This window comes from Carettochelys insculpta, chromosome 5 (genome assembly GCF_033958435.1).
Source record: "Carettochelys insculpta isolate YL-2023 chromosome 5, ASM3395843v1, whole genome shotgun sequence".
NCBI lineage: Eukaryota > Metazoa > Chordata > Testudines > Carettochelyidae > Carettochelys > Carettochelys insculpta.
The window spans coordinates 128,533,129-128,601,608 of NC_134141.1; the positions used below are offsets into that span (position 1 = coordinate 128,533,129).

General features: G+C 61.7%; 2 protein-coding genes across 4 annotated transcripts in view; one reads left to right on the plus strand and one right to left on the minus strand.

Moving 5' to 3' along the window:
• The first annotated feature begins 8,025 nt into the window (after positions 1–8,025).
• On the plus strand, positions 8,026–43,258 carry TESK1 (testis associated actin remodelling kinase 1). Of its 2 annotated transcripts, none has more exons than XM_074995903.1 (10): positions 8,026–8,496; positions 26,658–26,779; positions 27,954–28,002; positions 28,468–28,614; positions 28,994–29,076; positions 32,395–32,485; positions 36,043–36,126; positions 39,600–39,689; positions 40,155–40,305; positions 41,392–43,258. In XM_074995903.1, exons 1-10 carry the CDS (start codon positions 8,251–8,253, stop codon positions 42,426–42,428), a joined length of 2,100 nt encoding a protein of 699 aa, XP_074852004.1. In that variant the 5' UTR covers positions 8,026–8,250; the 3' UTR covers positions 42,429–43,258. The 2 variants fall into 2 exon arrangements, with proteins under 2 accessions (XP_074852004.1, XP_074852005.1); XM_074995904.1 differs by lacking the exon at positions 8,026–8,496 and adding an exon at positions 18,219–18,363 and having other exon boundaries at positions 41,392–43,257.
• A 7,118-nt stretch (positions 43,259–50,376) lies between these two features.
• The window catches only part of CD72 (CD72 molecule), a 50,098-nt gene continuing 31,994 nt past the window's right edge, over positions 50,377–68,480 (minus strand). Inside the window, exons 5-7 of one of the 2 annotated variants that reach the window (XM_074995905.1) lie at positions 66,302–66,444; positions 54,783–54,883; positions 50,377–53,780 (exon numbers count right to left, since the gene is read on the minus strand). In XM_074995905.1, coding sequence (XP_074852006.1) covers positions 53,636–53,780; positions 54,783–54,883; positions 66,302–66,444 — 389 coding nt within the window. In that variant the 3' untranslated portion in view covers positions 50,377–53,635. Of the gene's footprint in view, positions 54,125–54,782; positions 54,884–66,301; positions 66,445–68,480 lie in introns of both variants that reach the window. The other variant, XM_074995906.1, reaches the window with a different exon arrangement.

Consider the following 68,480-nt stretch of genomic DNA (forward strand, 5'->3'; position numbering starts at 1 on the left):
CCAATCACAGCGCTGCAGGGCCCCTCACCCAGCCCTGCAGGGCCCCAGTCACAGCGCTGCAGGGACCTTCACCCAGCGCTGCAGGGCCCCTCACCCAGCCCTGCAGGGCCCCAATCACAGCGCTGCAGGGCTCCTCACCTGGCGCTGCAGGGACCCTCACCCAGCGCTGCAGGGACCCTCGCACAACACTGCAGGGACCTTCGCCCGGTGCTTCAGCACCCTTCACCCGGCGCTGCAGGGCCCCTAGCACAGCGCTGCAGGGACCCTCACACAACTCTGCAGGGACCCTCACACAGCGCTGCAGGGACCCTCGTCCAGCACTGCAGGGACCCTCACCCGGCACTGCAGGGACCCTCACCCAGCACTGCCAGACGGAACAGGTTTCTCAGTCACCAGGGTAGTGTGTATCAGTTCTTGCCCAGAGGAAGGAAGGTTTAAGCACAGTCCAGGCTGCTCAGTTCAGAACCCAGCCTTGCTGCAGGGACGCCTGGGTTCCAGTTCTGCCTCCCCTCCCTCTGCTCTCCCAGCCCAGCCTGAGGGGCCAGGTGGACTCCTTGCAGCTGCAGCTCTTAGCCTCCCGCCCCTTCCTCTCCTGGGCAGGGCTGTGACCCAGGGATTGTCTGGTGCCTAAGGGGAGGCAGGGAGGTCGGGTCCCCAGCACTGTGGACAGGAGTTCCCAGTGGCATCTCAGATGCTCCACAGACGTGAGAGTAAGACCCAGAGAGCTCCCTGCTGGCCACGCTTGTGGGTGTCATCTGCCCCAGAGCAGGCAGGACCCCTCTACCCACCAGGAACCATGCAGCATGTGGGGAAACTGAGGCACAAACAGGCCTCATAAAATATTACCAACTGTTCCTGACTTGTAACATCCAGCCCAGGTTGTGTCCTGCACAGGAGTGAGCCCCACACACCCTGACTCCACAGAGATCTGCCAGCTGTTCCCAGGGGGATGGGCCCCCCGCACTCCGACCCCACAGAAAGCTTCCAGCTGTTCCCGGGGAGGTGGGCTCCACATACCCGAGCCCCACAGAGCGCTGCCAGCTGTTCCAGGGGGGTGGGCCCCACACACCCCAGCTCCCCGGAGAGCTGCCAGCTGTTCCCAGGTGGGTGGGCCCCACACACCCCAGCTGCCCAGAGAGCTGCCAGATGTTCCAGGGGGGTGGGCCCCACATGCCCCGGCCCCACTGGGCTGTTCCCAGGGGATGCAGTGAGCACGTGCTGGCAGTGTCCTGTGTGCTGGGCTGGCTGCGGCTAGGGGGACATGCTGTGCAGCTCCCCAGAGGGAGACGTGGGGAGCAGCTCCGTGTGCCCCAGCTCTGCTCCAACCCCCGCCCCAGCCCCCACCTCTTGGACAGGCACCTCCCCCACCCCCGCCCCAGGCCTGCTGCACTGACACCCTGACCTGCACCAACCTCCCTCCGAGCCACAGAGGGGAGCAGCCAGGACCCCAGGCCCACCATCCGGCACAGCCCCCAGCCAGTGCTCACTGGCACCCACTGCTCCCAGGGCCTGGCCAGGGCAGGCGAGACAGAAGCCTGGGGCTACTCCAGGCCGAGGGCCAGAGCTCACCCAAAGGGGCAGAGCCCCCGAGTGTACCCCCATTCGACCCCCGTCTGGAGCGACCGTGGACCCCAGGCACAGCTGTGTGGAACGAGGCGCAGGCAGCCAGGCCTTCTGCGCTCAGCCCCATGTGCAGCAAGATGGAGCCAGGGAGGGAACCAGGGCAAGGCCACAGGCCGAGGTCTGCTCTGACAGTCACAGCCCAGCGTACAGGAGCTGGACACCACCCCCCTCCCCCACAGACCAGCAGAGGCCCAGGGCCCCTGGGTGCTGGGGGAATCAGGTCCCCTGTGTCACACTATCACTGCCCCTCCTGGAGCTGCCAGACTGGCTGCAGGGGGTCTGGAATCGGCTGGGGTCGCAGCCCGGCAGGGCTGGGGACATTCACTCCCAGGGACTGGTCAGAGCTGAGACTGTTCTGCAGCTGGGACCCAGGACAGGCGCAGCTCTAGCAGGTGAGCCGTAGGGGAGGAAGCTGGCGTGTGTCAGACTGGTCCCGCCTGGAAGCCCCTGCACCACGGCCCAGGCGAGACTCCCCTGGCCAGGCCAGCCTGTGCTGGGAAAGAGTGTGGGAACTCCTGAGCCAGACATGGGCCTGCTCACGTGCCAGTCGGAAACCTCATCTGCCACCACGGCTTCCCCAGGCGAGCACAGGGCCGGCTGCCCCGATTCCCCACCCCCCGCCAGGGCCGGGAACTTCCCCGTTCTCACTCTCAGGCTTGTCTCAACCCAGGGCTCTTAAATCATGTGCCATAACTATATCTTCCTGCAAGGGCTGGTGGGAGTGGGGGTGCAGGGCATGGGGGTGCGGAGAGGCTACAGTGCAAGGGTGGGGCACGACTAGGGTGGCAGGGGGCTCCTGCACTAGGGGTGGGTACTGGGGGTGCCCAGGGTTGCTGCATGCTCTGCATAACCAGTTGCCATCCCTTTCCCAACCGAGGGGCCATTGCACCAGGCTGGATGTAAAACAAAGCAAAGGGGGTGTGACGTTACTGGATTTGAAAGTGAACGTGACCCATTCTGGGAGCCCCTGTGACAGGGTTCCTAGCCAGCTGTGCCCTGTGCTCTGGGACGCTGCCGCTGGCAGAATGCCCAGTTACAAGACAGGGGCAGGGGAGCTGTTCGTGACATTCTCCATTGTGAACGTTCTCCCAGACAAGGGGGAACAATGGGCTTCCCTCCACAGGGGCAAGGCTGGAAAGGTGTTGTGAGATCTCTCCTTGCAGTCTGAGATCCCCCGTCTGCAGACGGCACGTGTCAGTCTTCCACTCTGAGTCCAGCTCATCACTCCAGGAGCATCTGTGCTGTGAACTGGGCCCAGACGGATCGCTGGCCAGACTGACACTTTTAAGATAGCAGCTTGTTCCATCTGCTGCAGCCTGCACCAAGAACTGTGTGATTGGTGTGTAATTTGACCACTGCACCAATCTCCTGCTCACCCTATTCTTGCAACCTGTGTGAGGAGGGGGGCTGGTTGTAGCACTGTGATGACACGGTGGGGAGCCCCCAACCCTGCGCCCCCAGCTGCAGCCAGATGTGGCTCTCCCCTGGCCACTAGAGTAGAAGGTTTTATTGCTTCTCAGACATGCAGCGTACCTTAGGGTCCCTGATAGCAAATGGCCAGGGCAGGCAGCCTGATTCCTCTGGGGGGGAGGGGCTCATGGGCCCTGAACCCCCCTTTCGTGCTCCCAGTCTGTCATCATCCCACCCCACTGAGAACCCCCCGACTCCCTGCCACTGGGGCTGTTGGTAGCCCTGTTTTACGCAATTTGCCCTGATTTGGCCCACTCAGGTGCACCCAGAAAACCTGCCGTATGCCACCCCCAATCCTGGCACCCAGTCAATTGCTGTGTGTGGAGATTCCCCCAGCACATTTCTTCCCATCTCAGCTCCTCTGCCGTCGTATGTGCAGGGGACCGAGGCTGCTCCGGGCTGGGGACCCATCCAGACGACACGCTCCGGTACGCAGCTCTGAGCAGCCCGGCCCCGCTGCACGCTGGGATCTGCAGCGTTCCCTGCCCCCTGCCACACCTTCGTGCCTACACACACACCTGGAGCTGTGAGCTGCTGTGCCTGGCCCCAAGGTTCAGGGGCAGCTCCCGGCCTCTCCCTCTGCCAGCGAGCAGCTCCCTGGAGGCCAGGTGGCCAAGGGTGTGTCTGGGAGCTCCAGGCCATTCGTTATCAGCCCAGGTCTCATTATCAGTCCTCTGCTCCTCTCGGTGCTGGGGCCGACGTGAACGTGTGGTGCCATCTGGCCCACTGGCTGCTGACACAAGCACAGTTAATGAGCCTCCTGCACGCTGAGCTGCTCCTATCTCCGGCTCAGGCATGCGGTGCCCGTCCCTGCACCCCGCGGGCAGGGCTGGGCCGAGCTGAGCTGGTACCAGGCCTGGACTGCAGCATTGCACATGGCCTCTCGTCCCACAGGCAATGGGACTGCAGTGGCCTGCGTGCCTGGAGGAGCCCCGCGGTCTGGCCTAGCCTGAGCCCTGGTGGGCAGGCCTGGCCCTGCAGCCCTGGCATGGGCCGTGCTCCGTGTGGCGTCTGGGCAGCCAGGCCAAGGTGGCACTGCCGCAGCCATCCCACCCCCTCGGCAGGGGTGCTGGGACAATGTGCAGGTGGGGTGTGGGGAAACCTGAACTAAACCCTGTACAGAAAGTGACAGCCCCGCCCCTGAGTTCTAGCCCCTGTGTGCCATGGTTCACGGGTCCGAGTCGTGGTGCTCGGGGGTGCCCCGTCTCCCGGAGCCTGGGCATGGCTGCTCCCAGGAGCCTGTCCTCACAGCCATCTGTGCTGGGCAAAGGGCTCCAGCCTTCCCTCCCCAAGCCCCACTGGGTCCCTGACACCCTGCCCTGCGCCTCCGCCCCCCATATGGGAAGGGGACTCACAAGCATTCACAGCCGTGACTTCTTCTCCAACAGCCCCTCAGTGAGCTGCCCACGTGGCCTGGCATTGCTGGGCTAGTGAAAGGCAGGGCCAGGTGCTGGGGTCCTCAGAGCACAGACAGCCCAGGCGTGGCAGGAGCTGCTCCACCGGCAGGTGGATTGGGGGGTTGGGCCAGTGCCAAGCCTGCTGGGGTCGTGTGACAGGACACCCCAAAGGCGGCTGGAGGCCAGGTGGGGTTAGCCCAGTGAGTGCTGTGAACAAGACACGAGAAGTCGTTCTTCTGCTCTGCTCTGCGCTGGTTAGGCCTCAACTGGAGTGTTGTGTCCAGTTCTGGGTGCCACATTTCCAGAAAGATGTGGAGAAATTGGAGAAGGTCCAGAGAAGAGCGACAAGAATGGTGAAAGGGCTCAGGAACACAAGCTCTGAGGGAAGAGAGAAAGAACCAGGCCTGTTTAGTTTAGGAAAGAGAAGACCAAGAAGGGACATGATAGCAGTTTTCAAGTACCTTGTTACAAGGAGGATGGAGAAATTGTTCTGCTAACCTGTGAGGACAGGACAAGGAGCAATGGGCTTAAACTGAAGCAGGGGAGCTTCAGGATGGACATTAGGAAAAATTTCCTGTCAGGATGGTTAAACTCCAGGATAAGTTACTGAGGAAGGTTGTGGAATCTCCATCCTGGGAGCAGGCTGTGTATGCTGTATATCTGATAGGGAAGATATCAATGGTGCTTGGTTGTCAGGAGGGCAGGTAATGGATTTGAGGACCATGTCATGTTAATTGTGTTTTAAAATGAACACATAAAGCACTATTGCAACCACTGTCCTGGGCTTGCACCAAATCGTGTGCCAAGGGGGCCAAGGGAGGTGTGTAATGAAAGCTGGTGACTTGCTGAATCTGTTTATGTTGCTCGTGTTTGTGTTATTTTCGTGCCTGGGGTTACAAGTATTGGCTCTGGGCTTATGGCTGAAATTCTGAAATTTCTAAGAGACCACAGTCGACCGTGTGGCAACCTAGTGTGAAAGGTTTCTAGTCTGGTAAGCAGCTCTTGATTCCAATCCACGTCTGAGGAATTTGGCTGTGAACACGTCACCCAGCAGAGAGGCCGTGTCTGACTGTCTGAAAAGGATTTGAACAGGTGACCCTCCTGGGATCTATTTCCAGAGACTGTCACAAAGCAGCACACACCATCAGTTGTATTCTGCACCCGTCGCTGTACCTGACGTAGTTAATGTACCACTTTAACCAGTTCTCTCTCTCGCCCTGTTCTTCTCTCTTTGTTAATAACCCTGTGGATGTTAGATTCTAAGGCACCGGCCCCATGTGCTGGTTTGAGTGAGATCTAAGTATTGACCTGGGACTGGGGCTGGACCCGTTGGGGGCTGGAAGCGCCTCTGTGGATTTGGTGAAATAGGGTTTCATAGGCCCTCACCTGCGTAGGAGAGTTACCAGTTTGGGCACTAGGAGCAGCTGGAGATTCTGTGGGTTTGCTGTGTGGCTTCTGGCTGGCCGGGGGGCTGACAGAGGTGCTGTTGTGGCTGGTTGGGTTTGCCTTAGCGAGAAAGAAATCCCAGCCTGGGCTGTAAATGGCCTGGACTGAAGCAATTTGCCCAGGGTTGGTTCCCTCAGCTGTGCCCAGAAACCCCATAATATTGCACCCTAATGTTCCTTCACTGCATCTCTAGTCTTCAACCCAGGTCATTACCTCAGGAGCAACTCAGTTGTGAAGGGAGCCCAGAAGGATGGCTGACCCAGCCTGACGAGGACGTGCTCCAGAGACTGTTAAGCTAGCAGCCTGCTCTACCTCTGCGGCAAGCCGGCACCGAGAACTTTGCGACTGGTGTGTGTAATGTGATTGCTGGAACAATCTCACTCTCACCCCCATCTGTCTTTTTCTGAATAACCTTTTCGACGTCAGAAGCTAAAGGCCGGGCCCAGCGCGCTCTTTGGTAAGGTCTGAGGAAGACATTGACCTGGGACGTAGCTGGTCCCTTTGGGAGGGGAAGGACCTGTGTGGATTTGGGGAGGTGGGTCTCTGTAACCTCCCACCTGTGCGCGGAGGGGACAGGCAGTGGCAGGAGGGAGGCTGGAGAGTCAGAGGGAGTTGCTGGGGTGACATCTCGCTGGCCAGCGAAGCGTCAGCCGTGCCGTGGGGGTGGGGTTTGGCGCCGTATAGTGGCAGCCCCCAGTCTGGGCTGTCAGTAGCCCTGTCTCTGAGCAAAGGCCCTGATTTGGCCCTCTCGGCAGCACCCCAGGAACCTCCCATCGCATGCTGCTCAGAGTGCCAGTTTCGAGACCTTTAGCTGGAGTCTGAGCTGGCAGCAGCCGGGAGGTGGCAGAGGAGAGGAGGGCGCTGGGCAAGGGACAGGCCCTAAATCCTGCAGGGGCCATCTGCAGAGCTCTGGCGTCACTCACAGCTCAATGGGCTGTGAAATCAGCCCCACTGGGGTGGCAGGAGCCGGCAATCCCATCCGGGAGGCACGGCTGGGCAGGGGGGGCTGTCTCCTGGGAGGGACAGCCCTGTGGTGCTGGGGCCAGGTGCTCAGGCCAAGTAGCTCTGGCAGGGCCATGGGGTGTCTCCAGCATCTAACCCTGCAGAGCTGCCGGAGTGTGTCCCTGGGGAGGGAGTCTCCCCTCCCGCATGGCAGCAGCACGGGTAACACAGGCTCTGGTGGCCGGGGCCACGGCTGGAGGCTCAGGGCTGCGGTGGCGGTGACACAGCTGGGGTCTCAGGCTGGCTACCTGGGTGAGCAGGGCTCCTGGCAGCTCCTTGCCCTGGAGGGCGCCTGCCCTCACACTGCCAGCCCAGCTAAGGTACTGCTGGCTGTCCCGGCCGTGCCGGAGCTGTCAGCCCGCATGGGGCAGGACGTGCAGGCGCCACCCAGGCACACACTCCGCTTGCCCTCACCCGCGTTCGCACTTCCCGGCACCCAGAGGGGCACTGTCACCGCAGGGGGAAACTGAGGCTCCCGTGGCCCTGCTCAAGGGCACCTGCTGAGTCAGCGGCAGAGCTGGGCCTAGAACGCAGCAATCCTGGCTCTGACCACGGGACCCTCCGCCCCTCCCCGGGCTGCGGATGGAACCCAGGAGTCCCGGCCCCTCCCCCTTGGACTGGAGCCCTTCAGCAGCCCGGACTCCGGCCCCACTTCCCAGCCACAGCACCCGCCGGCTCACACTGGGGTCAGTGCCCTGCCCCCCCCAGCCTGCCGTGCCGGGCGCATGGCCCGTCCCCCAGGAGCACAGCCGGGCGCTGAGCGGCCCTATCGGAGGCACCGAGCTCAGCTGCCGCCCGGCTCAGGGCCACGCAGGCGCCGTGTGCCAGCGCCTGGAGCCTTTGCAAGCTGCAGCGCCGAGCACGTCGGCCGTGGCGCCAGCCCTGGCGGGGGCGCGGGGCTGACGGGCCGCCGAGGGGGGCTGGTGCGCCCGTAGCGCCCGGGAGCTGCAGCTCCACGGCCCCTTCCCGGCCCCCGCGGGCTCCGGGCCACCAGCGCCAGGGGTGCGCCGCGCCGGGCCGGGCTGCGAGCCGGCAGCCAAGGCGTTAAGGGCTCGCCCCGCCCCGCCCCGCCTCCCCGCTCCGCTCCGCTCCCCGGGCCGCGCTCCGAGCCGCAGCGAGGCGGAGACGGGCCCCTGGCGAGCCCCGGCCCCGCTGCGCCCCCCCACCCCTCCGGCCATTGCGCGGGGGCCGCCTCGCCCCGGGCATGACCCCCCGCCCCTGAGCCTGAGGCCGGGCCCCTGCGGGCGCCGCCCGGGCCGGGCGCTGGGTCCCGCTGCGCTGCGGGGGGCCGGCCGGGCCGGGCAGGATGTGAATGGCGCTGGGGGCGCTCAGCGCGCCCGACATGGACTGGGAGCAGCTGGCCTGGCGGCCCGGGCGCTCCCTGCGGCGGGGCTGGCTGGAGGAGGCGGACGGGGAGCCCCCGGGCGCCTGGCCGGGCTGTGGGCGCCTCCGGCCCTCCTCCTACCGGGCCCTGCGCAGCGCCGTCTCCACACTGGCCCGTCTGGACGACTTCTACTGCGAGAAGATCGGGGCCGGCTTCTTCTCCGAGGTCTTCAAGGTGCGGACGGGCCTGGGGCGGGGGCCCGGGGCTGGGCAGCGCGGCGTGGGTGTGCTGGGACTGGCGGTGTGGGATGGACGGGGCAGTTGGGGCTGGGCAGCGCGGCGTGGGTGTGCTGGGCCTGGGGGTGTGGGATGGACGGGGCAGTTGGGGCTGGGCAGCACGGTGTGGGCGAGCTGGGACTGGGGGTGTGGGATGGATGGGGCAGTTGGGGCTGGGCAGCGCGGTGTGGGTGCGCTGGGACTGGGGGTGTGGGATGGATGGGGCACTTGGGGCTGGGCAGCGCGGTGTGGGCGAGCTGGGACTGGCGGTGTGGGATGGATGGGGCACTTGGGGCTGGGCAGCGCGGTGTGGGTGAGCTGGGACTGGGGGTGTGGGATGGATGGGGCACTTGGGGCTGGGCAGCGCGGTGTGGGTGCGCTGGGACTGGCGGTGTGGGATGGACGGGGCAGTTGGGGCTGGGCAGCGCGGTGTGGGCGAGCTGGGACTGGCGGTGTGGGATGGACGGGGCAGTTGGGGCTGGGCAGCGCGGTGTGGGCGAGCTGGGACTGGGGGTGTGGGGTGGACGGGGCAGTTGGGGCTGGGCAGCGCGGTGTGGGATGGGCTGGGCAGTGCAGTGTGGGCGTGCTGGGACTGGCGGTGTGGGATGGACGGGGCAGTTGGGGCTGGGCAGCGCGGTGTGGGCGTGCTGGGACTGGCGGTGTGGGATGGATGGGGCAGTTGGGGCTGGGCAGCGCAGTGTGGGTGCGCTGGGACTGGCGGTGTGGGATGGACAGGGCAGTTGGGGCTGGGCAGCGCAGTGTGGGTGCACTGGGACTGGCGGTGTGGGATGGACGGGGCAGTTGGGGCTGGGCAGCGCGGTGTGGGTGCGCTGGGACTGGCGGTGTGGGATGGACGGGGCAGTTGGGGCTGGGCAGCGCGGTGTGGGCGTGCCTGGACTGGGGGTGTGGGATGGACGGGGCAGTTGGGGCTGGGCAGCGCGGTGTGGGCGTGCCTGGACTAGGGGTGTGGGATGGACGGGGCAGTTGGGGGTGGGCAGTGCAGTGTGGGCGTGCTGGGACTGGGGGTGTGGGATGGACGGGGCAGTGCAGTGTGGGTGTGCTGGGACTGGCGGTGTGGGATGGATGGGGCAGTTGGGGCTGGGCAGCGCGGTGTGGGCGTGCCTGGACTGGGGGTGTGGGATGGACGGGGCAGTTGGGGCTGGGCAGCGCGGTGTGGGCGTGCCTGGACTAGGGGTGTGGGATGGACGGGGCAGTTGGGGGTGGGCAGTGCAGTGTGGGCGTGCTGGGACTGGGGGTGTGGGATGGACGGGGCAGTTGGGCCTGGGCAGCGTGGTGTGGGCGTGCCTGGACTGGGGGTGTGGGATGGACGGGGCAGTTGGGGCTGGGCAGCGCGGTGTGGGATGGGCTGGGCAGTGCAGTGTGGGCGTGCTGGGACTGGCGGTGTGGGATGGATGGGGCAGTTGGGGCTGGGCAGTGCGGTGTGGGCATGCTGGGACTGCAGGTGTGGGATGGATGGGGCACTTGGGGCTGGGCAGCGCGGTGTGGGCGAGCTGGGACTGGGGGTGTGGGATGGACGGGGCAGTTGGGGCTGGGCAGAGCGGTGTGGGCGAGCTGGGACTGGGGGTGTGGGATGGACGGGGCAGTTGGGGCTGGGCAGCACGGTGTGGGCGAGCTGGGACTGGGGGTGTGGGATGGACGGGGCAGTTGGGGCTGGGCAGCGCGGTGTGGGCGAGCTGGGACTGGGGGTGTGGGATGGACGGGGCAATTGGGGCTGGGCAGCACGGTGTGGGTGCGCTGGGACTGGGGGTGTGGGATGGATGGGGCACTTGGGGCTGGGCAGCGCGGTGTGGGCGAGCTGGGACTGGGGGTGTGAGATGGACGGGGCAGTTGGGGCTGGGCAGCGTGGTGTGGGCGAGCTGGGACTGGGGGTGTGGGATGGACGGGGCAGTTGGGCCTGGGCAGCGCGGTGTGGGCGTGCCTGGACTGGGGGTGTGGGATGGACGGGGCAGTTGGGGCTGGGCAGCGCGGTGTGGGATGGGCTGGGCAGTGCAGTGTGGGCGTGCTGGGACTGGCGGTGTGGGATGGACGGGGCAGTTGGGGCTGGGCAGCGCGGTGTGGGATGGGCTGGGCAGTGCAGTGTGGGCGTGCTGGGACTGGCGGTGTGGGATGGATGGGGCAGTTGGGGCTGGGCAGTGCGGTGTGGGCGAGCTGGGACTGGGGGTGTGGGATGGACGGGGCAGTTGGGGCTGGGCAGTGCGGTGTGGGCGAGCTGGGACTGGGGGTGTGGGATGGACGGGGCAGTTGGGGCTGGGCAGCGCGGTGTGGGCGAGCTGGGACTGGGGGTGTGGGATGGACGGGGCAGTTGGGGCTGGGCAGTGCGGTGTGGGCGAGCTGGGACTGGGGGTGTGGGATGGACGGGGCAGTTGGGGCTGGGCAGCGCGGTGTGGGTGCGCTGGGACTGGGGGTGTGGGATGGACGGGGCAGTTGGGGCTGGGCAGTGCAGTGTGGGCGTGCTGGGACTGGCGGTGTGGGATGGACGGGGCAGTTGGGGCTGGGCAGTGCGGTGTGGGCGTGCTGGGCCTGGGGGTGTGGGATGGACGGGGCAGTTGGGGCTGGGCAGTGCAGTGTGGGCGTGCTGGGACTGGCGGTGTGGGATGGACGGGGCAGTTGGGGCTGGGCAGCGCGGTGTGGGCGAGCTGGGACTGGGGGTGTGGGATGGACGGGGCAGTTGGGGCTGGGCAGCGCGGTGTGGGCGAGCTGGGACTGGGGGTGTGGGATGGACGGGGCAGTTGGGGCTGGGCAGCGTGGTGTGGGCGAGCTGGGACTGGGGGTGTGGGATGGACGGGGCAGTTGGGGCTGGGCAGCACGGTGTGGGCGAGCTGGGACTGGGGGTGTGGGGTGGACGGGGCAGTTGGGGCTGGGCAGCGCGGTGTGGGCGAGCTGGGACTGGGGGTGTGGGATGGACGGGGCAGTTGGGGCTGGGCAGCGCGGTGTGGGCGAGCTGGGACTGGGGGTGTGGGATGGATGGGGCAGTTGGGGCTGGGCAGCGCGGTGTGGGCGAGCTGGGACTGGGGGTGTGGGATGGGCTGGGCAGTGCAGTGTGGGCGTGCTGGGACTGGCGGTGTGGGATGGACGGGGCAGTTGGGGCTGGGCAGCGCGGTGTGGGCGAGCTGGGCCTGGGGGTGTGGGATGGACGGGGCAGTTGGGGCTGGGCAGCACGGTGTGGGCGTGCTGGGACTGGCGGTGTGGGATGGACGGGGCAGTTGGGGCTGGGCAGCACGGTGTGGGCGAGCTGGGACTGGCGGTGTGGGATGGACGGGGCAGTTGGGGCTGGGCAGCGCGGTGTGGGTGCGCTGGGACTGGGGGTGTGGGATGGATGGGGCAGTTGGGGCTGGGCAGCGCGGTGTGGGATGGGATGGGCAGTGCAGTGTGGGCGTGCTGGGACTGGCGGTGTGGGATGGACGGGGCAGTTGGGGCTGGGCAGCGCGGTGTGGGCGTGCTGGGACTGGGGGTGTGGGATGGACGGGGCAGTTGGGGCTGGGCAGCACGGTGTGGGCGAGCTGGGACTGGGGGTGTGGGATGGACGGGGCAGTTGGGGCTGGGCAGTGCGGTGTGGGTGCGCTGGGACTGGGGGTGTGGGATGGACGGGGCAGTTGGGGCTGGGCAGTGCGGTGTGGGTGTGCTGGGACTGGGGGTGTGGGATGGACGGGGCAGTTGGGGCTGGGCAGCACGGTGTGGGTGCGCTGGGACTGGGGGTGTGGGATGGACGGGGCAGTTGGGGCTGGGCAGCGCGGTGTGGGCGAGCTGGGACTGGCGGTGTGGGATGGACGGGGCAGTTGGGGCTGGGCAGCGCGGTGTGGGATGGGCTGGGCAGCGCGGTGTGGGCGAGCTGGGACTGGGGGTGTGGGATGGACGGGGCAGTTGGGGCTGGGCAGCGCGGTGTGGGCGAGCTGGGACTGGGGGTGTGGGATGGACGGGGCAGTTGGGGCTGGGCAGTGCGGTGTGGGTGTGCTGGGACTGGGGGTGTGGGATGGACGGGGCAGTTGGGGCTGGGCAGCGCGGTGTGGGCGAGCTGGGACTGGCGGTGTGGGATGGACGGGGCAGTTGGGGCTGGGCAGCACGGTGTGGGCGAGCTGGGACTGGGGGTGTGGGATGGACGGGGCAGTTGGGGCTGGGCAGTGCGGTGTGGGTGCGCTGGGACTGGGGGTGTGGGATGGACGGGGCAGTTGGGGCTGGGCAGTGCGGTGTGGGTGTGCTGGGACTGGGGGTGTGGGATGGACGGGGCAGTTGGGGCTGGGCAGCGCGGTGTGGGTGCGCTGGGACTGGGCGTGTGGGATGGACGGGGCAGTTGGGGCTGGGCAGCGCGGTGTGGGCGAGCTGGGACTGGGGGTGTGGGATGGACAGGGCAGTTGGGGCTGCGCACCTGGCCACAGGCAGTGTGGGATGTACCTGGGCACCTGCGGGCAGGTTGTGTGGGACAGAGCCCCTGGTAGGTCGGAGGAGGGCTTGGTGCTGTGGGTGGCGTGCGTGGTGGGTTCCTGAGGTGGGTGTGTCAAAGGGACGGGGCCAGCGTGGGGACCTGGGGAAGGCCCTGCGGGGATGGTGGCTCGGAGGGGTCGGCGTCTGTGTGCTGTGTGGCCTCCCTGGGGGCTAGGGGCTGGTGTCCCGGTCCTGTGGTTGCCCTGTGGCAGGTGCCTGTGCCGGTGCAGTGCCCCTGGCTGGGGCTGGCTCTGCGGCCTGTCAGAGCGGTTCCTCTGGGCTGCCGGCCAGGGCCTAGACGATAGGGGGCAGGGTGCTGGAAGGGGCGCTAGCCATTGGGCTGTGGCTGGAACAATTCCTCCAGGGCCTTGGCATAGCTGCCCCCAGGCTCTTGCTTCTCTCTGGGCTGTGGGGGCGGCTTGGGGCCGGATGTGCAGCTCACAAGACAGGCCGGCTTGGCCAGGGGAGCCCCGAACCTGCTTCTCGGCTCCAGGACATGGCATTCCCCTCCCCCACCCCACCCTGGAGTCCCTGGCTCAGGGACCGGCTCACACGCTGCTCCGCCGGGCAGCTGGAGGGGCCAGTGAGAGCAGCGGTCCGTTCTGGAGCCAGCGTACCCCACCTCTGGGCTCTGGTGGGACAGGCCAGGCACCAGCCCTCTAGCTCCTCTGGCCACCTGCCCTTGATAAGGCTGCGGGGGCTGTTAGGCCCTGTGGGGCCTGGGCATTGGGGGTTGGGCCGTGCTAGCTGGGGTGTCCTGACCCCAGCTCTCGCGCTCCCAGGCCAGGCGCTTCCCATCCCCTCCTTTGCCAAGATGCCATGTGCATGTGAGGGCTCCCAGGGCAGAGGGGCTGCTGTGCGCTGATTTGAGGGCCCTGCGCCAGGCTCCAGCGCACTGGCTGCAGCTGTGGGTGAAGGTACAGGGTTGTGCTGAGGGTGTGGGTGGGGGGTGTCCAGGCTGGAAACTGGGGGTGCTCTTGGGTGTGAGTAAAGCCTGTGGGGCCGAGAGGAGCGTGGTCCCTTGGACTGCTGTGGGGCAGGGCAGGGATGAGCAAAGTCCTTGCACCTCAGTGGGGTGGCTCAGTGGGTGCTGCTGCGGGCCAGGGCTGTCTGGGTGGGGTGCTGGGTGGAACATGAGATCGGTCCCACCTGCTGCTGAGCATGGAGCTGTGAGGACCGGCCCTTCTGCGCGCCGGCTGGGAGAGGGGGTGGCATTGCCGGGCCTGCGGAAGCAGCGCTGATATCGTGCTGACCCTGGCTCTGGTGGTGTGTGTGCAACGTGGCCTGTGGGCTGGCACGCAGGGAGCTGGTTCCAGGGACCACAGGGCCTGTGTCGTGCCTGCCATGGGCTGCAGGGCTGGTCCATGACCATGGGAGCAGGGTCGTGCCTACTGCGGGTGCGTGGGCTGTGGGAGTGGCCCACCATCCCAGGAGCCATGGGGCTGTAGTCGTGCCTGCTGGGGGTGCGTGGACTACCTGGGTGGTCCATCACGCCAGCAGCCATGGGGCTGTAGTCGTGCCTGCTGGGGGTGCGTGGACTACCTGGGTGGTCCATGACACCAGCAGCCATGGGGCTGTAGTCGTGCCTGCTGCGGGTGCGTGGACTACCTGGGTGGTCCATGACACCAGCAGCCATGGGGCTGTAGTCGTGCCTGCTGCGGGTGCGTGGACTACCTGGGTGGTCCATGACACCAGCAGCCATGGGGCTGTAGTCGTGCCTGCTGCGGGTGCGTGGACTACCTGGGTGGTCCATGACACCAGCAGCCATGGGGCTGTAGTCGTGCCTGCTGCGGGTGCGTGGACTACCTGGGTGGTCCATGACACCAGCAGCCATGGGGCTGTAGTCGTGCCTGCTGCGGGTGCGTGGACTACCTGGGTGGTCCATGACACCAGCAGCCATGGGGCTGTAGTCGTGCCTGCTGGGGGTGCGTGGACTACCTGGGTGGTCCATGACACCAGCAGCCATGGGGCTGTAGTCGTGCCTGCTGGGGGTGCGTGGGCTGCAGCCTGTCTCCCCACTGCAGGGTGCTGCTTGTTTTGGTGGTGGCTGGTGTGGGGTGGGGCTGCTGGGGAGGGAGGCTCCTTCTCTACCTCTCCCTTGGCAGAGGCCTGTGGGTGTGCCCCAGCGCCAGGGTTGTTTGGCAGCGTAAGGAGCAGGGCGTTAAACCTGCTCCCAGGGCCTGGGGCTGGTGACACCCTCTGCCCCCCCATGCATCTTTGTCCCTGGGACTTTACTGAGGGAGCAGAGCTGAGTCAAGCTTGTGGGTGCTGCTCAGCGTGACAGCATGTGCTGGGGGTGTGGATCAGCCTGGGGCCTGCAGAGCTCACATGCTGCATGCTGGGGAGAGCCCCTTGATGGCTCCTTGGCCCTGCCGTGGCCTTGGCTGCTGGGCCTGGCTTGCAGGGGCTGGGGCTGAGGCTGGCCTGCTGCCCACTGGAGGTGCTGTCAGAGATGGGAACCCCCGGACCCTGCTCCTCTCCAAGGGCCCAGCAAGGGGTTGGCAGCTGTCACCAGGAGACTGGGCTGGCCACGGCAGGCTACGGCCAGGTGGGTGTTGGCCACGCAGGGAGCGTTGCTCCGATAATATGGGAGGTGTTCTGGGCACAGCTGACAGGACCAAATCAGAGCAAATTGCTCAGACAGGGCTACTGCCAGCCCGCACTGGGGGCCTCCGCTACAGGCGCCGACCCGTCACACCGAGCGCCGTAGCCTCGCTGGCCAGCGCGAAGTCACCCCAGCTTCCCTGTGCCACAGCCCGGGTCTTTGCTCACAGAGGTGGGAGGTTATGGAAATCGACCTCCCCAAGTCCGCAGCGGTTCTTCCCGAAACGAACATTTCAACCCAGAGCTGATGCTTGTAACTCTGCAGAGAAACACGACACTAACATGGGAGCAGCGCAGACACTCTCAGCCAGTCCCCAGCTTTCTGTAGACACCTCGCTTGGGCCCCTTGGCACAAGGTTTGGTGCAAACCCAGGACGGCGCTTGCAACCATGTTTTGCCGGCTCATCCTAAAACCCAATAAGGGCTCTCCTGCCAGCTGGCGGAACACGCCCCCTGCTCCCCCATCTGCTCAGCAGGCCATGGGACGGTCCCACCTCCCAGTGCTGCTGCCCTGGCCACGGGGAGCCCCTGGCACAGCAGAGCTTGTCTGCGCTGGAGAGTTCCCCACACCGTGCCAGCGTGGCAACAGACGTGCGCCGCGTGCCTGGTTCCTGGCAGTGCCAGTGGGGTCGGAGAGCGTGCTGTGTGCTGCTGTGGGAGGCAGGAGGGGCTGACCTGCTGCAGGCGCAGCTGGGGGATCTCATCCGCTCCCCGGTGCTGGGCCCCATCTCTGGCTTGGCCAAAGCTGCCTGCAGGAGGGCTCCTGTGTGGCCGTTACCAGCCTCCCGAGCGCACTTGGGTCTTCTTTCCCATGTGCGTGTTACTTGGGCCTCAGGTTGCCGCTCCCGAAGTCGTTGCTTGTCGTTGGCTGCAGCGCCAGAGTGACGTCGGTGGCTCGTCTCTGTCCCTCGGCGTTGGCCGTCTGTTTGGAACGTGAGGCTGGCCACGGCAGCCGGCTGCTCCCCTCTGATCCGGCCTTGGGTCGCGTGCGCCACGGCAGCCGGCTGCTCCCCTCTGATCCGGCCTTGGGTCGCGTGCGCCACGGCAGCCGGCTGCTCCCCTCTGATCCGGCCTTGGGTCGCGTGCGCCACGGCAGCCGGCTGCTCCCCTCTGATCCGGCCTTGGGTCGCGTGCGCCGTGGTGCTGGTACCTCTCGTTCAGTTGCTCCTCTGCTGGCCCTGGCTCCCTTTCCACACTGCTGTTTGTTTGAATGGGCCCAGGTAGCGAGTGAGCCCCTGTCCTCGCTGCTAGTTGTACCGCCCGTTGGGCTGCCCTCCCTCCCCAGATCGCCCCAGGGCATCGGTGACAGTAATAACCCCGACTGTCTCATCAATAGCTCTCGGAGCACTTCATAAGGGAGGCCAGGATCAGTCCCCTCTTTTATAGCCGGGGAAACTGAGGCGTGGGGCAGGTAAGCGACTTAGAGCCTAGGTCCCCTGAGACCCAGCCCAGTGCACTGTTCCCCTAATCTAGCCACGTGGCCAGGCCACCTCTTCCAGTGTCTAGTGTCAGGTGTAGTGCCAGTCCTGGCAGGACGCCCTTAGGAACGTCCCAGTTCAGCGACTCCCCATCCGGGCCCTCTTTTTCAGAGCCGCCAGTCAGTCAGTACTTGTCCAGCGCAGCCCATGATCCCAGGATAATATCCAGTGCTCGTCTGCAACCAGAATGTCCGGCACCTCGCCCCAGGCCGTTCCTTCTGCAGGTCCCTTGGTTAGCTCAGTGGGGACTCTCTTATAGACTGGGCTCAGGCTGTTGGACAAGGCCTGTTTTCCATAAAACCAAGCTGAGGTGTTCATTGTATTCTGTTCATTCCTTTGCCAGTTGAACCCAGATCAGCTTTTCGGCTGTTTTGTCCAGGGCTGGTGTCAGGCTCACCAGCCTAGTCTTACCCGCACCACCCTTGACCTTTTCAAATATTGACACATTAGCACATTTTCTTCTGGTGTTCCAGATTTCCCCCGGTATTCCCTTATCCGCAGCTAGCCAGCTATGCCCTCAGCCATCTCTTGTAGGACTCTTGGGTGCAACTTATGGAGACCTGCTGATTAAAAATGTTTATCCTATATGTTGTCTAACATTGCTAGTTGCTACAGGGCTGGAAAGTTCTTCTGCATGTGATACCACTTCATTACCCTGCTTCTTTCCAAATGCAGAACAGAATTTTAAAAAAATGCTTCTGCATTTTCTGGGTCATTGAGAACAGCTTTGCCATTTCCCTCTAATGGGCCTATGGCCTCGGTAGGATTTCTTTTATTCCTGACACACCTTCAAAACTTCCCTGTTTTGTCTTGGGCCCAGTCAGCCATGGCGTTTTCTGTGATCTCTTTAGCTTCCCTTATCAGTTTCCTACTCCGCATGGCTTCTCATCTACATCAGTTGCAATTCTGTTTGCCCCCATTGCTGCTCCCCATCCTGTTCTCCTTATGTCCATTTGTTAGACTGGTTGCTGGTGTCGCGTTGACACAGCCTGAATGGCTTTGTAGCTCCTGTCGGTGAGGTGCCCATCGTGTAGACTGGCCCTCAGGCCTAAGCACATCAGGTGTCCGGGGAGCCAGGAGCCGTGCATGCTGGGAGGTCGTTCTCAGCCACAGCCCATTCTCAACTAACAGCTGCGTGCTATGTGGCAGCCAGAGGAAACCCAACCCCCAAAGCCTGGCAGTTCCCTGGGAGGCGCTGAAGGTCAGAGCCTGGAGAGGCTGACCGGGAGCCCAGCAAGCCGCGAGGAGCGTGGAGCTGCAGCACCAACAGGCCCCTGGGCAGCGCTATGCCCGAAGATGGAAACGTGAGCCAGGAAGGTCTCCCTGCAGCATCCAGCCACGCTCTGTTCCCCGCTGCTGGAGCAGGTCTCCCTGCACCCTGAGGGCAGGACTCTGGCTTGCAGGAGCAGCCCAGAGCAAAGCCTGGCCCCCAGCCCCTCTGTGCCACGCTGGTACAGGCTGTGGGCTCTGTCGAGGCCGGGGCGGGGAGAGGGGCGCTTCCTCTGCAGCTGGGTGATGGGCGGTGCCGTCTGCTGGCTCTGATTGCCACGCTCCTTAGTCATTTCTTACGTCTGCGGCTAAGGCAGCTCAGCTCCCAGGGGCCTGGAGAGGGGACCCAGCTGGTGTTGGGGTGGGGGGGCATGGACTGGGGCCAGCGAGTGCCAGGGACCTGGGGAGGGGACCTGTTGGTGGCGGTGGGGGGCATGGATCAGGGCCAGTGAGGGCCTGGGGAGGGGACCCGGGCAGTGGGGTGGGAGGGTGGATTGGGGCCAGCGAGCACCAGGGGCCTGGGGAGGGGACCCGGGCGGTGGGGTGGGTGAGTGGATCGGGGCCAGCGAGCGCCAGGGGCCTGGGGAGGGGACCCAGACGGTGGGAGGGTGGATTGGGGCCAGCGAGCGCCAAGGGCCTGGGGAGGGGACCCAGACGGTGGGAGGGTGGATCGGGGCCAGCGAGCGCCAAGGGCCTGGGGAGGGGACCCAGACGGTGGGAGGGTGGATTGGGGCCAGCGAGCGCCAAGGGCCTGGGGAGGGGACCCAGACGGTGGGAGGGTGGATTGGGGCCAGCGAGTGCCAGGGACCTGGGGAGGGGACCTGTTGGTGGCGGTGGGGGGCATGGATCAGGGCCAGTGAGGGCCTGGGGAGGGGACCCGGGCAGTGGGGTGGGAGGGTGGATTGGGGCCAGCGAGCACCAGGGGCCTGGGGAGGGGACCCGGGCGGTGGGGTGGGTGAGTGGATCGGGGCCAGCGAGCGCCAGGGGCCTGGGGAGGGGACCCAGACGGTGGGAGGGTGGATTGGGGCCAGCGAGCGCCAGGGGCCTGGACCGGGGTCTCAGGGATGTACCAAGTAGAGCCAGCAGCCAGTATGGGGGCACCGGCAGGGTGCCAGGCTGCAGGGGAGCTGCGGGTGCCAGGCGGGTGTCCCAAAGGAGCAGCTCTGTGGGGCGCAGGCGGGAGCCGCCTGTCACCCAGAGCAGGGGAGCCTGTGCCTGCCTGGCTGAGCTCAGCTCTGGGGAATGTGCCAGATTCCTGGGCACGGTGCCAGCGCTGGGGGCAAGCGTCTCCTTGCGCTCCGAGCCCACAGGGGCCCTGCCCGTCCCTCCCATCCCGGGGCTCTGCCCGTCCCCTGCTGCTGCCCGCTGGGGACTGGTCTCGACACATGGGGAGGGGGCTGGAGCCCCAGGACCCAGGGGTGGCTCTGGGGTTGCTTCTCGTTGGGCGCCATGCAGGCGAGGTCCCCCTCTCCCCCCGTCCTGGGACCCAGCTGGCGCGGTGACGCATGGGCAGGTGCAGGGAGCCAGCCCAGTCTGAGGGGTGCGGGCCACACCCCACGCTTGCCGCACAGCCAAGCCAGGCAGCGTGTAAACAGCGTGTGTGGGAGGCTGGCTGCATGCACACGGCCTTAACCCCGTCCCTGCCAGCCCAGGGCACCCGCAGGCAGGGACGCCAGGGCAGGGCAGGGCACAGCAGTGACATGCCAGGCAGGTCACGGGGCACTTGCAAGGCCTGCCTGGATCTGCATGGGGAGCAGGTGTTGGGGGGCCCGGCTGGTGCCTGGGTGGGGAGCGGGTTTTGGGGGGCTGGAACGGCTGATGACTGAGTGGGGAGCAGGTTTTTGAGGGCCCAGCTGGTCTCTGGGTGGGGAGCAGGTTTCAGGGGGCCTGGCTGCTCTCTGGGTGGGGGAGTGGGTTTCGGGGGGGCTGGAATGGCTGGTGGCTGGGTGGGGAGTGCGTTTTTGGGGGCCCAGTTGGTGGCTGAGTGGGGAGTGGGTTTTGGGGGGCTGGAATGGCTGATCTCTGGGTGGGGAGTGGGTTTCTGGGCACCCAACTGGTGCCTGGGTGGGGAGCGGGTTTCGGGGGGCTGGAATGGCTGATCTCTGGGTGGGGAGTGGGTTTCTGGGCACCCAACTGGTGCCTGGGTGGGGAGCGGGTTTTGGGGGGCTGGAATGGCTGGTGCCTGGGTGGGGAGCGGGTTTTGGGGGGCCCAGCTGGTCTCTGGCTGGGGAGCGGGTTTTGGGGGGCCTGGCTGGTCTCTGGCTGGGGAGCAGATTTCAGGGGGCTGGAATGGCTGGTGCCTGGGTGGGGAGCAGGTTTCGGGGGGCTGGCCCAGCACCCGCTGTGTGCAGTGGAGTGTGCCAGGAGCCAGGCCGGGGCAGGAGGCTCCCTGGTTCGCTCCCCAGGGGAGGGGCTGCGGTTTAAGGCTGCTCGCCCCAACCCGCCCAGAGCTCCTGGCTGCCCGCAGGCCGCAGCTGCCCCTGCCCCAGCATGCAGCCCCCGGGGCAGGCCAGGTGGCTCTGTGAGAGCGCCCCGTGGCACAGGGCAGCCGGGAGGCAGAAAGCCTTGTGCAGCCAGGGGAGCGCCATGCAGCCCCTCTGCCCTGCCGGGCCCGCTGGGGGAGGCAGATTGTGCCTCTCGGGTCCTGCTCTGCCCAGCGAGCCACTCCCCGTGGGAGGAGACCTGGGGCAGGGGGCCGGGGCTGGGGCCTGGCACAGCCATCGACCCAGAGCAGCATCGACTAAAAAGGGCAAGAGTGGGGAGCTGACGGCAGCGCTGAGGAATGCCTGAGCCTGCCGGCCGCAGGGCTGCTCCGTCAGCTGCTGGGCCCCACGCGGCCCTGCCCGGGCAGCTGGCCTGAGGGGAGCCCTCTCTGCTCTCCGGAAATGGGGACGGCCCGAGCCCACGGACCCCCGCGGCAGAGTCTGGCCCTGGTGCTGTGAATTTCCTTCCAGCAGTGCCCTTCTGCTGTGTGTCTGTGTCAGCTGTGTGTGCATGGCCGAGGGGCTCTGCGCGTCTACCTCAGCCGCGTGTGCGACAGGGGTCCTACGAGTGTGTGTGTGTGTGTGCGCGCGCGCGTCTACCTCAGCCATGTGCGTGACGGGCCCTGCGAGAGTGTGTGTGTGTGTGTGTGTGCCTCAGCCACGTGTACGTGACGGGCCCTGCGAGTGTGTGTGTGGTTTTGTGTGTCTACCTCAGCCACGTGTGTGACAGGGGCCCTGCGAGTGTGTGTGTGTGTTTGTGTGCGTCTACCTCAGGCACGTGTGTGTGACAGGGGCCTTGCGAGTGTGTGTGTGTGTGTGTGCACGTCTGCCTCAGCCACATGTGCGTGACAGGGGCCCTGTGAGTGTGTGTGTGTGTGGGTGCCTCAGCCACGTGTGTGTGACGGGCCCTGCGAGTGAGTGTGTGTGTGTGTGCGCGCGCGCGTCTACCTCAGCCACGTGTGCGACAGGGGCCCTGCGAGAGTGTGTGTGTGTGTGTGTGTGTGTGTGCGTGCGTCTACCTCAGCCACATGTGTGTGACGGGTCCTACGAATGTGTGTTTGTGTGTGTGCCTCAGCCACGTGTGTGTGACGGGCCCTGCGAGTGTGTGTGTGTGTGTGTGTTTGTGTGCGTCCACCTCAGCTGTGTGTGCATGACAGGGGCCTTGCGAGTGTGTGTGTGTGTGTGTGTTTGTGTGCGTGGCTCAGCCACATGTGCGCGACGGGCCCTGCGAGTGTGTGTGTTTGTGTGCGTGGCTCAGCCACATGTGCATGACAGGAGCCCTGCGAGTGTGTGTTTGTGTGCATGCCTCAGCCACATGTGCGTGATGGGCCCTGCGAGTGTGCCTCAGCCGTGTGTGCATGCCTCAGCCTTGTGTGCGTGACAGAGGGGCTCTGCGAGTGTGTGTGTGTGTTTGTGTGCATGCCTCAGCCGCGTGTGTGTGACAGGAGCCCTGCGAGTGTGTGTTTGTGTGCGTGCCTCAGCCGCATGTGTGTGACAGGGGCCCTGCGAGTGTGTGTGTTTGTGTGCGTGCTTCAGCCACGTGTGTGTGACAGGGGCCCTGCGAGTGTGCCTCAGCCGTGTGTGCATGACAGAGGGGCTCTGCGAGTGTGTGTGTGTGTATGTGTGTGTGTGTGCATGCCTCAGCCATGTGTGTGTGACAGGGGCCCTGCGAGTGTGCCTCAGCCGTGTGTGCGTGCCTCAGGCATGTGTGCATGCTTCAGCCTTGTGTGCATGACAGAGGGGCTCTGCGAGTGTGTGTGTGTATGTGTGTGCGCGCGTGCCTCAGCCACGTGTGTGTGACAGGGGCCCTGTGAGTGTGCCTCAGCTGTGTGTGCATGACAGGGGCTCTGTGAGAGTGTGTGTGTGTGTGTGTGTGTGCGCGCGTGTGCCGCAGCCATGTGTGTGTGACGGGCCCTGCGAGTGTGTGTGTGTACACATCTCGGCCATGTGTGCGTGACAGAGGGGCCTGCGAGTGTGTGTGTATCATCCATGTGCATGTGGTGGAAGACTGAGTGTGTGTGCATGTGTCAGGTGTGTGTGCGTGGCAGTGGGGCTCCATGTGCGTGTGTGATGGGGTTCAGGGGTCCCCAAGCACTGCACCTCATCCACAACCAGAAGTGACTCTCACTCAGCATGTAGAACGGGGCTTTATTATTATTACAATTATTATTGACTGAGGAGGAGTATAAACATACGGCTGGAGAATGCCGGGCAGTAATCAGGAAGGCGAAAGCACAGTTGGAACTGCAGCTGGCAAGGGATGTGCAGAGTAACAAGAAGGGTTTCTACAGGCATGTGAACAATAAACGGGTTATCAGGGAAGGTGTGGGGCCGTTACTGGATGAGGGAGGTAACCTAGTGACAGATGATGGAGGAAAAGCTGAAGTACTTGATGCTTTTTTTGCCTCAGTATTCACGGACAAAGTCAACTCCCGCATGACGGTCCCAGACGACGCAGTATGGGAAGGTGGAGGGCGGCCATCTGTGGGGAAGGAACAAGTTCTGTGCTATCTAGAAAAACTAGATGTGCACAAGTCCATGGGTCTGGATTTAATGCACCCCAGGGTACTGAGGGAATTGGCAGAGGTCATTGCTGAACCTTTGGCCATTATTCTTGAAGACTCTTGAAGATCAGGAGAGATCCCGGGTGACTGGAGGAAGGCAAACGTAGTGCCCATCTTTAAAAAAGGAAAGAAGGACAATCCAGGGAGCTACAGACCCGTCAGCCTTACCTCAATCCCTGGGAAAATAATGGAGGGAATCCTCAAGGAATCCATTTTGGAGCACTTGGAAGAGGGGAAAGTGATCAAAAGTAGCCAGCATGGATTCACCAGGGGCAAGTCCTGCCTGACCAATCTGATCAGCTTCTATTGACTAGGTGACAAGCTCTGTGAACGTGGGGAAGTCAGTGGATGTGATATACGTTGACTTCAGCAAGGCTGTTGATATGGTCTCCAGCAACATTCTTGCCCATAAGTTGAGGAAATATGGATTGGATCCATGGGCCATAAGATGGATAGAAAGCTGCCTTGGTGGTTGGGCCCAACGGGTAGTGGTCAATGGCTCAATATCTGGATGGTGGTCTGTTTCAAGCAGAGTGCCGCAAGGATCAGTTCTGGGGCCAGTGTTGTTCAGCATCTTTATTAATGACCTGGATGAGGGACTGGGTTGCACCCTCAGCAAGTTTGCGGATAACACAAAACTAGGGGGAGAGGTAGATATGTTGGAGGGTAGAGAGAGAATCCAGAGGGACCTGGATAAATTGGAGGACTGGGCCAAAAGAAATCTGATGTGGTTCAACAAGGAGAAGTGCAGAGTCCTGCACCTGGGGCGGAAGAATCCCAAACATTGTTACAGGCTGGGGACTGACTGGCTCAGCAGCAGTGCAGCAGAAAAGGACCTGGGGATTACAGTGGATGAGAGGCTGGAGATGAGCCAACTGTGTGTCCTTGTAGCCAAGAAGGCTGATGGCATATTGGGGTGCATTATGAGGAGCATTCGAGCAGATCTAGATAAGTGGTTGTTCCCCTCTATTTGGCACTGGTGAGGCCACATCTGGAATCTTGTGTCCAGTTTTGGGCCCCCCAGTATAAAAAGGGTGTGGATTTGCTGGAGCAGGTTCAGCGGAGGGCAACAAAAATGATTAAGGGTCTGGAGCACAAGACCTATGAGGAGAGGCTGAGGGATTTGGGCTTGTTCAGTTTACAGAAGAGAAGACTGAGGGGTGATTTGATAGCAGCCTTCAACTTCCTGAAGGGGAGCTCTAAAGAGGATGGCGAGAGGCTGTTCTCAGTGGTGTCAGATGGCAGAACAAGGAGCAATGGTCTGAAGTTACGGAGGAGGAGGTGTAGGCTGGATATTAGGAAAAGCTACTTCACAAGGAGGGTGGTGAAGCACTGGGATGTGTTGCCTAGAGAGGTGGTGAAATCTCCATCCCTAGAGGTTTTTAGGTCCTGACTTGACATGATCCTGGCTGGGGTGACTTAGTTGGGGTTAATCCTGCTTGGGGCAGGGGGCTGGACTTGATGACCTGCCAGCTTAGGTTACAGGCAGCAGGGGTCACCCCCAGCCGGTGTGAGCTGCTCAGCCTGTTGCACGCTCGCTCACACGCTCGCACCCCCCACTCCATCACATCATGCATGTGGGGATGGGGCTCTGTCATGGAGTGGTGGGTGCCCAGGTCCTGCCCCTCATCCACAGGCAGTTGTGACTCTCCTTCAGCAGGGAGACCAGAGGCACAGGGCCCATCCCACCACGAGCCGCCATTCCCACCGGACCACAGAGAACACAGCCTAGCGCAGACTCAGCGCAGACACCAGACGCCGTCAGTACCATCCATCCCAAAGGGGTCCCCGAGCTGAGCCCTGGCCCCTTCCCCCTCCCCAGCCAGCTCTGCCCCTCCTGCCCCAGCCCAGTTCCAGTCACACCAGCCAGGCCCCTCCTCCCACCTGTCCTGTGGTGTGGGGGGGGAAGAAGGTGGCACCTGGTTGCCGAGGTTACAAAGGGCAGGAGGCCATTGAGTACCTGTGGGAGGTCATCAGACGGACACGCCCCTCACCACTGCGCACGGCTGCTGTGCCTGGGGAAACTGAGGCACCCGCCTGGTCTTGCTGCGGGACAGTGGGAAACATGCTACATACCCAGGGAATAAAACCCACACACACACCCCACTGCGTCACGGCTCTGTGTGCGTGATGTGTGCACGTGGCAGTGGGGCTCCGTGTCTGGGCCTTGTGCACATATTGGTGAGCCTCAGTGTGTCAGGTGTGTGGGGGGTGAGGCGAGGCGCTGGGTGCCTGCCTGTGAGCTGTGTGTGTGTGTGTGTGTGTGTGTGTGCGTCTGCCTCTGAGCTGTGTGTGTCTGTGTGTCTGCCTAGTAACAGAGAGGAAGCCGTGCTAGTCTATACACTATCAAAACAAAAAGCAGTCAAGTAGCACTTTAAAGACTAGCAAAATAGTTTATTAGGTGAGCTTTCGTGGGACAGACTCACTTCTTCAGACCACTGGCTATGGTCTGAGGAAGTGAGTCTGTCCCACGAAAGCTCACCTAATAAACTATTTTGCTAGTCTTTAAAGTGCTACTTGACTGCTTTTTGTTTTGTGTGTCTGCCTGTGTGAGCTGTGTGTGTGTGTGGTGTGTGTCTGCCTGTGTGAGCCGTGTGTGTGTGTGCGTCTGTGCGTCTGCCTGCGTGAGCCGTGTGCATGTGTGTCTGTGTGCGTGGCAGTGGTGGTGGGATGGGGTGTGCAGCTGGCAGCGGGGGTCCAGGGGGGCCTGTTCCGGGTGTGGTGGGGGGCCAGGCGGTCAGCTCCCGCAAGCAGGCAGAGCTGCCTCCCCCGCCGCCCCAGCCGTGGGGCGCCCCCAGGGCTCCGGGCTGTGCAGCCCCTGCGAGGGGAAGGGAGGGCCAGTCAGGGCGGTGCTGGCTGGCCACGCTCCCCGCCTGCAGGCCTCCCCCCGTCTGCTGAGGAGAGGGAGCTGGTCGTGGGATGGACGCACGCCAGCCCACGGCATCCTGGCTGCCCGTCTGTGCGCCGCTCGCTAGGCCATGCTGCCCCCCACCACCGGGCCAGCCTGTTAGCTGCTGGCTGTGGCTGTGGGGCAGCGAGGTGCCACAGAGGGGCACGGAGAGCCTGCAGCGCCTGGGGTCTGAGCCTAGCGCTGTCACGCCGTGCCTGGCCCAGCCCCATCACCCTCTGCATGCCGGCCTCGAGCGCCCCCACCGCTGGGGCTGGAGTGGTGTCGGGCCAGGCCCCTGCCTGGTCAGGGTTGTGTTGGTGTGTGGGGTGGGGCTCCTGGCCCCTGCTGCAGCCCAGGGCATGACTCTGGCTTCTCCCCCCGCCCGCCCGCAGGTGCGGCACCGCCAATCCGGCCAGATCATGGTGCTGAAGATGAACAAGCTGATGAGCAACCGTGGGAACATGCTGCGGGAGGTGCAGCTCATGAACCGCCTCTCGCACCCCAACATCCTCAGGTGAGGGGCCTGCGGCGAGTCTCCCCACACCCCGCCAGGCCCACAGACGCAGCCCAGCTGGTGCCCCCCCGGCTCCCTGCGCCCCGCCAGGCCCACAGACGCAGCCCAGCCAGTGCCCCCCGGCTCCCTGCGCCCCGCCACCCCGCCAGGCCCACGGACACAGCCCAGCCAGTGCCCCCCAGCTCCCTGCGCCCCGCCACCTCGCCAGGCCCACGGACGCAACCCAGCCGCTGCTTCTGCATCCCGCCAGGCTCCCTGCGCCCTGCCACCCCGCCAGGCCCATAGACACAGCCCAGCTGCTGCTCCTGCATCTGCTCCCTGCCACCCCGCCAGGCCCACAGACACAGCCCAGCTGGTGCCCCTGGCTCCCTGTGCCCCGCCACCCCTCCAGGCCCACGGATGTAGCCCAGCTACTGCTCCTGCACCCGGCTCCCCCCCACCCTGCCAGGCCTATGGCACAGCCCAGCCGCGGCTCCCTGCACCCTGCCAGGCCTATGGCACAGCCCAGCCGCGGCTCCCTGCACCCTGCCAGGCCTATGGCACAGCCCAGGCGCTGCCCCAATGCCCCGCCAGGCCTAGGGCACAGCCCAGCCGCGGCCCCCAGCTCCCTGCACCTTGCCAGGCCTATGGCACAGCCCAGCCGCGGCCCCCGGCTCCCTGCACCCTGCCAGGCCTATGGCACAGCCCAGCCACTGCCCCTGCTCGCTACACCCTGCCAGGCCTATGGCACAGCCCAGCCACTGCCCCCGATGCCCTGCCAGGCCTATGGCACAGCCCAGCCACTGCCCCTGCTCGCTGACCCTGAATGTTCCTGCTACTCAGGCAGCCCCTGCCACCCCTTCTGGCATGGTACGGCTGCTCACCCAGCTCCCTGGCCCTTCCAACACCCCTGCCATGTGGGCAGCTCCTGCCCACCTCCAGAGAGGGGCAGCCGGCTCCTGCCACCCCTCCTGGCACAGCCCAGCTGCTGCCCCCAGCTCCGTGCCCCTCCCGGGTGCCCAGGATCTACACGTGTGGCCCTGGCCAGGGCGTGGGGTTTGGATCCCAGGTGCTGGCTGGCGGTGGGGTCCTGTGCTGGGCCGAGGGATCCGGTCCCTTCCCTGCCTAGCAGAGTCTCTTCACAGGGATCTGACCCCAGCGCAGCGGCTCTAACCTGCGCTCCCCATGTTCTCAGGTTCATGGGGGTCTGTGTGCACCAGGGGCAGCTGCACGCTCTCACGGAGGTAAGGGGACACACAGGACTGGGGTGCTGCTCCAGGGGCTGGGGCTGGGGCTGGGACCCGTGGGGGGACAGTTACTTGGCAAGTGGGCCTCGCCTAGCTGTGCTGGGTGTGCGTCGTGTGCCCGGAGCACCTGGCTGGTGATGGGGGCAGGCTGGGGGAGGGGCTGCCCCAGGGTGTGGGAGGTGGGACTGATGGAGGACATGGGTAGTGGGGGAGGGCCCCATGGGAGACGTGGGGTGGATGGGGGCCAGGGCTGGTGCTGAGGGGAGGAGGGGCATGAAGAGGGCAGTGGCTCTGCCTGGTGGGGCAGGCCCAGTGGCAGTTGGGGGGCAGAGGTTGTTGTCCAGTGGCCGGGCTGGCCCCACAGGGAGGAGGTGGGGGGGGCAAGCGGCGGGCAGGGTCCCCCCAGGAAGACGGGGGATGCCAAAGCCTGACAGCTGACTGGCCGTCCCCTCTTCCTGGCAGTACATCAATGGTGGGAACTTGGAGCAGCTCCTGGCCAGCCCGGTGCCTCTTCCCTGGGCCATGCGCCTCCGGCTGGCCCTGGACATCGCCCGCGGCCTGCGCTACCTGCACTCCAAGGGCATCTTCCACCGCGACCTCACCTCCAAGGTGGGCAGTGCCCCACACGCCCAGCCTGCGGCAGTGGGCCCCTCGGCTGCCCTGGTCCCCAGCGCACGCGCTTACTTGCCCCGGCCTGGGGCTGGGAGGGAGCAGCCCCCTGAAAGCTGGCGGGGTGGAGATGAGCTGGGCTGGTGCCATCCCGTCGGCTGGGCGCAGCCTCGCTCTGCTGCCCATGCGGCTGCCCTGCCAGGCCTCACGGAGACCCTGCACTGCCCACACCAGAGGGCGGAATGCCCTGCCTGTGCCCCCTGGGAGTCCATAAGGTGGGGTGGGGGCCGGGAGCCAGGAAGGGTGGGGGGCCATGGAGTGGGGGGGCGGGCGGGGGCCAGGCGAGGCTGGCGAGTGACGTCTCCCTTCCGGCTCGCAGAACTGCCTGGTGAGGTGCGAGGATAATGGCTACACAGCCGTGGTGGGCGACTTCGGCCTGGCCGAGAAAATTCCCACTTACAGGTGAGTGGGAGCAGGAGGTTCCCCCCAGAGCGCCCCTTGGGCCTTCACACCATGGGGGTTGGAGGGTGGGGTGTAGCTGGGGGCACTGGGGGCAACTTTGGTGGTTGGAGTGTAGCGGGGGGGTTGTGGGCAGCTCTGGGGGTTGGGGTGTAGCAGGGGGTTGTGGGCTGCTCTGGGGGTTGGGGTGTAGCAGGGGATTGTGGGCAGCTCTGGGGGTTGGAGTGTAGCGGGGGGGTTGTGGGCAGCTCTGGGGGTTGGGGTGTAGCAGGGGGTTGTGGGCAGCTCTGGGGGTTGGAGTGTAGCGGGGGGGGTTGTGGGCAGCTCTGGGGGTTGGAGTGTAGTGGGGGGGTTGTGGGCAGCTCTGGGGGTTGGGGTGTAGCAGGGGATTGTGGGCAGCTCTGGGGGTTGGAGTGTAGTGGGGGGGTTGTGGGCAGCTCTGGGGGTTGGAGTGTAGCGGGGGGGTTGTGGGCAGCTCTGGGGGTTGGAGTGTAGCGGGGGGGTTGTGGGCAGCTCTGGGGGTTGGAGTGTAGCGGGGGGGTTGTGGGCAGCTCTGGGGGTTGGAGTGTAGCGGGGGGGTTGTGGGCAGCTCTGGGGGTTGGGGTGTAGCAGGGGATTGTGGGCAGCTCTGGGGGTTGGAGTGTAGCGGGGGGGTTGTGGGCAGCTCTGGGGGTTGGAGTGTAGCGGGGGGGTTGTGGGCAGCTCTGGGGGTTGGGGTGTAGCAGGGGATTGTGGGCAGCTCTGGGGGTTGGAGTGTAGCGGGGGGGTTGTGGGCAGCTCTGGGGGTTGGGGTGTAGCAGGGGTTGTGGGCAGCTCTGGGGGTTGGAGTGTAGCGGGGGGGTTGTGGGCAGCTCTGGGGGTTGGGGTGTAGCAGGGGGTTGTGGGCAGCTCTGGGGGTTGGAGTGTAGCGGGGGGGTTGTGGGCAGCTCTGGGGGTTGGGGTGTAGCAGGGGGTTGTGGGCAGCTCTGGGGGTTGGAGTGTAGCGGGGGGGTTGTGGGCAGCTCTGGGGGTTGGGGTGTAGCAGGGGGTTGTGGGCAGCTCTGGGGGTTGGAGTGTAGCGGGGGGGTTGTGGGCTGCTCTGGGGGTTGGGGTGTAGCAGGGGATTGTGGGCAGCTCTGGGGGTTGGAGTGTAGCGGGGCGGTTGTGGGCAGCTCTGGGGGTTGGGGTGTAGCAGGGGATTGTGGGCAGCTCTGGGGGTTGGAGTGTAGTGGGGGGGTTGTGGGCTGCTCTGGGGGCTGGGGTGTAGCAGGGGGTTGTGGGCAGCTCTGGGGGTTGGAGTGTAGCGGGGGGGTTGTGGGCAGCTCTGGGGGTTGGAGTGTAGCGGGGGGGTTGTGGGCAGCTCTGGGGGTTGGGGTGTAGCAGGGGGTTGTGGGCAGCTCTGGGGGTTGGGGTGTAGCAGGGGATTGTGGGCAGCTCTGGGGGTTGGGGTGTAGCAGGGGGTTGTGGGCTGCTCTGGGGGTTGGAGTGTAGCGGGGGGGTTGTGGGCAGCTCTGGGGGTTGGGGTGTAGCGGGGGGGTTGTGGGCAGCTCTGGGGGTTGGAGTGTAGCGGGGGGGTTGTGGGCAGCTCTGGGGGTTGGAGTGTAGCGGGGGGGTTGTGGGCAGCTCTGGGGGTTGGGGTGTAGCAGGGGATTGTGGGCAGCTCTGGGGGTTGGAGTGTAGCGGGGGGGTTGTGGGCAGCTCTGGGGGTTGGAGTGTAGCGGGGGGGTTGTGGGCAGCTCTGGGGGTTGGGGTGTAGCAGGGGATTGTGGGCAGCTCTGGGGGTTGGAGTGTAGCAGGGGGTTGTGGGCTGCTCTGGGGGTTGGAGTGTAGCGGGGGGGTTGTGGGCAGCTCTGGGGGTTGGGGTGTAGCGGGGGGGTTGTGGGCAGCTCTGGGGGTTGGAGTGTAGCGGGGGGGTTGTGGGCAGCTCTGGGGGTTGGGGTGTAGCGGGGGGATTGTGGGCAGCTCTGGGGGTTGGAGTGTAGCGGGGGGATTGTGGGCAGCTCTGGGGGTTGGAGTGTAGCGGGGGGGTTGTGGGCAGCTCTGGGGGTTGGGGTGTAGCGGGGGGATTGTGGGCAGCTCTGGGGGTTGGAGTGTAGCGGGGGGGTTGTGGGCAGCTCTGGGGGTTGGGGTGTAGCAGGGGGTTGTGGGCAGCTCTGGGGGTTGGAGTGTAGCGGGGGGGTTGTGGGCTGCTCTGGGGGTTGGGGTGTAGCAGGGGGTTGTGGGCAGCTCTGGGGGTTGGAGTGTAGCGGGGGGGTTGTGGGCTGCTCTGGGGGTTGGGGTGTAGCAGGGGATTGTGGGCAGCTCTGGGGGTTGGAGTGTAGCGGGGGGGTTGTGGGCAGCTCTGGGGGTTGGGGTGTAGCAGGGGATTGTGGGCAGCTCTGGGGGTTGGAGTGTAGTGGGGGGGTTGTGGGCAGCTCTGGGGGCTGGGGTGTAGCAGGGGGGTTGTGGGCAGCTCTGTGGGCTGGGGTGTAGCAGGGGGTTGTGGGCAGCTCTGGGGGTTGGGGTGTAGCGGGGGGGTTGTGGGCAGCTCTGGGGGTTGGAGTGTAGCGGGGGGGTTGTGGGCAGCTCTGGGGGTTGGAGTGTAGCGGGGGGGGTTGTGGGCAGCTCTGGGGGTTGGGGTGTAGCGGGGGGGTTGTGGGCAGCTCTGTGGGCTGGGGTGTAGCGGGGGGGTTGTGGGCAGCTCTGGGGGTTGGGGTGTAGCGGGGGGGTTGTGGGCAGCTCTGGGGGTTGGGGTGTAGCAGGGGATTGTGGGCAGCTCTGGGGGTTGGAGTGTAGCGGGGGGGTTGTGGGCAGCTCTGGGGGTTGGGGTGTAGCAGGGGGTTGTGGGCAGCTCTGGGGGTTGGAGTGTAGCGGGGGGGGTTGTGGGCAGCTCTGGGGGTTGGAGTGTAGCGGGGGGGTTGTGGGCAGCTCTGTGGGCTGGGGTGTAGCAGGGGGTTGTGGGCAGCTCTGGGGGCTGGGTTGTAGTGGGGGGGTTGTGGGCAGCTCTGGGGGCTGGGGTGTAGTGGGGGAGCTGTAGGCAGCTCTGGGGGCTGGGGTGTAGCTGAGGGGGCTGTGGGCTGCCCTGGGCTCTGGGAGCTGGGGTGTAGCTGGGGGTGCTGTGGCCGGCTCTGGGGCTGGGGTGTAGCTGGTGGGGCTGGGGATGGGAGGAACAGGCAGAATTTGGGATGGGGATTCGGGGGGCTGCGGGTTGGCTCTGGCTGGGGATTGGTGCGGCTGGGGGAAGGGACACGAGCTGGCAGACGGGAGCCGGGAACAGAGGGCCCAGGGGCTGGGGTTGCACAGTCTGAGCGGGGTGGCTGCCGGGCTGAGCTGCTCTGGGGCTGACGGCTGCTCTCCCGCCAGCGAGGGTGGTCAGAAGGAGCCGCTGGCCGTGGTGGGCTCGCCGTACTGGATGGCCCCAGAGGTGCTGCGTGGGGAGCTGTACAATGAGAAGGTCGGTTGCTGCCCGCGGCTGCAGCGCCCGACACTGGGCGAGCCTGGCAGGATGCAGGCTGGCACCTTTGCCAGCCACGGGCTTGGCAAGTCCCAGGGGCAGTGCCAACCTGGCAGCCAGGAGGGTCCTCCTGGGGGGTGTGTGCATGATTGGGGTATGGGGGTGGCAGGGCAGGGGCTGGTGTGGGCAGTGGGGTACATGGGTGCTGCTGGGAGAAGACAGACTTGGGATAGCTGACAGCTCCCCCCACAGCCAGCACCCTGCGCCCCACAGCACCCCTGCTGGGAGGGGTCAGGGCTGGCATAGCCGACAGCTCCCCCACAGCCAGCACCCTGCGCCCCACAGCGCCCCTGCTGGGAGGGGTCAGGGCTGGCATAGCCGACAGCTCCCCCACAGCCAGCACCCTGCGCCCCACAGCACCCCTGCTGGGAGGGGTCAGGGCTGGAGTAGCCAACAGCTCCCCCCACAGCCAGCACTCTGCGCCCCACAGCACCCCTGCTGGGAGGGGTCAGGTCTGGCATAGCCGACAGCTCCCCCCACAGCCAGCACCCTGCGCCCCACAGCACCCCTGCTGGGAGGGGCCAGGTCTGGCATAGCTGACAGCTCGCCCCACAGCCAGCACCCTGCGCCCCACAGCGCCCCTGCTGGGAGGGGTCAGGGCTGGCATAGCCGACAGCTCCCCCACAGCCAGCACCCTGCGCCCCACAGCGCCCCCTGCTGGGAGGGGTCAGGGCTGGCATAACCGACAGCTCCCCCACAGCCAGCACCCTGCGCCCCACTGCGCCCCCTGCTGGGAGGGGTCAGGGCTGGCATAGCTGACAGCTCCCCCCACAGCCAGCACCCTGCGCCCCACTGCGCCCCCTGCTGGGAGGGGTCAGGGCTGGCATAGCCGACAGCTCCCCCACAGCCAGCATCCTGTGCCCCACAGCACCCCTGCTGGGAGGGGTCAGGTCTGGCATAGCCGACAGCTCCCCCCACAGCCAGCACCCTGCGCCCCACAGCACCCCTGCTGGGAGGGGTCAGGGCTGGCATAGCCGACAGCTCCCCCACAGCCAGCATCCTGCGCCCCACAGCGCCCCCTGCTGGGAGGGGTCAGGTCTGTCATAGCTGACAGCTCGCCCCACAGCCAGCACCCTGCGCCCCACAGCGCCCCTGCTGGGAGGGGTCAGGGCTGGCATAGCCGACAGCTCCCCCACAGCCAGCACCCTGCGCCCCACTGCGCCCCCTGCTGAGAGGGGTCAGGGCTGGCATAACCGACAGCTCCCCCACAGCCAGCATCCTGTGCCCCACAGCACCCCTGCTGGGAGGGGTCAGGTCTGGCATAGCCGACAGCTCCCCCCACAGCCAGCACCCTGCGCCCCACAGCACCCCTGCTGGGAGGGGTCAGGGCTGGCATAGCCGACAGCTCCCCCACAGCCAGCATCCTGCGCCCCACAGCGCCCCCTGCTGGGAGGGGTCAGGTCTGGCATAGCTGACAGCTCGCCCCACAGCCAGCACCCTGCGCCCCACAGCGCCCCTGCTGGGAGGGGTCAGGGCTGGCATAACCGACAGCTCCCCCCACAGCCAGCACCCTGCGCCCCACTGCGCCCCCTGCTGGGAGGGGTCAGGGCTGGCATAGCCGACAGCTCCCCCCACAGCCAGCACCCTGCGCCCCACTGCGCCCCCTGCTGGGAGGGGTCAGGTCTGGCATAGCCGACAGCTCCCCCCACAGCCAGCACCCTGCGCCCCACAGCACCCCTGCTGGGAGGGGTCAGGGCTGGAGTAGCCGACAGCTCCCCCACAGCCAGCACCCTGCGCCCCACAGCGCCCCCTGCTGGGAGGGGTCAGGGCTGGCATAACCGACAGCTCCCCCCACAGCCAGCACCCTGCGCCCCACTGCGCCCCCTGCTGGGAGGGGTCAGGGCTGGCATAGCCGACAGCTCCCCCCACAGCCAGCACCCTGCGCCCCACTGCGCCCCCTGCTGGGAGGGGTCAGGTCTGGCATAGCCGACAGCTCCCCCCACAGCCAGCACCCTGCGCCCCACAGCGCCCCTGCTGGGAGGGGTCAGGGCTGGCATAGCCGACAGCTCCCCCACAGCCAGCATCCTGCGCCCCACAGCGCCCCCAGCTGGGAGGGGTCAGGTCTGGCATAGCCGACAGCCCCCCACAGCCAGCACCCTGCGCCCCACAGCACCCCTGCTGGGAGGGGTCAGGGCTGGAGTAGCCGACAGCTCCCCCCACAGCCAGCACCCTGCGCCCCACTGCGCCCCCTGCTGGGAGGGGTCAGGTCTGGCATAACCGACAGCTCCCCCACAGCCAGCATCCTGCGCCCCACAGCACCCCTGCTGGGAGGGGTCAGGGCTGGAGTAGCCGACAGCTCCCCCACAGCCAGCACCCTGCGCCCCACTGCGCCCCCTGCTGGGAGGGGTCAGGGCTGGCATAGCCGACAGCTCCCCCCACAGCCAGCACCCTGCGCCCCACAGCACCCCTGCTGGGAGGGGTCAGGTCTGGCATAGCCGACAGCTCCCCCACAGCCAGCATCCTGCGCCCCACAGCGCCCCCTGCTGGGAGGGGTCAGGGCTGGCATAACCGACAGCTCCCCCCACAGCCAGCACCCTGCGCCCCACTGCGCCCCCTGCTGGGAGGGGTCAGGGCTGGCATAGCCGACAGCTCCCCCCACAGCCAGCACCCTGCGCCCCACAGCACCCCTGCTGGGAGGGGTCACGTCTGGCATAGCCGACAGCTCCCCCACAGCCAGCATCCTGCGCCCCACAGCGCCCCCTGCTGGGAGGGGTCAGGGCTGGCATAACCGACAGCTCCCCCCACAGCCAGCACCCTGCGCCCCACTGCGCCCCCTGCTGGGAGGGGTCAGGGCTGGCATAGCCGACAGCTCCCCCACAGCCAGCACCCTGCGCCCCACAGCGCCCCCTGCTGGGAGGGGTCAGGGCTGGAGTAGCCGACAGCTCCCCCACAGCCAGCACCCTGCGCCCCACTGCGCCCCCTGCTGGGAGGGGTCAGGGCTGGCATAACCGATAGCTCCCCCACAGCCAGCACCCTGCGCCCCACAGCACCCCCTGCTGGGAGGGGTCAGGGCTGGCATAGCCGACAGCTGCCCCCACAGCCAGCACCCTGCGCCCCACTCCGCCCCCTGCTGGGAAGGGTCAGGGCTGGCATAACCGACAGCTCCCCCACAGCCAGCACCCTGCACCCCACAGCACCCCTGCTGGGAGGGGTCAGGGCTGGAGTAGCCGACAGCTCCCCCACAGCCAGCATCCTGCACCCCACAGCACCCCTGCTGGGAGGGGTCAGGGCTGGAGTAGCTGACAGCTCCCCCCACAGCCAGCACCCTGCGCCCCACAGCACCCCCTGCTGGGAGGGGTCAGGTCTGGCATAGCCGACAGCTCCCCCACAGCCAGCACCCTGCGCCCCACTGCGCCCCCTGCTGGGAGGGGCTGGGCCTGGGGTAGCTGTGAGGCGCCGCGTGGGCTGCTGGGCTGTGGCACTGACAGGCATCCTGGCTCGCGTGTGCCCACCCAGCGGAGGCACAGGCGGGTCGCTCACTCCCGCCCACTCCACAGGCCGACGTCTTTGCCTACGGCATCATCCTGTGCGAGACCATCGCGCGGGTCCCGGCAGATCCGGACTTCCTGCCCCGCACCGAGGTAAGGTCCTGGGCCGCCCACCTGGTGTGCCTGCCTGCCGGCCGGCCGGCCAAGTGAGGCATGAGCTGCGGGCGAGGCAGAGCGAAGTGGGTGTGTGTTGCGGGCGGTGACGGATGGCATGCGAGCCGTGGCAGGGGTGTACGTGGTGCAGGTGCATTGCAGGGGGTGCTCACAGCAGCGATGTGCATGGTGGAACATGGTGATTGTGTGTGTGGAGGGGTGCACATGGCGGAGGTGGGTGCGGTGGGGCATGGTAGGAATGTGCGTGGGGGGTACACGTGGTGGGGGAAGCGTGGCGGCGGTTGCCTGTTAGAACATGGCGATTGCGTGCGTGGGGGGTACACGTGGTGGGGGAAGCGTGGCGGCGGTTGCCTGTTAGAACATGGCGATTGTGCGTGGGGGGGTACACGTGGCGGTGGGAAGCGTGGCGGCGGTTGCCTGGTGGAACATGGCGATTGCGCGTGTGGCGGGGTACACGTGGCGGTGGGAAGCGTGGCGGCGGTTGCCTGTTAGAACATGGCGATTGCGCGTGTGGCGGGGTACACGTGGCGGCGGGAAGCGTGGCGGCGGTTGCCTGTTAGAACATGGCGATTGCGCGTGTGGCGGGGTACACGTGGTGGGGGAAGCGTGGCGGCGGTTGCCTGTTAGAACATGGCGATTGTGCGTGGGGGGGTACACGTGGCGGTGGGAAGCGTGGCGGCGGTTGCCTGGTGGAACATGGCGATTGCGCGTGTGGCGGGGTACACGTGGCGGTGGGAAGCGTGGCGGCGGTTGCCTGTTAGAACATGGCGATTGCGCGTGTGGCGGGGCACACGTGGCGGTGGGAAGCGTGGCAGCGGTTGCGTGGCAGAACATGGTGGAGAGAGCGTGGCAGTGTGCGTGGTGGCAGGGAACATAGTGGAATGTTGCAGGGGTCCCTGTAGTACAGCATGGAGACGCACGTGGCAGAGCTGAGGGGTGCACGTGGCAGAGGTGGGTGCGGTGGGGCATGGTAGGAATGTGCGTGGGGGGTACACGTGGCGGCGGGAAGCGTGGCGGCGGTTGCCTGTTAGAACATGGCGATTGCGCGTGTGGCGGGGTACACGTGGTGGGGGAGGCGTGGCGGCGGTTGCCTGTTAGAACATGGCGATTGCGCGTGTGGCGGGGTACACGTGGTGGGGGAAGCGTGGCGGCGGTTGCCTGTTAGAACATGGCGATTGCGCGTGTGGCGGGGTACACGTGGCGGTGGGAAGCGTGGCGGCGGTTGCCTGGTGGAACATGGCGATTGCGCTTGTGGCGGGGTACACGTGGCGGTGGGAAGCGTGGCGGCGGTTGCCTGTTAGAACATAGCGATTGCGCGTGTGGCGGGGTACACGTGGCGGTGGGAAGCGTGGCAGCGGTTGCGTGGCAGAACATGGTGGAGAGAGCGTGGCAGTGTGCGTGGTGGCAGGGAACATAGTGGAATGTTGCAGGGGTCCCTGTAGTACAGCATGGAGACGCACGTGGCAGAGCTGAGGGGTGCACGTGGCAGAGGTGGGTGCGGTGGGGCATGGTAGGAATGTGCGTGGGGGGTACACGTGGCGGCGGGAAGCGTGGCGGCGGTTGCCTGTTAGAACATGGCGATTGCGCGTGTGGCGGGGTACACGTGGTGGGGGAAGCGTGGCGGCGGTTGCCTGGTGGAACATGGCGATTGCGCGTGTGGCGGGGTACACGTGGTGGGGGAAGCGTGGCGGCGGTTGCCTGTTAGAACATAGCGATTGCGCGTGTGGCGGGGTACACGTGGCGGTGGGAAGCGTGGCGGCGGTTGCCTGGTGGAACATGGCGATTGCGCGTGTGGCGGGGTACACGTGGCGGTGGGAAGCGTGGCGGCGGTTGCCTGTTAGAACATGGCGATTGCGTGTGTGGCGGGGTACACGTGGCGGTGGGAAGCGTGGCAGCGGTTGCGTGGCAGAACATGGTGGAGAGAGCGTGGCAGTGTGCGTGGTGGCAGGGAACATAGTGGAATGTTGCAGGGGTCCCTGTAGTACAGCATGGAGACGCACGTGGCAGAGCTGAGGGGTGCACGTGGCAGAGGTGGGTGCGGTGGGGCATGGTAGGAATGTGCGTGGGGGGTACACGTGGCGGCGGGAAGCGTGGCGGCGGTTGCCTGGTGGAACATGGCGATTGCGCGTGTGGCGGGGTACACGCGGTGGGAAGCGTGGCGGCGGTTGCCTGTTAGAACATAGCGATTGCGCGTGTGGCAGGGTACACGTGGCGGTGGGAAGCGTGGCGGCGGTTGCCTGGTGGAACATGGCGATTGCGCGTGTGGCGGGGTACACGTGGCGGTGGGAAGCGTGGCGGCGGTTGCCTGTTAGAACATGGCGATTGCGTGTGTGGCGGGGTACACGTGGCGGTGGGAAGCGTGGCAGCGGTTGCGTGGCAGAACATGGTGGAGAGAGCGTGGCAGTGTGCGTGGTGGCAGGGAACATAGTGGAATGTTGCAGGGGTCCCTGTAGTACAGCATGGAGACGCACGTGGCAGAGCTGAGGGGTGCACGTGGCAGAGGTGTGCATGGCAGGTTGCACGTGGCAGTGGTGTGTGTGCCGGGGGTACAGAGGCCTGTGTGCTGCCTGGCTCCTGCTCCAGCTGTGCCACCATAACCCTGCCCCTGTGTGCCAGCAGCTTTGCCACGGCTCAGCCACGGGGGCCAGGCTCTCCTGGGCACCATGGGAACGACCCAGTTCTCAGCAGATTCTGGTGCCAGTTGGTTTGGGCCTGTCCCCTCCGGCTGGCGCTGGGAGCTGCCCCTTGGGGCCAGGTGCTGTGGTCTCTGTGGGCAGCTGGGCCGGGTCAGTCTATGCCAGGGGGATGGAGGCACCACACGCCCCCACCCAAGTGTTTCCTGTTTGTCTGACCGGCTCGCCTGGGCTGGCCAGAGCTGGGGGTATGAGACCCCTCCTGTCCCGGGCTCCCTCCCTGTGCCTTGTGCAGCTTGTGGTGACCGACTGGGCTGAGCCCAGCTCCAGCTCTGTCCCGGGAGGCTCCGGGTCTGGGCTGAGCCACCCCGAGGCCCCCGTCTCCCCCAGGGCACATTTTGGTTTGCGAGCCAGAGCCCTGGGCACCGTTGCAGAGCCCAGGCAGCTGTGGAGCTGGAGATAGCGGCGTGAGCGTGGGTGCTGGAGCCCTTCTGGCTGTCTCCCATCCTACAGCCCCAGCCTGGCCCCAGCCCTCTGCACTGCAGTTACTCGCCCACAGCCAAGCCACGGCCCCACAGTGCAGTATCGACGTGCTGTGGGAGGGACGGCTGCTGGGCAGGGTGGCGCTTTCGGCTGGGCTGGGCTGGGCTCTCCCTGGCACGTCCTGCCCCTGTGGTCTGCGGTGCTGCTGGTGGAGATCCCTGGGGCGCTGTCTGGGCAGGTGCTCGATGCAGAGGGGCATTGTGGCTCCAGGGACAGATGGAGCCCCCCCACAGGCTGCCAGCCCGAGGCCCTGACCCCACTTCTCTTCCTGGGCAGGATTTTGGGCTGGACGTTGCTGCTTTCTGCAACATGGTGGGAGAGGACTGCCCTGCAGCCTTCCTGCAGCTGGCCTTCCACTGCTGCCGGGTACGTATCCCCCCGGCCCCGGGCAGAGTCCCTGGGCCTGTCCCCTGCTGCACCCCCATGTGGAGACGCAGGAGGGGCTCCCTGCAGCCGGGTGACTGCCCCCGCTAGCCAGCCACGAATGGGCCCCCACAGCATAGAGTCAGAGCCAGCCTCCTGCCCCAGAGCCTGGCCCTCTGCAGCTCCCAAACGCTGGTGGGTTTGTTGCTGGCGCCGACCCCGCAGCTTCAGGACACAGGGCCGAGGTACCTGCCTGCTGTCCCATCCGGTCCCTCCTCTCCCCACCCCGGCAGGCGGGCCGGGGGCAGCACAGCCTCCAGCTGCAAGGACCTCTCCCTTGTCTCCTTCCCTGGGCTGAGCCCGGCACCATCCCGACTCCCGCGGGGCAGGGGCTGTGGCAGCCAGTCCGGGGGTGGGAGGGTGTGAGCTGGGGTCCCACAGCCGTGGGTGACGTAGTGACTCCCCCAGATGGAGCCGACGGCCCGACCCGCCTTCGCGGAGATCACCCAGCGCCTGGAGGGCATCCTGCAGCAGCAGCTGGGAGCCAGGGACGCCGGTGCCGACCCGCGGGGCCATGGGAAGAGCGTGCCCTCACCCGGCGGCCCAGCCGTGCTGAAAGGTACCGTGACTGCCGCTCCGGGGAGCACCCGCAGCCCTTGGCACTGGGCTCGGACTGTGGGTGCTGACGGGACCCCTGGGGTGTGCTGCCCCCTGCGGCCAGAGCTGGGCACTGCAGGTGCCAATGGGACCCCCGGGGTGTGCTGCCCCCTGCGGCCAGAGCTGGGCACTGCAGGTGCTGATGGGACCCTGGGATGTGCTGCCCCTTGTGGCCAGAGCTGGGCACTGCAGGTGCTGATGGGACCCCTGGGATGTGCTGCCCCTTGTGGCCAGAGCTGGGCACTGCAGGTGCTGATGGGACCCTGGGATGTGCTGCCCCTTGTGGCCAGAGCCGGGCACTGCAGGTTCTGATGGGACCCTGGGATGTGCTGCCCCTTGTGGCCAGAGCCGGGCACTGCAGGTGCTGATGGGACCCCTGGGGTGTGCTGCCCCTTGTGGCCAAAGCCAGGCACTGGAGGTGCTGATGGGACCCCTGGGGTGTGCTGCCCCTTGTGGCCAAAGCCAGGCACTGCAGGTGCTGATGGGACCCTGGGATGTGCTGCCCCTTGTGGCCAGAGCTGGGCACTGCAGGTTCTGACGGGACCCCTGGGGTGTGCTGCCCCTTGTGGCCAAAGCCAGGCACTGCAGGTGCTGATGGGACCCCTGGGGTGTGCTGCCCCTTGTGGCCAAAGCCAGGCACTGCAGGTGCTGATGGGACCCCTGGGGTGTGCTGCCCCTTGTGGCCAGAGCGGGGCACTGCAGGTGCTGATGGGACCCCTGGGGTGTGCTGCCCCTTGTGGCCAAAGCCGGGCACAGCAGGTGCTGAGACTGCCCTGGACACTCACGGGAGAGCCCTGCCGCGAGTGGGCCCGTGAGTGGCCCGCTGGCTGCCCCACAGCACCAGGGGTACGTGACCCGTCCCTCGCCCCGCTGAGTTCCTAACGGGCGGCCTCACCATGCAGGGCAGACGAGGTGGCAGCGCTGCACCCCAGGGACTCCCCCGCCCGGGCCCCAGAGCCGCTGGCCACACCCTGTGCCGTTGGCCACCGGGCACGCGGTGGAGGGGCTGGAGGCCAGGGCTGCTAACCCGCTGTCTGTGTTGTGCCAGGCCAGGCAGCGAGCGAGTCCAGGCTCCCCGAGCAGCAGCCGCCGCCCCTCCAGCCCGACCCCCACCTCGCCCGCAGCCGCTCGGCCGTGTTCCCGCCAGCCTCCCCGGCCCTGCTGCAGCCTGAGGCAGGGCCCCGCCTCAACCCCTTCTCCCAGCGCCGGGACCTGCAGGGCGGGAAGATCAAGCTCTTGGACACGCCCAGCAAGTCGGTCATCTCGCTGACCTTCGACCTGCCCGCGCCCGCCCCCTGCCCGCTCCGCACGCCCGTCACACTGCAGCTCGGCGCGGGGCCGCACGGCGACTCCTCTGCCCCGGAGCTGACACGCAAGTGCCGCTCGCTGCCCGCGTCCCCCGAGCCGGCCCGCCGCAGGGCCCTGGTGCCAGAAGGGGAGCTGGCCCAGGCCTGCTGCGGGGGGGAGTCCCCTGCGTGTGCACAGGGCCCCCAGCCCCACGGCTCCTTCCCTGTTCCGAACTGGGGGGCAGCAGGGCAGGGGGCAGGCCGCTCGCCCCTTCCCGCTACCCCTGCAGTGGAGCCGATGGACTGCAGCCCCGACAGCCCGGGGCCGGAGCCGGAGCCGGAGCCCACCACACCGCTCACCAGCAGCACTTTCATCAGCACCTCGGCGTCGGGCCCCCGGCCCTGGCCCCCGCAGCCCCCCAAGGGCCCACTGCTCAACAACAACAGCGTGGTGGCGAGCTCCCCGCCCGCCTGGGGCCGCGTTCTGGAGCACGGCTTCTCGGAGCTCAGCATCCCCCCCGCAGCGGCCCTGGAACGGACGGAGCCCTCGAGCACGCTGCCCCGGCATGGCTCCAGCACCGTGCTGGAGCAGGACGAGGTGCTGGCCTGCCCCGGCTGCTGCCTGGGCCCCTTCAGCTTCAGCTTCAGCCTCGCCTCCGTCTGCCACCGCCCCGCGCCCAGCCCGCCCCGCTACCAGCACCTCACCTGCGAGGCCAAGAGCCTCCTCTGCCAGGACCGGGGCCACCCCCCCGCACACCCGCCCCAGCCCAGCCAGAAGCTGCCGGAGGCGCAGTCCTAGGGCGGGCGGGGCGAAGGACATGCCCCCGCCCTGCGCTGAGCAGGGCTACAGCCTGGTGCAGACACGCAGCTGGTACTGGTGCCCGCACTGCAGCCCTGCTCCAAAGCAGGCGGCTCCGGTGACTGGGCCCGTGGCGTGGTGCCGATGGGCCGGCTGGCCGGCAGGGTCTCTGGGAAGGCAGGCGTGGGGGGTGGGGGGCTGGGCCAGCTCTCCCTCCCTCCCTCCCTCCCTCTGGCCTGCGCATGTGAGGAGGGGGCGACCCCTGAGCAGGCAAAGTCAGGGGGTCGCTCCGGGGCCTTGGGCTCCTCTGTGGCCCATCCGCTCCCCAGCCCTGTGTGCCGAGGCAATGGGCGTCCTCGGGGGGCAGCGGGGGCGGTGGTGTGCACGGGCGGGTCCCCTCTGCCCATCGCACCCAGGGTGAGGGGCTGCGTCTCTGTGCTGTGTACCGGGTGACCTGGGTCCTGGGGCAGCAGTGCCCGGCCCTCCCCCTGGGGCCAGCTGTCTGCCGTGGGGTGTGGAGCATAGCCCCAGCTATGGGGCAGAGGGGATTCTGGGTGTGGGAGCTCCCCTGCCCCACGTCACTTCTGAGTTCAGGCCCTGCTCCCCTTGGTGGTGGGTCACAGACGGGGAGCAGGTCTGTTTGCAATACGGAGGCTGGGGCGTGCCCCCCAGCTGCATTTCCCTGGGCCCAGCCCCTGCCCACGTGCACAATGCACTGGTGAGTGCCACCTCGGTTTTTACTGTTCATACAGGTTGCTAGTAATATACGCGGCTTATTTAAGGTGTTGCAATAAAAGTGACTGACTGCCCCATGCCCGCTGTGTGCCGTGCCAGCAGCGCCAGGGTGGGGGCTGCAGCTCGAGCTGCCTGGCTGCAGAGGTAGACCCAGCTGGGCCTGGGAGCGTGAGTTGTGGGACCCCACCTCAGCTGCAGCGCCCAGGCCAGGCCTCTTGGTGTCGTGCCTCAGTTTCCCTATCTGTGCTCACGGGTTCTTGGGGTGAGGTGCACGTGAGCTGCGCTGAGGGCCTTCCTCTGGGCTGCCGCACTGGGAAGGGGCGGGCGGGTCAGGTGCTCGGGCAGTGAGTAGCTGCTGGTGTGAAGGGAGGTGCAACCTTCCTGCGGGGGCCCAGGAGGAATACACCCATGCGAGAGATGGCACCAGCTCCTGTGCTAGCAGTGGGGCCACCCTGTTCCCATTGCTGCCCCATGGCACCTGGGGCAGCATCTTGGTGATGGGGGGCAGTGCCCCATCTCTTCACCCTGGCCCACTGTAGGGCAGCTCCCCTCTGCTCTGAGCCCAGTGGGCCCTTTTCACCTGCTGCAGCTGCCTGGCCTGCTCTTACCCCCTTGGTCTTGCCACTCATTACCCCTTCATGGGCCCACTCTGCCCTCCTGTCCTCAGCAAGCAGTGGGCTCTTCCCACACCTCTGCCCCTCTGCAGCTGGAAAGCAGTCAGCCTCCTAGCCCCCTCTGCTCCCCTCCCGCCCCCAGCTCAATGGCAGGGAGAGGCTGTGCGAGGATGGGCCTCTGTGATGGGGTTCAGGGGTACCCCTGCACTGCACCCCGTCCGCTGGCAGGAGAGACTCTCACTCAGCAGGTACAACAGGAGGTTTATTAGGCAACAGATGCCCAGTTTCTCACAGAAGCGTCTGTACAGCAGCCAGAGACAGTCCTTCCAACCTGTCCTGGGGGGAAGACCCTGAGGGGTGCCCTTCTGGGGTGTAGCTTCCCCCCTCCTCAGGCTGGCTGCCTTCCAGCTCCCTCTCCCCACAGCCTCCAACTGCCACCTCTGATTCAAACCCAGCTCAGCTCCTCCCTCCTCTTGTTCAGGGCTGAGGTGTTACCTGCCAGCCTAGATTATAGCCCCAGGGTCATCCTTAGCCTCTGGGAGCTGCCCTGTTTGTCTCATACATCCAGCCTGACTCACACATGCCCTCCCCCACCCCATCACATCTCTCCCCCCTTCCAGACCAAACTGAGCGGGGTCACTTAGCCAGTGACCTGGGGAAGTTCAGGGCCCTCCCTGCGTGACAGGGCATCAGCTATAGTGTTGTTGTTCCCCTTCACATGGACCACCTCCATGTCGTAGTCCTGCAGGAGCAGACTCCACCGCAGGAGCTTGGCGTTGGCCCCTTTCATGTGATGCAGCCAGGTCAGGGGTGAGTGATCGGTGTACACGGTGAAACGCCGTCCAAACAGGTACGGCTGCAGCTTCCCCAGCGCCCACACCACGGCCAGACATTCCTTCTCTATGGCCGCGTAGTTCTGCTCCCGGGGCAGCAGCTTCTTACTCAGGTACACGATGGGGTATTTCTCCCCCTTGTCATTCACCTGCATTAGCACCGCCCCCAGCCCCACGTCTGAGGCATCGATGAACACCAGGAAGGGTTTGTCAAAGTCTGGATTTGCCAGCACTGGGGCCCTGACCAGAGCCTCCTTCAGCGCACAGAGGGCCTCTTGGCACTGCTTGGTCCAGACCACCTTGTCAGGCTTTCCCTTTTTACACAGCTCTGTGAGGGGGGCTGCGATGGAGCTAAAGTGGGGCACAAACCTCCGGTAGTACCCCACCATCCCAATGAAGGCCTGGACCTGTTTCTTAGTCTGGGGTGTGGGCCAATCTCTGACAGCCTCCACTTTAGCTGGCTCTGGCTTTAAGCAGCCGCTGCCCACCTTGTGGCCCAGGTAGGTCACCTCAGCCATTCCCACCTTGCACTTCCCTGCCTTGATAGTCAGCCTGGCCTTCTGGAGTCGGTCCAGCACCCGCTTGACCTGGGACGCATGGTCCTCCCACGTCTGGCTGAAGATGCAAATGTCGTCCATGTAAGCCAGGGCAAAGCTCTCCATCCCTTTCAGTAGCTGGTCCACCAGATGGTGGAGGTAGCGGATGCCCCCAGCGGGTGCCGGACACCACACTTGTCCCACAAGCTTTACAGCAGGGCTGACATGAAGTTGGACCCCTGATCTGTGAGGACCTCCTTGGGGAACCCCACTCTGCTGAAAATGGACAGCAGTGCATCCGCCACAGTGTCAGCATCGACAGAGGTCAAGGCCACTGCTTCTGGGTATCGTGTGGCAAAATCTACCACCACCAAGATATATTTCTTCCCCGAACGCGTTGCCTTGCTGAAGGGGCCCACTATGTCTATAGCCACTTTCTGGAAAGGCTCCTCTGTGATGGGCAGTGGCCTCAGGGCAGCTTTCCCCTTGTCCTGGATCTTCCCCACCCTCTGGCAGGGATCGCAGGACAGGCAATAGAGATGGACAGCTGCAAAGATCCCTGGCCAAAAAAAGTTCTGTAACAACTTTTCCCTGGTGCGGTGGATCCCCTGGTGTCCTGCGAGTGGGACATCATGGGCTAGGTACAGCAGCCTGCGTCGGTACTTTTGGGGAACCACCAGTTGCCTCTGGACCTTCCATGGCTCCGCTTTGCGTCTGGGAGCCCATTCCCGGTACAGGAATCCTTTTTCCCACAGGAATCTCTCCCTGCAGCCCTCCCCCAGCTGTGGAGCTGGGCTGAGACTGGCCAGTTCCCTCAGCTTCTGCAAGGAGGGGTCTCTCTGCTGCTCTGCCTGGAACTCTTCGGCTGGGGCAGGGGCGGATGCTACTTCCCCATCCCTGCCTGGCTCCAGCACCCCTGGCCTGTAAGACCTGGTTTTTGGGGGCCCCCTTTCCTCTCAGGGTTGGCCCCTGTGGCTCCTGTGGCTTTGGCTGGGTCTATACCCCTGAATCTGGGGAGCGCACCCCTCGTTTTCTTTGGCTACAGGTCAGGACCAGGGCACGAGGGCGTTCGCCTGGCCAGTTCTCCACGTCACCCCCCATCAGTACATCCGCTGGCAAATGGCTGTGCACGCCCACTTCCTTGGGGCCTTCCTTCCCCCATTTCAGGTGCACCCTCGCCATGGGCACCTTGAAAGGGGTCCCGTCAATTCCTGTTACCGTCAGGTGGGAATTGGGTATCATGCGGCCTGGTGCCACCACCCTGGGTCGGGCCAGTGTCACGTCTGCGCCTGTGTCCCAGAACCCCGTGACCTTTTTCCCATCTACTTTGAGGTGTTTGAGACACTTGCTCCACAGAGGCATTGCCGCCCCCACTCTGTAAACTGGCCTCTGAGCATTTGGTCCCCCTGAGGAGCTGGTCTGTGGGGCGGACTCGGCCCAATCCGAGTGCCTATTGTCAGCACCACCCACCTTGGCCGCCAGCCCCTCTGGCTTCTGGGACCCCACCCAGTTGACTCCATGACCCCCCGGCCTGCTCAACCTGTCTGGGAGCCTGGGGCACCGGGCTGCTCTATGCCCCTTTCGCCCACAGCGATAACAGCCCGGGTCTTGTTGTGTCCCTCGGGCCGGCTGCTCTGTCCAGGCTCTGCTTGGCTCTCTGGGGGGTGGGTGGCTGGCCCCTCTTTCCTGGGCTCGCCCAAGCGGTGGTCCCCTCTGTCGTACGGTCAGGGACCGGTCTCTGAGATTCTCGGTCTCTCCGGGACTCCCTCTCTTTCTGAGGCTCACTTTCGAACATGGCCCAGCTGTTTCTGAAGTCATCTGCCAGTTTCCCTGCATTGTGTGAATCCCCAGGCCTCCGGTCCACGAGCCAAACCCTCAGGTCAGGTGAGCACATCTCGTAGAATCGCTCCAGGACCGCCAGCTCGACCAGGTCCTCTACGGACTGGGCTCCCATCCTGAACACCCACTTCTGGTAGTATTGCCTCAGGCAGGGACCACATCTACATAGGTTTCCTCTGGCCTCTTCTGCGCCTCCTGGAACCTCTTCTTGTACATCTCTGGAGTCAGCCCGAACTTATGCAGCAGGGCCTGTTTGAACCATTCATAGTCCCCAGGCTGCAGCCCCTCCAGCTGGCTGAGCACCACTGCAGCCTTCTGGCCCAGCAAGGGGGTGAGGTGCTGGAGCCACTCGGCTGGGGGAACCTCGTGCAACTCACAGGCTCGCTCAAAGGCGGTAAGGAACTCGTCCATGTCCCCTGGGTCCTGACACTGGGCCAGCACACGCGTCTCCAAGTGACTGGCCACCCCGAGCCGCCTGGCCCTCTCCCCGATTACCGCAGCTGGGGCCTCTTGCCGTCTCGCCTCCACCATGGCCCACTCATGCTCCTGCTCTCGCTCTCTCTCCTTCCGTTCTCGCTCTCTCTCCTCCCGCTGTCTCTCTTGTAGCTGGCGCTCGTGCTCACGCTCTCTTTCCCGTTCCTGGCGCTCATTGTCCCTCTGTCATTTCTGGGCTTCCAGTTCCTTTAATCTCACCTCGAGCTCCAGCCGTCGCAGCTCTGCAGTGGGGGACTCTGCCCGCGATGGACCACCACTAGCTGAGCGCGACCTGGTGGGCACCGCGTCTGTCTGATGGCGTTGAGCCCCAGCTGCTGTTGGAGAATCGGGAACACTTCCTGAGGCTGACCAGCCACTTTCTGCCGGGACAGGCTCTGCCCCCCCCCGGATCGGTCATTCTCATCCAGCTGGGCAATCAGCTGGGCCTTGGTCGCCTTCCCCATGGTCAGGCCCCTCTCTCTGCACAGCCCCGCTAGCTCTGCCTTCAGGAGTTGGGTATAATCCATCTCCCCGCTGTCTCCCGGGGTATCCACTCACCAGCAGCAGCTGCAGGAATCGCTCTGTTCCAGCTCCGGCCCCTCCAGCTCTTTTGAGGCTTCTTCCTTCTCCTGCACTCAGACAGCCATCGCTGGAGCTCATCCGTGGGTGCAGTGCATCCCACTTCTGACACCAGTGTGATGGTGTTCAGGGGTCCTCATGCACCCCGTCCGCAGGCAGGAGTGACTCTCACTCAGCAGGTACAACAGGAGGTTTATTAAGCAACAGATGCCCAGTTCCTCATAGAAGCGTCAGTACAGCAGTCAGAGACAGTCCTTCCAACCTGTCCTGGGGAGAGGACCCCGAGGGGTGCCCCTCTGGGGTGTAGCTTTCCCCCTCCTCCGGCTGGCTGCCTTCCAGCTCTCTCTTCCCCTAGCTTCCTAACTGCCGCCCCCGATTCAAAAACCAGCTCAGCTCCTCCCTCCTCTTTGTTCAGGGCAGAGGTGTTACCTGCCAGCCCAGGTTATAGCCCCAGGGTCATCCTTAGCCGCTGGGAGCTGCTCTGCCCGTCTTACATATGCTCCCCCCACTCCATCACAGCCTCCATGTGCTGGAGCTGCATCCCAGCAAGCCAAGGGGGGGCAGGGCCCTGCTGTGTCCTAGAAGCTCCAGGGGAGTGTCTGAATGCGGGGGGGGGTGGCATTCTCCTGTCTGTCTCGAGCTGGGCGTGCTTGTTGTTTCTCTGTAGCCCAGGGTGGGTTTGTTTGTGTTGTGCCCTTGACAGCAGGTGGGGCGCGGCTGCCTGTTGGCTCTGACATCTGGTGGGGGCTCAGCCAACACCGACTACCTCCCATGCTTGTGCCCCTGTGCAGCCTCCTGGCCCCCTCCGCTCCCCAGCTCGATGGCAGGCTGGGGGTGTGCAGTGACGGGCCCCCGTGTGCAGGAGCTGTGTCCCGGCAAGCCCAGCGGGGTGGGCCATGTTGTGTCCCAGAAGTTCTGGGGGTGTTGGCGTGTGTGTCTGAAGCCTGGGGGGGGGAGGGGGTGTCTGTGGTGTGTCTGAAGCTGGTGGGGAGGGCATGTTGTGTGTCAGAAGCCCGGGGGTGAGGGTGGGGAGGGAGGGAGGGGTGGGGGTAGGGGGTGTGTGTGGGAAGCCTGGATGGTGGGGTGCTATCGTGTGTCTGAAGTTGGCAGAGGGTGGTGCCCTGTTGGCTCTGAAATGGGCATGCGTTGTGCTCACTCAGCCCTGGCCCTGCTGACCTATGACAGTCACAGGACCCCAGGCAGTCCCCCGGGTGCAGAAAGGCAGGGGTGGGAGGACAGTGCCCAGGGCCAACTCTCACACCCCCACACACAGCTGGGGCTGGGGCTGGGCCATGGGCACTGCGCATCACTGCTCTGCCACCCCCAGCTGCCAGGCAGCGCCCTCCCTCCCACGCCCAGCTGTGGCCGCAGAAAGCACCAGCACGCGCAGTGCCGGAGCTATGGGGGCTGAAGGTGGGACTGAGGGGCAGAAAGCAGCTCCCAGTGCCCCTCTGGTAGGTGTCAGCCACAGTCAGGAGAGCATCCAGAACCCACCTGCTGGAGATCGCACTGCAGGTGCCCAGAGCCCATTCTCCACCTTCAGGGCATTTAGTGCAGCTGGACACTGGGGCAGCTCTGCCAGGTAGCCCTACATGCAGCATGGTCTCTGACCCCCTGCAATATGGGAAGTTTGTCTGGGTACAGCTGACAGGGCCACGCCAGGGCAAATTGCTCAGACAGGGCTACTGACAGCCCAGACCCAGGGCCTCCACTACAGGCACCGACCCTGTCACACCCCGCATGGCTGTCACCTCACTGGCCAATGCAAAGTCACCCCACCACTTCCCTCCCACATGGCAGCTTCCCTCCTGCCACAGCCCGTCCCCTCCACACACAGGTGAGGGGGTTATGGAACCTGCTTGCTCAGTGGTTTGAGCCCTGGCCTGCTAAACCCAGGCTTGTGCGTTCAAGCCTTCAGGGGGCCATTTAGGCAGCTGGGGCAAATAATTTAAAAAAAAGGGTGGCCCTCTTTCTACCTTTGCTCATGTGAAGGGAATTCCATTGTTCTCCCTGTGTGAACTCTGGCTAAGACCTTTTCAGGCAATCAGCCATTGCCTAGCTGCTGGAATACACTGTCCAGTCCCCCCCCCGCAGGTATAAAAAGGATGTGGATGTGCTGGAGCAGGTTCAGCGGAGGGCAACAAAAATGATTAAAGGGCTGGAGCACAAGACCTATGAGGAGAGGCTGAGGGATTTGGGCTTGTTTAGTTTACAGAAGAGAAGACTGAGGGGTGATTTAATAGCAGCCTTCAACTTCCTGAAGGGGAGCTCTAAAGAGGAGGGTGAGAAACTGTTCTCAGTGGTGTCAGATGGCAGAACAAGGAGTAATAGTCTGAAGTTGAGGAGGGGGAAGAGTAGGTTGGATATTAGAAAAAACTACTTCACCAGGCGGGTGGTGAAGCACTGGAATGCGTTGCCTAGAGAGGTGGTGGATTCTCCATCCCTTGAGGTTTTTAAGTCCTGGCTGGACAAGGTCCTGGCTGGGATGACTTAGTGGGGGTTGATCCTGCTTGAAGCAGGGGGCTGGACTAGATGACTCCTGAGGTCCCTTCCCGCCCTGGGATTCTGTGAGTCTGTGCTGCTTTGCATGTTTACAGCCCTGGTCCTCAGGTGTTCAGTGGCATGGAAAAAGCCCTTTGTCTTCGCCTGACTAGGAACCCTCTCACAATAGGTTGCCAAGCCTTCTGTTAAAGCCTCCCAGACACAAGCGTTTCAGATACAAGCACCGAGCCAGTACTTAGTACTTCAGATAGCCACGAGCGGTACAGACGGAACCGGCGGCTCACCAGCTTTCAACAGATGCCTCGCCTGGCACAGGGCTTGGTGCAAACACAACAGTGGCTGTAACAATGTTTTGCAGGTTTGTCTCAAAATAATGGCATGCCCCTGTGCAAACCGCCCCCCGACCACATCAGGGTGAGGCTCCGGTTGCCAGCTGAGGGTGGGGGAGGGACTCTTTGCTGGGATGGTGCCCCCCTGCCCCCCAACCCTTGTCTGTGATGGTTACTGCTGCTCTGCCCTCAGCAGCAGACAAACTGGCACCTGCTGGGGAGCAGGCCAGGCTTCAGGATCCTCCACTTCAGAGCAGCACAGGGCCGCTCCCATCTCATGCTGGGAGAAGTGGGTGGAGGCTATTGCAGCCCCTTGGATGCATCTGGCACAGGAGCATGTGGGCAGAGGAGGGCCATGTGGTTTGTTACCCCATTGCTGTCATTTGGTGCTGGGGCGTGCCCTGCCCCAGGCTAGCCTTCAGGCCCAAAGCTCAGCAGTATCCCAGAAAGGGTCAGCCCCTCTCTAGGGACTGAGACAGCCAGAGGCACAGTAGAAAGAAGAAAAAGATCAATGAGCTCCCAACCTGCCTGTCTCAAGGCAAGAGACAGTCACATGCTAGGGGGTGGAGGTCTGGAAGACTGACGAAGCACGATGGTACCAGGCCCTCCTCCAGCTGTGATGCCCAGGCTCCCAGCCACTTGGTGCCCACTGCCTAGGCCAGGCCCTGCCAGTCTGCGTTGTCTGACAAAGGTTTGCTCTGTGCACCTGCGTGCCCGGTTGGTGAGGAGGCAGTCCATTCTGCTCTGCTGCCGCGCCAACCTGGCGAACCATTCCACTCGCCTCCCTCCGCCAGTGCTACGCTGCTCATCTGTCCAACTGCCCTGGGCACCAGGCAGCGCATCATTCCTGTTGGGATGTGGAGCCAGCTCCCTGGTGTTACTACTCGGAGGTCCACCCATGCCTTGAATGCCGCATCCAGATGAGGCACCTCCTTTCAAAAAAAGATACCTTGGCATTGGACACAGCTCAGGAAAGAGCGACAAAATGGTGAGGGGTTTGGCATGGGTGCCTGTGTAACCCACACACATAGGTGTGGGTCGCTGCCCCATGGAGTGGCACCTCGACCACTTCAGAGAAAGACTAAGTGTTCTCGGCAGCCTAAACCGAGTGCAAAGTGCAAAGGCACGTGCCCTAAGCTCTAAAGGCACCAGGTTTGAGCCCCCCTGTGGGCAGCTGCACCATGTGAGGAGAGATTAAAAAGACTGGGACTTTCTGTCCTATTAAAGAGGAGACTGATAGGATAGAGGTCTATTGAATCACACCCAATGTGAATGAGAAGTTATTCACTTGTTCACATAACATAAGAACTGGGGGTCACCCAATGAAATGAATGGGTGGCAGGTTTAAAACTAACCAAAGGAAGTTCTTCGCACCACGCATGGTCGGCCTCTGGAACTCCTGGCCAGAGGAGGTTGTGAAGAGCAGCCCCTTAACAGGGCTCAGAAAAGAGCTGGATAAGTTCTGTTCACTCCATCTGGGGCATCAGGCATTAGCAAGACAGGGCACTGGCTGTTTGTTTGTGGTATGCAGGTGGATAGGATAAACTGAGGTCAATTATCAGTTCACTGTTTAAAAAGGACAGTGTAACAAATCCAGTGCTTTCCAGGCCTCATCCTCTGTGCCCTGCTTCCCAGCAAAATAAAGGTGGTTCTGGGGCACTGCTGAGAGGGCAAATTGCTTAGAGACAGGGCTACTTACAGCCTGAGACTGGGGGTCCTGCATGCTAAGGCACCAAGCCCATGACACAGAGCACAGCTGTTGCCATGCTGGCCTGCACTAAGGGGCATAGTTTCCTCAGACACTCCAAAGTTCTGTGACACCACCAGTACCCCACTTCAGCAGATGAGCGGGTACAAAAACCAATTTCACCAAATCAAAAAGGTACAAGTGAGCCCAAAGGCCCAGGCACATTTGCAGGTCAATTTCCAAAACGTGTGCTGTAGCCAGTTCTGCCACAGCTAGTGATTTATTCATACAAGGAGAAAGAGAATAGACTGAAAGTTAAACGAATCAAATTACATCCAACAAGTGGTGCGGGTTTATAGCAGAGATGGAATAAACTGCTGGCATAAAGCAAGTCTCTGGAACGCTTCCCCGACAGGCTGGGTCACCAACCCTTTCTCCCAGTTTCAGTTCACAGCGGAGATCCTCCAGACACAGTGAGAAGCTGGACTGAAGCCAAAAGGGAGGGACCCCCAGGTCCCTCTTTGTGCCAGTCCATGCGGAGGGAATCCCATTGGTCTGGCTGTGAAAAGCGTGGCCGAGACAGCGTCTGTCCCAGGGCTGGGCCCCTGCCCACGCCCAACTCAGGTCTGTGCGGGAGGCGCCAGGGCCCACGCTCCCGACGGGGGTTTGCAGGAAGGTCCGGTCAGTGGGGCTGGGGCCTCCCAGGCTTCATTATCCCTGGGATGTTTCTTGAGGGGCGAGTCTCCCCGAACAGCCCTTCCCAGCCCCGCTGGCGAGCTGTGGGTGGGGTCACGCCAGGGGCCGACCATTGCACGAGACACACCACTAATGGTCAGCTCTTCGAGTAGAGAAACGGCAGAGGCCCAGGAATAGCAGACTTGTAACCAGTGAAGTAGCAGCTTGGCCCACTTGTGCAAACATAGAACAGCGCTAGCAATGCTGAGCTCTAAAGAGACATCACATCACCCCCACAACAGCCTGCAACCCTGACGTCCTGCTGGGAAGCCCTGCCACAGCACAGGGATGGTGCTCTGAGACCGGTTGCCTAGGCCAGGGGGCTCTCAGGGCCTCCCTAGCTGCTAAAAGAAATCAAAGTCGTGGCTGGGCTGGCCTGTGGCCTTCTCACAGATCCATGGTTTCCTGTCAGAGCAGGTTGCACGCTCCAGGCTTCCATTTTTTGTTGTTCCACAATATCCATAATAATTGCCATTATAGTGGAAATAGCTAGAAAGAAAAAGGGCATCGTGAGATACGGACAGCCCTTAGACGGAGCCATACAACTGTGCCAGGCAAAGTATTACTGCTCTGTTGGTGCACTAGTGCCAGCTCTCCAGCGCTGCCAAGGCCAGCGCCCCCATTTTGGCTATTTTTCTCTGACCTGCATGACCCAGTCCACACTCCCACTCCATGACTTCTGAATCCAGCTCAGTAGCTTCTGGGTGAGGTTGAGTGGTGGAGAAGCTACCAAATCCCTGAGTGAGCTGTTCCAGTGGGTCATTCTCTGTATTCCTCTTTTTCTTTTGCATCAAGCATCTGAGGGCATGAGTTGTAGCTCACAAGCTTATACCCTAAAAAATTTAGCAAAACAATACAACAGCAATGTAGCACTTGAATGACTAACACACTCATTTAGTTTAGTTAGTCCTTAAAGTGCTACATTTCTGCTATTCTGTTTTGTTGGCGTACAGACTAACATGGCGACCTCTCTGGCCCTAATAAATTTGTTCGTCTTTAGGGTGCCCCTGGATTCCTTGTTGCAGTTCCTTTAGTGTGCCACCCAGATTGCCAGCATTGGGTCTGAGACAGTAAAGAAATGTGTTCTCCGCATGTTCCCTGCCAATGCCACCTCCTTGCAACACTTTCCTGACATACTGATTTGTGGTCTGCCTCCATTTGTTCTGTGGTTTTGCCCAGGCCCTCCCCCTTAGCCACTCTGACTTACTTTTGGGCACTACTGGTACAGAGTGTGCTCAGAGGACATGCTTGTAACATGTTTTTTCAGCTTGCAGGTACCTGGGGTTGCTTCAAATAGCCCCTTCTAGGAAAGGGGTCCACAGGAGGATCTGTGGACTGGTTGGTTCCATTATAGGGAAGCCACTTCTAACCCTCCCAGGGCACTTGAGTCAGTGGCTTTAACCACAGCTACTGAAATGCACATTTGTGTTGGATGGTGCCACAGATTAGCAAAAAAGAGCATCTATCTTATGAAATAAATGTTATACTTACGTATTAAAGGGTGAGCCATCAACCCACTGCCATGAGCGTGACTTAAATGTATCTTTCTTGAATCCAATCCAGTACTGCACATTGCTATTTCTCAGAAAATTCTGGGAAGGAAAAGGGTCCATAATGACATCCCTGCATTCACGTGGTGGCTGTGAAGAAGCAGACTGAGCGCAGGCAGGTGCAGCCTGGACACTGAACTGCAGGCATAGGTCTCACTGGCGGAGGAAAGGAACTTCCCACGAGCGTGCTCCAACAGTAACAGCATCCTCCCAGGGCATCCCTGATGTTGGTTATCCATTGTACTGGCTCTCACCCCCCCAGCCCACCAGAACGAGAAGGTGCAGGGTACCTGGGACATTACTGGATTTTGAAATCAATACTCAAAACATTATTGCAACTTCTGTTCTATGCTTGCACCAAACCCTGTGCAAAGTGGGCCAAGTGAGGTGTCTATTCATTTTTCCTGCTCATATCATTTTTATATATGGAGCTGTAGGTATTGGCTCTGTACCTGTGTTTGAAAGTTTAGTTTCTGGGACACCTCAAGAGGAGGCATGGCAACCTTCTGTGAAAGCGTTCCTAGTCAGGTTGTGGCAGTGGCGGCGGGGGGGGGGCTGTCCACTCCTGTGACCCTGGATCCACTCTGGTTTTAAATTCGCTGGTTGCTGTCCTGTGCTGTGTGAGATCCCTACTCCCCTCGGCTGATCTGCAGAGACTCAGTGTGTGTCTGTGTGCAGCACCCACTGGGGAACAGTCCCTGAGGGGAGGCACATAGGAAATGGCCCAGCCACCCGGTACCTTGGCTAGTTGGAGGCTGTGTGAACAAAGCAAGTCATGGCCACCTGGGGGCCGAGGGACCAGTGATGGGGAGTGGGAGTTAGTCTTGGCTGGGTAGGATGAGGACAGACTGGGAACAGGAAAGGGGGGTTCAGGGCCCCTTGAGCCCTTCCCACCAAGAGGAATAAAGCTGCCTGCCCTGGCCCTGTGCTCACATGGACCCAAAGCTACACTATGTCTCTGAGAAGTAATAAAACTTTCTACCCTACTGGCCAGTGAAGAGTTACAGCTGGCTGTGGATGGGGTGCAGTGGGGGGGGGGGGCTCCCCAACACTCCATCCAATAGGTGACGATGTACTTGACAACATTTGATCAGGTTCCAATCCACAGCTGAGGAACTTACCTGAACCTGTAACCCAGCAGGGAGGTGGTGGCTGATTGCCTCGTAAGGACTTGGACAGGTGACCTGCTCATGTGACTGGCTCCATCTCTGATGTGCTTTTGCACAGAGAAAACAATGGAATTCCCTCCACATGTGCAAGGGTATAAATGTGCCCCTGAGAGCTCCTCCATTTGGCTTCACGCCAGCTCATCACTTCAGAAGTATCTTTGCTGTGAACTTGGGCCTGGAAGAATTGCTGACGAAGCCTAACAAGGATGTGATCCAGAGACTTTTAGAATAGTAATCTGCTCCACCTTTGCTGCAAGCCTGCATTGAACACTTGTGATTGGTGTGTGTAATTTAATTGCTTTAATAATTTCACTCTCAACCTTTCCTTTTTATTAATAAAACTTTAGACTTTAAATTCTAAAGAATTGGCCCATTGTGCTATTTGGAGTAATATGACCTGTTGTGTACATTGACTGGGAACATGGCTGTTCCTTTGAACTGGAACGACCTGTTCAGATTTGGTGAGATTGGTTATCATAACCTCCCACCTGTGTGCAGAGGGGACGGGCTGTGGCACGAGGGAAGCTGCAGTGTCGGAGGGAGTTGCTGGGGTGACGTGTCGCTGGCCAGTGAGGTGACAGCCATGCTCAGTGTGACGGGTTTGGTGCCTTGTAGTGGAGGCCCCTAGTCTGGGCTGTCGGTAGCCCTGTTTTACACAAGTTGCCCTGAGTTGGCCTCTCAGCTGTGCCTGGAAAAACCTGTAATATTACAGTACCTTCCCTGCTCAGATCAGCTCTGGCACCCGGGCCTGTTTCTCCTGAGTGTGAGCTCAGCTGTGAAAACTGACTGATGGGTCCTGTAATACTGTGAGGGGCTCTGAGCCATGTTAACAGAACCAATCCTGGGCAAATTCCTTAAAACCAGGCCACTGACAACCCAGGCTGGGATTTCCTTCTCACTAAGGCAAACCAAGCCAGCTACAAAAGTACCTCTGCCGGCCCCACTGGCCAGCCAGAAGCCACACAGGCAAACCCACAGATTCTCCAGCTGCTCCTAGTGCCCAAGCCAGTAATCCCCTTTACTCAGGTGAGAGGTTATGAAAACCTATTTCTCCAGATCCACACAGATTCTGGTTTTGGGAACAAGGATTGCTGGGAAGAGATGGGATCCACCTAGTGAAGAGAGGAAAGAGCATCTTTGCAGGCAGGCTTGCAAACCTACTGAGGAGGGCTTTAAACTGGGTTTGTCTGAGGACACAAGCCCTGAGGTAAGTGGGGAAGGAGGAAGAAACAACAAAGAAGGATCTTTGGTTCACAAGGAGAAAGTAGGCCAATCAACTAGTCATCTAAGGAGTTTGCACACAAACATAAGAAACCTGAAAACAAACAGGAAGAATTAGAGGCCCTGGAATGGTCAAAGAAGTATGAGGTAGTTGGAATAATGGAGACTTGGTGGAATGACTCGCATAATTAGAGCATGGTGACAAGCATGAGAGAGGTAGCCGTGTTAGCCTGTATCTTTGAGAACCCATGCATCTGACAAAGTGGGTCCTTGCTCACCAAAGCTTCTGCTCCAAAATATCTGTTAGTCTATAAGGTGCCACAGGACTTCTTGTTGTTCTTCTAATTAGAGCACCATCATGGAAGGGTATAAACTGTTGAGGAAGGACAGACGGGGAGAAAAGGAGGAGGAGCTGCACTCTGTGTGAGGGAGCAGTATGACTTCTCAGTGCTCTAGTACGAGGAAGGAGACAAGCCAGCTGAGAGTCTCTGGGTTAAGCTCAGCGGTGGAAGTAACAGAGGTGATGTTGTAGTTGGTGTCTGTTATAGACCCCCAGATCAGGGAGAGGAGGTAGATGGGGATTTCTTTGGACACCTAGAGAAGCTTCCAAATCACAGGTCCTGGTTCTTATGGGAGACTTTAATCATCCTGATGTTTGTTGAGAGACCAGTACAGCAGCACACAGACAATCCAGGAAGTTCTTGGAGAATACTGGGGATAAGTTCCTGGTACAAGTGCTGCAGTGACCATGAGATGGTGGATTTCAGAATTCTGACACAAGGAAGAGAGGTGAGCAGTAACATACAGACCTTTGATATCAGAAGAGCAGATCTTAACTCCCTGACAGAACTGCTGGGCAGGACCCCCTGGGAAGCTAACATGCAGGGGAAAGGAGCTCAGGAGAACTGGCAGTATTTTAAAGAGGTCTTCCCGAAGACACTGGAACAAACCATCCCAGTGCGCAGTAAGAAAAGCAAACGCAGAAAGCAACCAGCTTGGCTTACCAGGGAAATCCTTGGTGAGCTTAAAGTCCGAAAGGATGTGTATAAGAAGTGGCAACTTGGACAGTTGACTAAGGAGGAGGATAAATCTATGGCTGGAGAATGCCGGGCAGTAATCAGGCAGGAACTGCAGGTAGCAAAGAATGTGAAGGGTAATAAGAATGATTTCTACAGGCATGTTAACAGTAAGAGGGTCATCAGGGAGGGTGAGGGGTCATTACTGGATGAGGGAGGTAACCTGGTGTATTAAGATGGGGCTTCTGGGCACAGCTAGAGAAATTAATACAGGGCATCTTTGCTTAAAATCCAGGCCACTCGCAGGCCCAGGCTGGGATTTCCTTCTCACTAAGGCAAATCCAACCAGCCACCACCACACCTCTGCCAGCCCCACTGGCCAGCCAGAGCCACACGAGCAAACCCACAGACTTCCCAGCTGCTGCACCAGCCCAGCCCAGCCCAGCCCAGCCCAGCCCAGCAACCCCCAAATTCAGGTGAGAGTTATTAAACCTGTGTCACCAAACACCGCACAGATTCTTCTAGACCCCAAAGGGCCCAGCCCCAGACTCCGGTCAGTATAGACTTGGATCTTACCCAAACAACCACGCAAAAGCCAGATCCTTAGATCTAATACCTAAGGGTTTATTAATACAAAAGAAAGAGGAGGGTTAGAGAGAATTGTTAAAGCAAAACTTTACATACATCAGACACAGCCACTGCCGCAGCCAGCGATGTTATTCGCTGATTCTTGAGACTCTCTGAAAGTTCATTTCAGGTTATGTAGATTCAGTCATTGGCGCATTGTAGATCCGGCCCGCTGGGGTCCACGTGCTGGACATGGACCCCTGGAGACCACAAGACAAAAGCTCCAAGCTGGACACTGCTAAAGCCACATCATCCCTGTGAGAGCTGGGCCCCCAGTCCAGCCAGGCTGAACTCCTGAGGACCGAAGCACAAAGCAAGTACCAGCCGGGGCCCATCTTAACAGCTTTTCAAATGCAGAGGGCAAATTCCACTGTTCTCCATAGGCCTTGGCTTAGCACCCGACCCAGTGGGTCCCTGTGCCGAGCTTCCCATTCACTGCAGTCCCAGGGGAACACCCCAACATCCCAAAATGGGTGTTGGCCATCTGGGCTTTTGCTCAGTCTATTGTCCTGCCTGGGGTGGAGCCCCATCTCCATTGTGAACCTCAGCACAGAAACATTTCTCACACAGCTGCAGAGCTAAATATCTCTAACTTCATGTACATGCATCATACTAAATAAATGCTAATAAATAAATACAACTATGACATCGCTGACATCACGGAAAGTTGGTGGGATAATACACATGATTGGAATGTTGGTATGGAAGGGTACAGCTTGCTCAGGAAGGATAGATGGGAAAAAGGGAGGAGGTGTTGCCATACATATTAAAAATGTACACACTTTGACTGAGGTGGAGATGGACATAGGAAACAGATGTGTTGAGAGTCTCTGGGTTACACTAAGGCCATATCTACACTAGCCCCAAACTTCGAAATGGCCACGCAAATGGCCATTTCAAAGTTTACTTATGAAGCACTGAAATGCATAGTCAGCGCTTCATTAGCATGCGGGCGGCAGCGGCGCTTCGAAATTGACGCGCCTCGCCGCCGCGCGTCTCGTCCAGATAGGGCTCCTTTTCAAAAGGACCCTGCCTACTTCGAAGTCCCCTTATTCCCATGAGCAGAAAAGCTACAGTCACACAGATCCATAGGTCTGGATTTAATTCATCCAAGGGTACTGAGGGAATAGGCAGATGTCATTGCAGAGCCTTTGGCTATTATCTTTGAAAACTCATGGAGATTGAGATGATTGGGAAAAGGTAAATATGGTGCCCATCTTTAAAAAAGAAAAGAAGGACAATCCAGGGAACTACAGACTGGTCAGCCTCACCTCAGTCCCCAGAAAAATCATGGAGGGGATCCTCAAGGAATCCATTTTGAAGCACCTGGAAGAGGGGAAAGTGATCAAAAGTAGCCAACATGGATTCACCAGGGACAAGTCCTGCCTGTCCAATCTGATTAGTTTCTATGACGAGGTAAGAAGCTCTGTGGACATGGGGAAGTCAGTGGATGTGATATACTTTGACTTCAGCAAGGCTTTTGATACGGTCTCCCACAACACTTTTGCCCATAAGTTAGGGAAGTATGGATTGGATACATGGACTGTAAGATGTATAGAAAGCTGGCTAGATGGTTGGGCCCAATGGGTAGTGGTCAATGGCTCAATGTCTGGTTGGAGGCCAATTTCAAGTGGAGTGCTGCAAGGATCAATTCTGTGGCCAGTGTTGTTCAATATCTTTATCAATGACCTGGATGAGAGGATGGATTACACCCTCAGCAAATTTGCAGATGACACTAAGCTAGTGGGTCCGGTAGATACATTGGAGGGTAGAGGTAGGATCCAAAGTGATCTAGAGAAATTGGAGGACTGGGCCAAAAGAAATCTGATGAGGTTCAAGAAAGACAAGTGCAGAATCCTGCATTTGGGATGAAAGAATCCCAGGCATTGTTACAGGTTGGGGATGACTGGCTAAGTAGCAGTGCAGCAGAAAAGGACCTGGGGATTACAGTGGGTGAGAGGCTAGATATGAGTAAACAGTGTGACCTTGTAGTCATGAAGGCTAATGGCATATGTAATGGGGTTCTGGGATCCCCAGGCTCTGCACCCCATCCACAGCCAGAAGTGACTTCAACTCAGTAGTAGTAGTTCTTAATGGTTCTCAATCCTGCTGGAAAAGTATAACAAGTGGGGTTCCGCAGAGGTCTGTTTTGGGGCCAGTTCAGTTCAATGTCTGCATCAACGATTTAGATATTGCCATAGGAAGTACACTTATTAAGTTTGCAGATGATACCAAGCTGGGAGGGTTGCAACTGCTTTGGAGGATAGGGTCATAATTCAAAATGATCTGGATAAACTGGAGAAATGGGCTGAGGTAAACAGGATGAAGTTTAATAAAGACAAATGCAAAGTACTCCTCTTAGGAAGGAACAATCAGTTTCACACATACAGAATGGGGAGTGACTGCCTAGGAATGAGCACAGCAGAAAGGGATCTAGGGGTTATAGTGGACCACAAGCTAAATATGAGTCAACAGTGTGATGCTGTTGCAAAAAAAGCAAATATGATTCTGGGATGCATTAACAGGTGTGTTGTGAACAAGACAGGAGAAGTCATTCTCCCGCTCTACTCTGCGCTGGTTAGGCCTCAGCTGGAATATTGTGTCCAGTTCTGGGTACCGCAGTTCAAGAAAGATGTGGAGAAACTAGAGACGGTCCAGAAAAGAGCAACGAGAATGATTAAAGGTCTAGAGAATGTGACCTATGAAGAAAGGCTGAAAGAATTGGGCTTGTTTAGTTTGGAAAAGAGAAGATTGAGGGGGGACATGATAGCGGTTTTCAAGTATCTAAAAGGGAGTCATAAGGAGGAAGGAGAAAACCTGTTCTTGTTGGCCCCTGAGGATAGAACAAGAGGCAACGGGCTTAAACTGCAGCAAGGGAGGTTTAGGTTGGACATTAGGAAAAAGTTCCTAACTGTCAGGGTGGTCAAACAGTGGAATAAATTGCCAAGGGAGGTTGTGGAACCTCCATCTCTGGAGATATTTAAGAACAGTTAGATAGATGTCTATGAGGGATGGTTTACACAATACTTGGTCCTGCAATGAGGGCAGGGGGCTGCTGGACTCGCTGGCTTCTCGAGGTCCCTTCCAGTCCTAGTGTTCTATGATTGTATGACTATGATTCAGCAGGTGGAGGAGAAGGTTTATGAGGTGACAGGGTAGTAGTGGGCATCCTTCAGTCTGCATAGACTATGGATCGCGCCCTTTAAAGTTTCAATTGAGGACTTCATTTACAGCGTCTACTGTGACTATGAAGACCCACATGAGAGTGACAGTCCTTGCTGCATCTCTTGCAGATGTGGTGGGTGTCTGGCAAGTCCTTCCTGTGCGTTCTGTGCGCTCGCTTCTCCTCTGCTAGCTGTCTGATCCTCATCTCGCCCTTCTGAAGGCCCTTGTGTAACAGGGACACAGCATGGTACAAACTCATCAGTACAGCAACCAGAAGTGGTCCGTCTGACCCACACTGGGGGGGAGCAGATTCCCCCAGAGGGAACCTCAGGCCTGAAGCCCTGCCTGCTTTGTTTGTCTCCCGACAACTCTCCCCAGCTGCGCCAGTTTCTAAATCAAAGCCAGGCAGGCTTCATCTCTGCCTTTGTCTGGCTTGTGTTTCTTGGTTGCCTAGGTTACAAATGACCAGGCCTAGTAGCCAAAGTTACCCCCAGCAGGAACCCTACACCCTGTGTGAGCCACTCACACACATACATGTACCCCCCACCACTTGGTCACATATTGGGGTGCATTAGGAGGAGCATTTCCAGCAAATCTAGAGAAGTTGTTATTGCCCTTAAGTCAGCATTGGTGAAGCCACGTCTGGAGTATTGCGCCCTATTCTGGGCCCCATAGGACAGAAAGGACATGGATGAGCTGGAGCAGGTCCAGCAGAGAACAACAGAAATGATTAAGAGGCTGGAGCACAAGACCTATGAGGAGATATGGAGGGATTTGGGCTTGATTAGTTTGCAGAAGAGAAGACTGAGGGGCGATTTCATAGCAGCCTTCAACTTCCTGAAGGGGAGCTCTAAAGAGGAGGGTGAGAAACTGTTCTCAGTGGTGTCAGATGGCAGAACAAGGAGCAATGGTCTGAAGTTACAGAGGGGGAGGTGCAGGTTGGATATCAGGAAAAACTATTGCCCCAGGAGGGTGGTGAAGCACTGGGATGTGTTGCCTAGAGAGGTGGTGGATTCTCCATCCCTTGAGGTTTTTAAGTCCCGGCTGGACAAGGCCCTGGCTGGGATGACTTAGTTGGGGTTGACCCTGTTTGAAGCAGGGGGCTGGACTAGATGACCTCCTGAGGTCCCTTCCAGCCCTGGGATTCTGTGACTCTATTACCAATTCTTCTAGGCCTCCAAAGGTCTGGCCACTTTCCCAGATCAATGTATACTTAGATATCACCCAAAACAGCAAGCTGGGCCAGTCCTTTATAATCTAACATTTAGGGATTTATTAAGAAACAAAGAAAGAACAGAGTGAGAGAGAAAAATTGTTGAAGTGATACTTTACAGACTCAGGGAATCACCAGCTTTCATTAGACACCTCACTTGGCCCACCTGGCTCAAGACTGGTGCCAGCTTAATATAGCGATCACAGAAATGGTTTTATACTTTTGTAAACATCCAGTAGCATCACCATCCCTAAGACAGTGCAGCACTGCAGGACAGCAAACATGATGGGGAAAAGGTGCCAAAGGAGACAGACATGGAATTGTTGCAGCCAAAAGACCTCTGGTGTAACTCAAAGACTTTGTTAAGGCCTTGCCTGGTGTAGAGGAGACACGTGGGAACAAGCTGTAGGGAGCCAAAACTGGAGCTTTTGCAAATGGAGCTTCACTGATGGCCAGAACAATTCTACTCTCTGCTTCTCTCAACATCTTTAAAGAGTTTTTGGGAGACAAATTTCCTACTGGAGCTAGCTTCACTGCCCTGGCTGCCCCCCCCCGCCACCTCCTGGAACCACCCTTTGAGCCCTGAGAAGTGCCCTGTCTTGTCTGGACTGGAGAGAGGGACCCAGATGACACCAGCTCTGGCTAAATCCTGAACCCCACTTGGGATGTGAGACCATATCCTTATGTGTCTTTTTCCTGCCCTATCTTATATCTTCTCTCTCCGATCCTTCTCAGTTTGCCTTCTGTCTGACTTAAGCAGTGCAGACTGTGGCTGTGTCTACACGTGCCCCAAACTTCGAAATGGCCACGCAAATGGCCATTTCGAAGTTTACTAATGAAGCTCTGAAATGCATATTCAGCACTTCATTAGCATGCGGGCGGCAGCGGCGCTTCGAAATTGACGCTCCTCGCCGCCGTGCGGCGCGTCCACGAGCTGACGGGAATAAGGGGACTTTGAAGTAGGCGGGGCCCTTTCGAAAAGGAGCCCCGTCGGGATGAGCCACACGGTGGTGAGGAGCGTCAATTTCGAAGCGCGGCGGCCGCCCGCATGCTAATGAAGCGCTGAATATGCATTTCAGAGCTTCATTAGTAAACTTCGAAATGGCCATTTGCGTGGCCATTTCGAAGTTTGGGGCACGTGTAGACACAGCTGGTGTGTTTTGCACCATGGCTGTGAGCCTCACGCATCTGACGCAGCGGGTCTCTGCCCACGGAAGCTCACGCTCCAAAATATCTGTTAGTCTATAAGGTGCTGCAGGACTTCTTGATGTTCTCAAAGATACAGACTAACACGGCTGCCTCTGATACGTGTGACCAGAGAGGCACCTGAACTCAAGGCCATAACCAGCCAGATGCTTGTGTGAGTTTGTCAGGTCTCAGAGAGTCCTGGTTCCCTAGCACTGAGGTCATGGTGAGTCTCTGTACCAGAGACAGGTGCTTCATTGAGCTTTGCTGCCCTTTTCCCTCCCACTTGGGTGTTTGTCTCATTTTGCCTTTCAGGAGAAAGGATCAGACTTTACCAGCAATGCCAGCCCCTCTCCACAAGTGTCTTCTCTGGTCCCCAAAGGGCAGTTATCTGCATCTTTGGTATCAGCTCGGAGATGGTTAAGAGGGGGGAGCCATTGACAGAGACAACACTTCAGCTGGTCGAACACCCACTGTACAGGGGCCTGAGCTCTAGCTCACGGTGCCCTGCTTTGCTGATGAGAACGTCAGCTGGGAATGGGACTGTGGTGAACGCTTCACTGTGGGCCCTGCACTGCAATAGAAATCCCTGGGGGTGCAAGGGGCTGTACTAGAGCAACGTCTTGCAAGACTGGGGCTTTAGACGGGAAGCTGTTTACAGCAGGAGCTGTGTCTCTCTGACTGCTGTGAAACGCCTGTTGCATCTACGGATGCTGTGATGCAGTCTAATAAACACTCCTCTGGGTTCCAGGGACATGAGAGTGGGTCCGGCGTGCAAGGGCTGACGGGCAGGGCTCCAGTGGGGATGTGTTATTCCTTTCCTAACTTCCCCTCAGCCCTCCAAGCTTTACGCCGTTCTCACTCTGCAGAGCTCCTCTCCTGCCTTGGGCGCTGTAAAGATTTGTTCTGTTCCTATAACCCCCACAACCCCCGCCATGGCACTGCTCCAGGCTGGACCAAGTCAACTCTTTTACCTGCCCCATGAATCCCTCCCTTTAACCTGGGGTGATTGACGTTGCTCTTCCTGAGGCCCCCCCGCCCCGTGGAAATGCTCCCACTTTCCACGGTGTTCCGGCAGCACACAGTCATACAGGCATACCTTGGGAACAGTGGTTATTCATAAATATGTAGTGTTAGTGTTGCCGAATCAAATGGAACCACCTTGGCTTAACCAGGAGATCTTGCGTGATCTCAAAGTAAAAAAGGAATCACATAAAAAATGGAAACTAGGACAAATTATGATGGCTGAATACAGGCAAACAACACAGGAATGCAGGGGCAAGATTAGAAAGGCAAAGGCACAAAAAGAGCTCAAATTAGCTACAGGTATAAAGGGAAACAAGAAAACATTTTATAAATACATTAGAAGCAAGAGGAAGTTATCCTGGCTGGGAGGAGACACACCTCCCATTGTGAAGCCTGACCCCTAAAACAGTTCTAATACAGCTACAGAGCCAATGTCTATAACTTTACATACAAACATGGCACAGACATACCAGTAACACAGACAGATTCAGGGCATCACCAGCTTTCACTGGACACCTCACTGGGGCCACCTGGCACAAGGTTGGGTGCAAACCTTGTACAGTGATCACAGAAATAGCTTTATACTTATTGTAAAAATCCGGTGACATCACAGCACTCTCAACACACACCGATTTAGTGGCACACCTCCTCCCCCATGCAGCGTGGGAGGGGGCAGAGCCCGAGCCCCACTGTGGCACAGGACCAGAGCCCTACCTTCAACCCCAGAGCTCCCTCCATGGGGCCGGGGCCAGGGCCAGAGTCCCGCCCCCCCCCCCCCCCCCACACACACACACTATAGCGCCTGGCAGCAGTCACACCGGCTGGGCAGGGACCTTACCGGCATTTTCCTCCACTCCCAGGTTTTGACGATGAGGAGCTGAGCAGATTTCTGTTCGCAGTCTTGTTTGCTTTCCTCCCAGGTCTTCTCCTCCTGTGAGATGAACAGGCACCTTCCTTCGTACAACAGCCACTGTGCTGGGTCTGGAGGGAAGGCGGGGTGAGAAGCTCAGACCTGCTCCTGACCGTGAATACCGCTAAGAGGTTCATGCCCTGGGCTGTGCAAAGAAGACCTGGTCTTTCGCAGGGCTCGCCCTCTCCAGGCTCACGGCTGCCCCAGGAGCTGCTCCGAGCTCGGGAGCAGGGAACGATTCCTGAGCGTTCACATGGCTTGGGAGCCAAATGCAGAGCTCAGACACAGGTGTAACCGAATGCAGAGCGCAGACACAGGTGTAACTGAATGCAGAGCTCAGACACAGCCGAATGCAGAGCGCAGACACAGCCGAATGCAGAGCGCAGACACAGCCGAATGCAGAGCGCAGACACAGGTGTAACTGAATGCAGAGCTCAGACACAGGTGTAACCGAATGCAGAGCGCAGACACAGCCGAATGCAGAGCGCAGACACAGGTGTAACCGAATGCAGAGCTCAGACACAGGTGTAACCGAATGCAGAGCGCAGACACAGCCGAATGCAGAGCGCAGACACAGGTGTAACCGAATGCAGAGCTCAGACACAGCCGAATGCAGAGCTCAGACACAGGTGTAACCGAATGCAGAGCGCAGACACAGGTGTAACCGAATGCAGAGCGCAGACACAGCCGAATGCAGAGCGCAGACACAGGTGTAATTGAATGCAGAGCTCAGACACAGGTGTAACCGAATGCAGAGCGCAGACACAGGTGTAACCGAATGCAGAGCGCAGACACAGCCGAATGCAGAGCGCAGAGACAGCCGAATGCAGAGTGCAGACACAACTGAATGCAGAGCGCAGACACAGCCGAACGCAGAGCGCAGACACAGCCGAATGCAGAGCGCAGACACAGCCGAACGCAGAGCGCAGACACAGGTGTAACCGAATGCAGAGCGCAGACACAGCCGAATGCAGAGCGCAGACACAGGTGTAACCGAATGCAGAGCGCAGACACAGCCGAATGCAGAGCTCAGACACAGGTGTAACCGAATGCAGAGCGCAGACACAGGTGTAACCGAATGCAGAGCGCAGACACAGCCGAATGCAGAGCGCAGACACAGGTGTAACCGAATGCAGAGCGCAGACACAGCCGAATGCAGAGCTCAGACACAGGTGTAACCGAATGCAGAGCGCAGACACAGCCGAATGCAGAGCGCAGACACAGCAGAATGCAGAGCGCAGACACAACCGAATGCAGAGCGCAGACACAACCGAATGCAGAGTGCAGACACAGCCGAATGCAGAGCACAGACACAGCCGAATGCAGAGCGCAGACACAGGCGAATGCAGAGCGCAGACACAGCCGAATGCAGAGCGCAGACACAGGTGTAACTGAATGCAGAGCTCAGACACAGGTGTAACCGAACGCAGAGCGCAGACACAGCCGAATGCAGAGCTCAGACACAGGTGTAACCGAATGCAGAGCGCAGACACAGGTGTAACCGAATGCAGAGCGCAGACACAGCCGAATGCAGAGCGCAGAGACAGCCGAATGCAGAGTGCAGACACAACTGAATGCAGAGCGCAGACACAGCCGAACGCAGAGCGCAGACACAGCCGAATGCAGAGCGCAGACACAGCCGAACGCAGAGCGCAGACACAGGTGTAACCGAATGCAGAGCGCAGACACAGCCGAACGCAGAGCGCAGACACAGCCGAATGCAGAGCGCAGACACAGCCGAATGCAGAGCGCAGACACAGGTGTAACCGAATGCAGAGCTCAGACACAGCCGAATGCAGAGCGCAGACACAGCCGAATGCAGAGCTCAGACACAACCGAATGCAGAGCGCAGACACAGGTGTAACCGAATGCAGAGCGCAGACACAGGTGAAACCGAATGCAGAGCGCAGACACAGCTGAATGCAGAGCGCAGACACAGCCGAATGCAGAGCGCAGACACAGGTGTAACCGAATGCAGAGCGCAGACACAGCCGAATGCAGAGCTCAGACACAGGTGTAACCGAATGCAGAGCTCAGACACAGGTGTAACCGAACGCAGAGCACAGACACAGCCGAATGCAGAGCGCAGACACAGGTGTAACCGAAT

Coding starts and splice junctions, on each gene's coding strand:
- TESK1 (XM_074995903.1), top strand. CDS start 8,251: ATGGCGCTGGGGGCGCTCAGCGCGCCCGACATGGACTGGGAGCAGCTG. Junction 28,003..28,467: donor AGCTGCACGCTCTCACGGAG/GTAAGGGGACAC, acceptor TCTTCCTGGCAG/TACATCAATGGTGGGAACTT. Junction 36,127..39,599: donor ACTTCCTGCCCCGCACCGAG/GTAAGGTCCTGG, acceptor CTTCCTGGGCAG/GATTTTGGGCTGGACGTTGC.